Raw genomic sequence first — 61941 nt, forward strand, 5'->3', positions numbered from 1 at the left:
TTTTTTATTGTATTAAATTTATTACAGTGACATCAGCTAATAAAATTATATAGGTTTCAAGTATATATATTCGATAATACATCATATGTATATTGCATTGTGTGTTCACCAATCAAAGTTAAATTTTTTTCTGTTACTGTGTATTTGATCTCATTTATTTTTATCTACCTCCCCCACCATCTCACACCTAAATGAATTCTAAACTCTTGTCTGTTTCTGAGTTATATTTTACTTGTCTTGTTAATTTCTTGCTTTCATTTTTATATCCTATGTATGAGTGAAATCATATGGTTCTCATCTTTTTCTATGTGACTTATTTTGCTTAGCATGATTATCTCTAGATCCATCCATGTGCAAATGGCAGTATTTCATCTTTTCTTGTGGCTAAGTAATATTCCATTGTATATATGTTCCATATCTTCTTTATCCAATCATCTATCAAAGGACACTTAGGTGGTTTTAACACCTGGGCTACTGTAAATAACACTGCAATGAACATCAGGTCCATATATCTTTCCCAATAAATATTTTCCAATTTATTGGGTAGATACTCAGAAGACGGGTTGCTAGGTCATATGATATTTCTGTTCTTAATATTTTGAGGAACGTCCACACCGTTATCCATAGTGATCATACCAATTTACACTCCCACCAGCAGTGTATGAGGGTTCCTTTCCCCCACCCCCAACCTATGCAATACTTGTTATTACTTGTTCCATTGATGATAGCCATTTTAACAGGTGTGAGGTGGTATCTTATTGTGGTTTCAATTTCCGTCTCCCTAATAGCTAGTCAGGTTGAGCATCTTTTTATATGTCTGTTGGCTGTTTGTATGTCTTCTTGGGAGAAGTATCTATTCAGGTCCTCTGCCCACTTTTTAATGGGATTATTTGTGTTTTCGTTGTTATGGAGTTATGTGAGTTCTTTGTATATATTGGATATTAACCCTTTATTGGAAGCTTTGTTTGCAAATACATTCTCCCATTTGGATGGTTGCCTCTTTGTCTTGTTGGTGGTTTCTTTTGCTGTGCAGAAGAAGCTTTATAGTTTGACATAGTCCCATTCATTTCTTTCTGCTTCTAAAGAACAAATTAATAAAATTCTCTCTAAATGTAAGGCTCATGAATTTAGTACCTATGTTTTCTTCTATGCAATTTATTGTTGTAGGTCTTCTATTTTGGTCTTTGTGTTAATTTTGGTGCGTGGCGATAGATAGCAGGTCTAGTTTGATTCTTTTGCATGTGCTATTCCGATTTTCCCACACCATTTACCAAGAAGGCTTTCTTTTCTGCAGTGCATGTTTTTGGATTCTTTGTTGAAAATTATTTGTCCATATATAGGTGGGTTTATTTCTGGGCTCTCAAATCTGTTTCATTGGTCTGTGTGTCTGTTTTTATGCCAACACTGTGCTGTTTGGATTGTTATTGCTTTGTAGTATATTGTGAAACCAGGCAGTGTAATATCTCAGGCTTTGTTCTTTTTCATAGGATTGCTTTGGCTGTTTGGGATCTTTGGTGATTTTTTTTTTCACTCATGGATGCTCAAATGTTCCAGCACTATTTGTTGAAAAGGCCTTTTTTCAACTTTTACATGTTTTTCAAAAATCAGTTAACATATATCGAAGGGTCTAGATTCTCTATTTCTTATTCATTGGTCTGTGTGTCTATAACTCCATAAAAAACTCACAGTCTTGATCACTGTAGCTTATATGATGTGAAGCAGCTGTTGGCTAACACTTTGGTGGTAATCATATTGCAATATGTAAATGTAGGAATAACATGCTGTATACCTTAAATTTGCAGAATGTTACATGTCAAATATATCTCCACTAAAAAAAAAAAAGAAAACTGAAGAGAAGTCTTAATTTACCCATGGTTTTGCTTGCTCTGTTCTTTCTCCTTCCTTCCTTCCTTCCTTCCTTCCTTCCTTCCTTCCTTCCTTCCTTCCTTCCTTCCTTCCTTCCTTCCTTCCGTAATGGCTGAAAAATGACTGCTAAAAATTTATTACTTGCAGGAAAATTACTGCTTGGCTGTGTCCATCGGAACATGGCGGCGTCCATGGGAACATAGGCTGTCACCCATAGGAACATAACATTCTAACAATAAGCTTTCTGCTTCTGTACCCCCGCTTATGCACCTGACCTCTGAGTTGACAGGTAATGAATAGAAGAAAGATAGACCTTTGTGTTTAGACAGAATGAAGAATGAGATTTTGGGCTTAAAACCCCTGTACCTATACATTTTGGGGCTGCTTAATTTGGAGTCTGCATACCCCTGGCAGACCCAGCTGCCTGAATAAAGAGTGTTTCCTATAACTCACTCACTGAGTTCTGGTGGTCCGTGTGTCTTTCAGGGGCTGGCAGCCACAACACTTCCTTCCTTCCCTCCTTTAGTATCAAATTTCTTTTTTATTCCCTTTCAGTTTTTGGACTTCCTATAGCAATTCTTTAATGGTATTTCTGCTGGTAACATATTCTCTTCATTTTCATTCACCTGAGAATATCTAGATTCCATCCTCATTCTCGAAAGATATTTTCACTGGATATTGGATTCAGAGTTGACTGTTTTTCCTCAGCACTTGAAACCTAGTGTGCTCCCTTCTTTCTAGCCTTCATGGTTTCTGATGAGAAATTTGCTTTCATTCAAATTGTCTTTCTTTGTAGGTAAGGTGTTCCTTCCTTGCTGCTTCAAGATTTTTAATTTACTTTCAGTTTTCAGAAATTCATCTCTGATATTTCTTGTGGGTCTCATTGGGCTTATCCTGTTTAGGGTCCACTTAGCTTCTTGAATCTGTGTCCCATTGTTAAAGGTGGTCAGCAAACATTTGCTTTTTAATCGAACATTTTCTTTTCTATTCCCATGTAAATTCTCTTCCTGCCCTTTGAAATCCTATCACTTTTGAGTACTTTTCACCCACTCCCTTGCTCCTCTTTTTACTGGACTCTGATAATCTGAATAGCAAGACCTTTTGTGATAGTCTCACCAGTCCCCTTTGTTCTTTCCCCTGTTCTATCCATTCTGATGTTGAGCCTGTCCACTGAACTTTTTTATTTCCTCATTTTTTTCAGTTCTAAAATTTTTGTTTCTTTTTATATGTTCTATTTCTTTGCTGAGACTTTGTACATAAGTCTGACATTTCTATAATCTCAGTATTGCGTCCCTTATTTGATTTTTATCATTCAGTTTGAGGTTTTGCTGGTTCTTGGTATGATAAATAATTTTATGTTGAAACCAGAATATATTGGATTTCCTCTTATAAGACTTGGATCTAAAGCTTCTGCTTTATATGAACAGGAGGGACACAGCCTTGTTATTGCCAGGTGTAGACAGAAGTCCAGGTTCATGACTCATCTTCCAATGACACTCAAAGGCAGAGCTTCTCATTACTGCTAAGCAGAGATGGCAAGTCCAGCTCCCTATATACTTCAGTGATACCTTCCTGGGCGGAGTATGAGTACTTAGTTAGTACTCACTATGTGGTCTCTACTGACACCACAATGGGAGGCCTTGTTACTGCTGGGTGGCGGTGAAAGCCATCTTCTGATACAACCTGCACATGAAGGGAGTGGGTGGGGCACCTTATTACCCCTGGCTGGAGATAGAAATCCAAGCTCTTCAGTGACACCTGGTGGTACGAGGGCAGCAGAGCTCACCACCTCCCAGTGGGGATGAAATTCCTGGCTTCTTACCCAGCCTGCTGGGGGTGGAAGTCTAGACTCCTCACTCAGCCTTTGCTAGTATGGATGGAGGTAGCACCTCAGTGCTGTGTTTTCGGGGAGTGGCTAGAGTGGTTGTGGTCTAAAACATTCTGTGTTCCTAGGTTTCCCCTTTTCTTCTCATTTGGCAAGAGGGAGCACGCTTCGGTTGGAGCTCTTTTGTTTGTACCAGTAGTTAGCATGTCCAGATTTCTGGCTTCTCCAATACCAGGTTTGGAATAAATGAAGCCAAAAGTAAACCTAGGGAACTTACTATTGTTTTATTCCTCGAGCCACAAGGTTTCTAGCTTGTTAGGCTTCGTTCCTCCACCTTTCCAAGTCTTACTGTGTGTGTGTGTGTGTGTGTGTGTGTGTGTGTGTGTGTGTGTGTGTGTGTTCAGTGTCCAGGGGTTTAGTTGTGCTTATGGATAGAATCAGTAAAAGTGGTAAATCAATTTTTATAGCAAAGTATAATAGTGTAACAGTGTGTTGTGAAATTTATAGACGTATAAGTAAAATATATGACAGCAATAGCACAACAGAGAGGTAAACTTTACTTTTAGAAAAAAATGTTACATTAAATACGAGCAGTTATATTGCTTCAGGTTAGATTGTTACATGTTGAGAATGCATATGCTAATTTTATAGAACAAACACACAGACAACAAATAACTCATAAGCCTACTTAAAATACTTAAAGAAGAAAAAATAATCCAATAGAACTCAGGAAAGGATAATAGACACAAATTTACAAATTAATTGTAAAGTTAGTGTATTTTGACAGAGGATGATTTTCATACCAATACTTTTCACAGCAATAAGCAATAACTTTAATGTAATATAGAAATCATTATATAGTGATCTTATTTTTTCCTCCAGTAATCTATCTATCTATCTATCTATCTATTTATTTATTTATTTGTTCATCGGGGTAATATTGGTTAATACAATTATTTAATTTCCAGGTGTACATCATAATTTGATCTGTATATTCTATTGTGTGTTCATAAACCAAAGTCCAGTTTTCTTCTGCTATCATATATTTGATCCCCTTTACCCACTTCTCCCTCCCTCTACACCACTATATTTTACCTCCTTTAACCATCTACGTACCCCTTCCTCCCCTACCCTCTACCCTCTGGTAACCATTAGTCTATACTCCATGTCCATGAGTCTCTGTTTGTTTTTTTTTCTGTTCATTTGTTGCTTTTAGGTTTATATCCCACATATAAGTGATATCATGTGATTTTTCAACTTTTTCTGTCTGGCTTATTTTGCTTACTATGATTATCTCAAGGTCTATCCGTGTTGTCGCAAACGGCAGTATTTCATCTCTTCTTATGGCCGAGTAATATTTTATTGTACATATGTACCACAGCTTCTTTATCCAATCATCTATCGTAGGACACTTGCTTCCATTTCCTGACCACTGTGACTACTGCTGCTTTGAACATTGGTGTGTAAATATCTTTTTGGATATGGGTTTTCAAGTCTGAGGTAAATATCCAGTAGAGGGATTACTGGATCACATGGTAGATCAATTCTTAGTTTTTTGAGGAACCTTCATACTGAAAAATCTAGTTACATGGCTGTATTATTTACATATTCACAACAGGACATTTGTTAAAAATCATTGATTTCAATTAAATTTTAACTTGCCAGACGATAATACAGAGGGTGGGATATATTATATTATTTTTATAGTTCTTTTCTCTATAGAGCAATGATAGATCCCTGCACTGCTGAGGTCTAACTTGACCATGTGACTTACTGTACCTCTCCTCTGTGCAAGAATGTTATACCTCCTTCCTGATCAATTCAGATTTTGCCATCGAACTTCCTTTGGTCTATGAAATGTGGGTGGAAGAGTGTCCTCTCTGAGTGGAAGATTTAACAGCTATCATGTGGTTTACCACCTATCTATTCTTTCTCACTCATGAGACAATGTTTGAGAAAGAGGATGCTCCATCTGCCTAGATCCTCCAGGGAAGAAAACATGGAGCAAATTTGCAGTAACACCAGCTGCAAATGGAGCATAAGTAAAATATAAACCATTATGAATGAAAGCCACTGACATTTTAGTGCTACCTTTTGTTTATCACAATCTATGCTATCCTGACTTACAGATAGATGTGGGATGCTTCTGTTACAAAGATTTTTGGAGTCAAAAATCTTTTCGTTTGGACAAAATGGTTTAGAGTGTGGATGAAAAAAGGGCCACATGCTCAACCTGACAAGCTCAGGGAAAGCCAGCATGGTGGCTCCTGCAAACTCAGACACTGAAAGTAACCCCATCGGGTGGTCTGAACACAAAAATTCCTAACTAAAAGCAAGTCATGGCAGGTAGTCACATTCATAGCTTTCTTGACAAAGGTTAATCCTTACCTTAAGTGAGCCTGTGTATTGTCTTTTTGCATCTAAGATAGCGTACCCTTTGTAATGCCAGAGTGACCCCCTCAGGGTACATCCCAAAGTACCAGAGTAGGAGACTATAGAACCCCACATTGTTATCCCCTCACATCCCATGTCTATGGGCTCTAAATGTTAATTATTACCTTTCCTGTACCCACTGATGTAAAAGAACTGTGTGTCTCTCCATTTTACTTTTTATCCAATCCCAGAGATTTTCTTGGTTTCCTTTTTCTCTCCTTTCTAATCTACCACCAATAAATTTCATGTAACCCTCCTATGTCTCCTCCTTTGATTCTAATGTATAGAATAAGCTGCTAAACTGCCTTTCTCTATGATATTTTCTTAATCTGTTGAGATTTTACTTCCTGGCAATTGTCAGCAGTATGGCTCAAATAAACTCATTAAAATTCTCTACATGTTTGGATGTTTCTTATGTCAACAAGAGAAAATAACAAAGATGCTGCTCTTCAAAAGATGACCATGAGCAATACTCTCAATTGAAACTGGAGAAAGAGAAGCATGGGAGTTCCAGTTCAAAACAGCAACTTAAGAGTATCCTGAACTCACCTTCTTCCGTACACACACCAAATCTACAGCTACATATGAAAAAATTTCCTCTGAAAGAAACCCAAAAACTCGATGAGTGACTCCAGTATATTGCCAGAGTGAGAAGAAAATCCACCTCAAAATAGATGGGAGAGGCTGAGGCACAATCTCACCATAACACCCCTGACCCCTCATGGCAACTGCCAGTCGGGAAGGGACTCAAAACCCCAAACTTCTCACTGGAGAGTGAAGGGTTTGAACCCCATATATGACATCTCAATTTTAAGACCTGCACCTGAGAGAAGACGTTTCAAAATATCTAGCTTTTAGAGCCAATGGGACTTGAGCCCACAAGACCCACAAGGCTATAGTGATTAGAGAAAACAGTTCCTAAAGGTCTCCTTGAAGACTCACCCCACACAGGGCAGCTTGCTGAAAAGTGCTAACACTTTTTGTGAAATAGGCAAATTTGCTTATCTTAAAGACTTGGCCTGAGGGTCAGGCATCTAAGTTAACAGACACCTGGGAACCTGCTGAAACATTCTCCAAAGACAAAGGCCATCATCAGAGACCATATTTTTGCTCTCCCTCTGCCTTGCTCCAGGTCACAGGTATTGTCCCTAAACTAGCTGTGCAATCATCTAACACCCCGATTTGTGTAGCTGCTACCCAAGAGACATCTGCCTTGGTCATCTGGCACTGGTGGCTGGTGAGGCTCATGCTCCTGGGTCCCACAGAACTATAACAAAGGAAGAAAGCTTTCTTAATGCCTACACTCCAGGACACAGCAGAAAGACAACAGCCTGAGGCACTCAGTCTTTCTGTGAAAGAGGCCTATTAAGTAAGCTTTATAGCTGTGGCTGGAGGGGCAGGCTTTTATGAAACACAAATCTAAAGGCCATCTATAATCTCTTCCAGAGATGGAGAGGTCAGTTAGTCCTCTCCCTCTTTGCTCCATGCCAGGTCATCAATGTCTCTGAGAAGGGAGCTTTTGTACGTGTTAGGTACACTGACTTTCGTGACTGCCATCCAGGGAACACATCTCTTGATAGCTTGGTTCTGGTGGCCAGTGGGATTTGTGTTCAAAAGTTCAATACATGGCAGCAAACCAAGAAATGGTTCTTGACTGGCTAGCACTTGAGGGCTCAATGCAGAGAGTGCAGAGAGAAACACTCATCTCTCAGGCTTCCCCTGAAAGAGATGTATTTCCATACTTTAAAAGCTGCTACTCGTGCCTGGCTTCCTATCAACACGAGTCTTAAGACTGAATCATGAAGAAATAGAAAATCTAAACAGACCAATTCCTAGTAAGGAAATTGAACCTGTAATCAAAAACCTCTCCACAAACAGAAGCCCAGGACTATATGCTTCACTGGCCAGTTCTACCAAGCTTTCTTTCAAAAACTGATCCAAAAAATAGAAGAGGAGGGAACACTTTACAACTCATCACTGAGGTCAGTGTTACCCTCATATCAAAATTTATTTGGTTGAAATGTTGTGAATAAGAACAGATAAAAATTGATTGTATGGATAAGAATACATCACACCATTCAGAACTTCTTTTTGATCATGGTAAGGATTTTAGATATCCATCTAAATACAGCAGATAGCCAGAGAAGCATTTTATGCAAGGGGTGTTATTTTGTTGTTGTTGTTTTTCAAGATAACTAGGTCTATTGGGTAGATCATGTAAAGTAAAAGTCCATACTCAGTAGGGGAACACAGACTTGGAGGGTCATGTGGTACTGACATAACCTTGTTGTCTCCTCCCAGTAGGTGGGGAGCTCAGTTTCCACTTTCTTTCTTATATGGTGTTTCCAGACCTTATATGGAAGTGCTTCTTGGGAGCTACAATATTTGCAATGTGGATGAGATTATACTGATATTATATGTAGCCAAAGATCATGCCTTAGCCAAAGATGGCATCTAAGCTGGAAATACTGGTTTGGGCTTATCTTTCCTTTCCAAGACTAAAACAAGGGAAGAAAGGAAAAATTTCCAGAGCCATATCCTGGAGAGGGGAGGGGGCGTCCCTGTGCTGTTCTGCCTCAGCAAGAGTGTAAAGAGAAAGACTAACATAGGAATGGCTGTAGACCAGATGAAAGGCGTCTAGGACTACACTCATATTTTTAACATAAGCAATCGTGTTGATAGAGGTCCCTTCTATTGAGATGGGAAAATAAGGAGGATGAGCATATATCACAGTAGAGGCATGGCAGCAAGAGAGAGGTCAAGAATTTAGTTTCTCTGAAGTTTATCAAAGAGAATACAGTATTTTGTATGTTGACACTAATATGATAGATACTAGAAGATTCAGTAAAACCACAAGAGCAGTTACTGGACCCAACTCAGTCTATGATGTACAAGAACTTTCAGTCCAGTGGAGAGATAGACTCATAAACATTAGGACCCTATGTAAGGATAGAAGAATAATGATTGGAAGGAGTAGCAAAGCAAGAGATATAAGAAGGAATGGGAACCAAGCTTTAGGATTGTATGTGAAATTGTCATCCCAAGACAAGTAAGTAGTAAATGCCAAAAGTGTAGAAGCCTACAATTTATCATTTGTAAGAGCATAAGCTCTGAACCCAAAATGCCTGTATTGTAATTCTGGCTCTGTCTTTTAGACAAGTTACCATATCTTGACTCAATGTCTTCTGTAACATGAAGATAATCACAGTACATATTACATTGTGTCTTTGTGAGGTTTTAATGCATTACTAAATGCAAAACACTGCTGGGTACATAAGAAGCATTACAGAAATGTTCATTGTGGTGGTTATAATGATGATGGTGATAGTAGTGGTAATAAGGATGAAAATGTTAACACAGGAGAGATGTCTGGAGGAGATCAGCATGATGAGATAGTCAGGAGACACCTTCTATGCTGAGGACTTTGAATTTTATTTTGTAAAGTATTTCTAGTAAAAGTTTTAAGGGGAGGAATAATTCATTTTCCTTCCACTCGTCTAAGTTCTTCTGGCTGGACTAATCATCAAATTAACATAAAACAACCAAATTTATTATGTGTGTACATACAGGAATTCCATAAGAATGAGACCCCAGGACAGATAGGGCAGGTAAGGTTTATATGCCATTTTGAGGAGAAGCCTCTGGGGTGGTGGGGCAAGTGGTGGTGGTGGTGGTAGTTTGGGATTTCAAAGGGCAGGAAGAGAATTTACATGGGGATAGAAAAGGAAATGTTTGATTAAAAAGTAAATGTTTGCTGACCATCTTTAACAATGGGACACAGATTTGGTCAAATAGGCCTTGCTGGGTTCCTCCCTGTCTAGCATAATTAGATCATAATAAGCTATAGTTATCTATGATAATAGATCCTTTTCTGGAGCAGATCTTCTGTCTAAATTTTTTTAGGTATTTGGGGGAAGTTCAAAGTTTCTTTCTGAGTCTTTTGTTTCTTAAAAATAACCATTCTAAGATAAGCAATATCCCAAAAGGCATATTTTGGGATAGCCAACTCTGTTACCCCTCAGCATGAGATAACTATCAGCTATGTGTTTGGAAAGGTTGTGCAGGCAATATTGTGGAAAATGGGTGGCAATAAGGGTAAATCCTACACAAATGTTTGTGAGCCACAAACTCAATTTTGCAACACAAAATTACTTCTTAATCTCAGAATTTGAAATCTTCCATTATATGGGTCAGAATAGAGGAAGATAAGCTGAGCTGCCAGCTCAGAGGAAAATCGCTGCTGCTCTGCACTGCACCCTCTCATTTAAGTCTCCAGGCCAGCAGGGACTTGAGCTTCAGAGCTGGCCTGCTTGCCAAGATGAGTTCATTCGGAGATATGGCTCTGCAGCCTGAGTTCATTAGCCTTCTCCCCAGATCTGATTCTGTCTATTCACCTATAGTTTCCTTCCAGGCCTCAGGGTAGGCCACTGGGAGCCTCACTCAGCTGTGCTCCCTGAACACCAGTGTACCTCATTAACAACTTTTTAATGAGATCACAGACCGTAACTGCTTATTAATAAGCTGGTTAGTCTAAAACCCTAGGGATGGAGGGAACTGAGGATAGAAGCCAGTGAGAAAAGAGCTCAGCCTAAGTATAGCTGTATCAGAGACAGAGAGAACAAAGTCCCTTTAGCAGAGACTCCTAGGCTTCTAACTTAGGTCTTCAGGGTCCCTTTCAGATCTTAGAGACCGTGATTTTGCAGATAGAAGTCCATACAATCTCAGACTTGGACCAACTCTTGGCCTAGAGAGATTCTTTTTTTTTGTTTTTGTTTTTTTTTTTAATTTATTAATTTATTTTTTATGGTGACATTGGTTAACGAAATCCAGTAAGTTTCAGCTGTACACTCTAACAGTAAGGCATATATATATTTACACTGTGTGTTCACCTCCCAAAGTTAGATTTCTTTCTGTCACCACATATTTGACTCCTTTTACCCCATCTACTTCCTCCCTTCCCTCTGGTAACCACTAGTCTATTGTTCATGCCCATGGCCATGAGTCTCTCTGTTTGTCCTGTTCATTTGTTGCTTTTAGGTTTATATCACACATATAAGTGATATCATATGATTTTCAACTTTTTCTGTCTGCCTTATTTTGCCTAGCATGATTATCTCAAGGTTCATCCACGTTGTTGCAAATGTCAGTATTTTATCTCTCCTTATGGCTGAGTAATATTCCACTGCATATATGTACCACAGCTTCTTTAGCCAATCATCTATTGTAGGATGCTTCAGTTGCTTCCATGTCCTTGCCACTCTGAATAATGCTGCTATGAACAGCGGTGTGCAAATATCTTTTTGGATATGAATTTTCAGGTCATTGGGGTAAATACCCAGTGGAGGGATTGCTGCATCATATAGTAGATCAATTCTTAGGTTTTTGAGAAAACTCCATACTGTTTTCCACAGCGGCTGTACCAATCTGCAGTCCCACCAGCAGTGTATGAGGGTTCCTTTTTCTACGCTTCTCCAACATCTGTTATTACTTGTCCTATTGATTATTGCTATTCTAACAGATGTGAGATAATATCTCATTGTGGTTTTGATTTGCATTTCCCTAATAGCTAGTGATGTTAAGCATCTTTTCAAATATATGTTTGCCATTTGTATGTCCTCTAGGGAGAAGTGTCTGTTCAAGTCCTCATTTTTTAATTGGGTTGTTTGTTTTTTAGTTGTTATTGAGTCTATGAGTTCTTTGTATATTTTGGATATTAGGCCCATATAGGAGGCATTGCTTACAAATATATTTTCCCATTTGGATGGTTGTCTCTTTAACTTGTTGATGATTCCTTTTGCTGAGCAGAAGCTTTTTAGTTTGATGTAGTCCCATTCATTTATTTTTGCTCTTACTTCCCTTGTCTTTGAGGTCAAATTCATAAAATCCCTTTTAAGTCCAAGGTCCATGAGTTGAGTTCTTATGTTTTCTTCTATGCATTTTATTACTTTAGGTTTTATAATCAGGTCCTTACTCTATTTTGAGTTAATTTTATTGTGATAGATAGTAGTCTAATTTCATTCTTTTGCAGGTGGCTTTCCGGCTTTCCCAGCACCATTTATTGAAGAGGGTTTCCTTTCTCCACTGTATGTTTTTGGCTTTTTTGTTGAAAATTATTTGCCCATGTAAACATGAGTTTACTTCTGGACTCTCAATTCTGATCCACTGGTCCATGTGTCTGTTTTGCTGCCAATACCATGCCGTTTTGATTACTGTCTCTTTGTAGTATAATTTGATGTCTGGCAGAGTGATTTTTCCAGCTTCTTTCTTTTATTTTTAGGATAGCTTTGGCAATTCGGGGTCTTACAGTTTTCGTTATATAGGTCTTTCACATGTTTTGTTAGATTTATTCCTAGATGTTTTATTCTTTTTGTTGCAATTGTAAAAGAAATTATTTTTTCCACTTCTTTTTCTGATACTTCACTATTAGAGTATAGGAATGCTATGGGTTTTTGAACATTGATTTTGTATCCAGAAAGTTTACTAAATTTGCTTATTGCTTCCAGTAGTAGTCTTGTGGAGTCTTTATGGTTTTCTATATAGAGAATCATATCATCTGCAAATAGTGACAGTTTTGACTTCTTTGTTTCCTGTTCTTTACATCTTTCTTTTGTCTGATTGCACTCGGTAGGACCTCCAATGTTATACTGAATAACAGTGGACAGCCTTGCCTTGTTCTTGATCTTAGAGGGAAAGTTTAAAATTTTTCACTGTTAAGTATAATGTTGGCTGAGGGTTTATCATATATGACCTTTATTATCTTAAGGTACTTTCCTTCTATACCAATCTTGTTAAGTGTTTTGATCATAAATGGGTGCTGTATCTTGTCAAAGGCTTTTTCTGCATCTATTGATATGACCATAAAATTCTTATTTTTTAGTTTGTTTATGTGGTGTATCACATTAATCGATTTGCTTATGTTGAACCATCCCTGTGCCTCTGGGATGAAGCCCACTTGATCGTAGTGTATAATCTTTTTAATATGTTGTGGTATTCGGTTCGCTAGTATCTTATTTAGGATTTTTGCATCTGTGTTCATGAGAGATATTGGTCTGTAGGTTTTTTTTGTGTGTGTTATCTTTACCATGTTTTGGTATCAGGGTAATATTGGTCTCATAAAATGATTTGGGAAGTATTGCTTCCTCTTCAATCTTTTGGGAGAGTTTGAGGAGAATAGATGTTAAATCTTCTTTGAATGTTTGGTAGAATTCACTGTGAAGCCTTCTGGTCCTGGACTTTCACTTTTTGGTAGGTTTTTGATGTTTGTTTCAATTTACAAACTGCTAATTGGTCTATTTAGATTTTTCAGTTCTTGATTTAGTCTAGGAAGGTTATATTTTTATAAGTACTGGTCCGTTTCTTATAGGTTATTAAATTCGTGCTATATACTTTTTCATAGTATTCTTGCATGATCCTTTGAATTTCTGTGATGTCAGTCGCAATTTCCCCTCTTTCATCTTTGATTTTGTTTATTTGTGTCCTTTCTCTTTTTTCTTTAGTGAGTCTAGCCAGGGGTTTGTCAATATTACTAACCTTCTCAAAGAACCAGCTCATTGTTGCATTTATTTTTTCTCTTTTTTTGTTTGTTTTCAATTTCATTATTTTTTGTTCTGATTTTGATTATTTCTTTCCTTCTGCTGAGTTTAGGCTTCATTTGTACTTCCTTTTCTAGTTTTTTAAGATGAAGCATTAGGTTGTTTATTTGGGCCTGTTCTTGTTTTTAGAGATAGGCTTGTAATAATATGAATTTTCCTCTTAGGACCACTTTTGCCAAGTCCCAAACGTTTTGATGTGTTTTACTATCAACCAGTTATTCTTCAGTAGTATGTTGTTTAATCTCCATGTTTTTGTGGTTCTTCCTGCTTTCTTTTTACAGTTGATCTCCAGCTTCAAAGCATTGTGCTCAGAGAATATGGTTGGTATGATTTCAATCCTCTTATATTTGTTGAGGCTAACTCAGTGTCCCAGTATGTGGTCAATCCTTAAGAATGTTCCATGTGGACTTGAGAAGAATGTATAAGCAGCTGTTTTGGGATGCAAGGCTCTGTAAATGTCAATTATGTCCAGTTGGTCTAATATGCCATTTAAGGATGTTATTTCCTTATCGATTTTCTGTTTGGAAGATCTGTCCATATCTGACAGTGAGGTATTTAGGTCCCCTACTACGGTACTGTTTTGGTTTGTTTCTCCCTTTAGTTCTGTTAGTGATTGCCTTATATATCTCAGGTCTTCCTGATTGGGAACATAGATATTAATACGTTTTATGTCTTCTTGATGTATGAGTCCCTTTATCATTATGAAGTGTTCTTCAGTATCTTTCTTTACCTTTTTTATTTTGAAGTTTATTTTGTCTGATATTAGTACTGCTACTCTGACTTTTCTATGAATGCCATTTGCTTGAAATATCATTTCCACCATTTCATTTTGAATCTGTATTTGTCTCTGGAACTGATATGTGTCTCCTGGAGGCAGCATGTGTTTGGGTTTGTTTTATGATCCATTTTGCAACTCTGCGCCTTTTTATTTGTGAGTTCGGTCCATTCACATTTAGGGTGATTTTTGAAATATGAGGTCTTCCTATAACTATTTTATGTTTTGCTTTCTGGTAGCTTAGTGTTTCCATGGCTTTCTTGTCCTTGTGTGTCTGTTTTTTTATGTTGTCATTGTTGAGTTTTGTGGAGTTTCCCTCTGGCCCTTCTTGTTTTTTGTTATATACTTCGGTTCAGAATCTTTGATGTGTGGTTACCATTATGAATATGTAAAGGATAGTTAAATTCATATAGTCATCCATTTTCTTCTGCATGTACCTTATCTCCATTCTCTTTTGCTAATTTGGATCTTTGAATTCTCCTGTTTTCCATTATTGTTGTTTCAATATATCCCCATGTATGCTGAATATTCATTACTATCTTGCTATAGTGAATGTCTTCTTATTATTTAAGCTTATAATGCCCTGTTTTTAGTAAGAGTTGCACTCCTCTACTTCTATTTGTCTGATAGTGACCTTACTCCTAATTATTTTATTTTATTTTATTTATTATATTATATTATATTATATTATATTATATTATTTTATTTTATTTTATTTTATTTTATTTTTTATTTTTATTGTCATTTTGTTTTAGGTGAGCTGACCCCCTTTTGGTATTTCCTGTAATGCAGGCCTCATAGTGGAGAATTCTCTCCATTTTTACATGTATGGAAAAGTCTTTATTTCTCTTTTGTATCTAAAGGAGAGCTTAGCTAGGTTCATTATTCTTGACTGGTATTTCCTTTCACTTAATAGTTTGAATATTTGACTCTACTTCTTTCTGGCTTGTAAGGTTTTTGCTGAGAAGTTTAACAATAATCTAATGCATTTTCCTTTATAGGTATCATCTTCTTTTTCCTGGCTGCTCTGAGAATTCTGTGTTTGTCATTGATTTTTGATAATTTTAATGCAATGTGTCTTGGTGAAGGCCTTTCTGGGTTGAGATAATTGGGTGTTCTGTTGACTTCTTGAATTCCAAGCTCCAGCTCATTCCTTAGATTTGGGAACTTCTTGTCTACTGTTTGCCTGAAAATGCTTTCTATTCCTTGCTCCTTTTCCTCCCCTTCGATAATGCCCATTATTCTTACATTTCTTCTCCTGATGGTATCGGTTAGTTCTTGAATTTCTCTTTCATTATTCTTCATTCTTCAGTTTCTCTCTTCTTCCTTCTGATTTATTTCTAGATTTCTGTCTTTGATATCTCTGAGACTTTCTTCCATTTGGTCGACTCTATTTCCTTAGCTTGTTGTTTCATTTTTCAATTCTTGCAGTGTGTTTTTAATCTCCAGAAGTTCTATTTGGTTCTTTTTGAGGGTTTCAATCTCCTTGCTAAAGAATTCATTTTGTTCATCTAGTTGTTTTTCAATTTCTGAAATTGTTGATATGATTCATTTCGGATTCACAGTTTTTTCAGAAGTACCATCCTGGATTCTCTGTCATTTAAGTTGCATATTTCTACATCTGTAAGCTTATTTTCTGGAGATTTTTCTCTTTCTTTCTGAGATGCCTTGTCACCTTGGTTGTTCATGGTATTTAATGAACTATTTCTCCACCTGGGCTTTAATAGAAGTGTATTCTGTTTTTCTGTCCAGAGAGAAGATTTCTTATATAAAGATCTCTCTTTTGCCTATTGCAAAGAAGGTGCTTTTCTTTTGATTTCCAGTAGGTGGCATCTAAGCCTCTTGGATCCCTGTTTTGTATAAAGCTTTATTTTTCCTTATAGATGTTTAATCGTACTCACTACTCTCAATCTCAGTCCCTGTTAGTGTTAGCGACAGTTTCAGTAGCGCTTGCTCAGATTCCCCTGGGGCTCAACAGTGTTTGGTCTTGGAGGATATGGGGAGAGTGGCCCTCTGGGTTGGGGGATGGGGTTGGGGTTGGGGGGTGCAGCTCAGCCTTGGTTTTACAACCGTAGCTGGTAGAAATCCGTCTCTGCTGTCCCTGCTTCTCTGCTCTCTGCCCTGATGAATGGCCCTGCAGCCGGCCATATGGAGCTCACAGCTATCCTGGGCAGTGTTGTTCAGGGAACTCACCGCATCTTTTCTCCTCCTCAACCTCCTACGGGGAGCTCCAGTGGCTGTGAGAGGCAGCTTCATTGTTTCTCCCAGTCCACTGCCTGACACCGAGGGTTCTGACCTGTGGTACCTCTTATACACAGATCCCATGCTCAGAAGTGCTGGTGTGCAGTTTGGGTGTTTTGTGTTGAGTTTTACATGTTCAGCTTATTGTTGTTTCAGAGGGAGAGATCTGGGGACGTCTCTCACTCCGCCATGTTTCTCCAAACTCCTAGAGGGATTTTTGAGGAAATCAAATGTTCTTCAGAGTTCCTTTGATGCTTGTGTCAGTGGAATACTGCTCTTGAAGGTTTTCGTAATCTTGCCTTCCATAACAATGGGTTCCCTCTGCTAGTCTCCCTACTTGTCCAAATGCAGATTCTTTCTATTATTTTTCAAGTCCTTTAAAACTATACTTGTATGGGAGTTCAGTGCTCGGCACTCTTCTTCTAAAATTTTAGAACTATTTTACAGAGCTTTAGGTAATCAAGTTGACAGAAAATGTTAGCCGCCTTAAAATTATTTAAATTATTTTAATTAAAAATGTCTTTTTCAGAAGCACTGTAAGAAATATTCAGCTATACATTAGTATTTGGATGAAGCTGAAATCACCTGGGGGACATTTTATCTCAAAGCTTGGACTTAATTTTACTCCCTCGACTTCAATTCCTATTCCAGAAAGGTTAGAATTTTGATACTGTGAGACAGACTTACCTCTTCCTAGCTTAACCACGAGTTAATGGCCTCCCCCACCAACTGCTCACAAATTTTATTAATATTCTCCACATGGCTTAAATATTGATTAATGAGTTTTCTTCCCCATGCCTCAACACTTCTCACAGGTCCAGGTTAGAAACACTCCTGAGAACTAGCCCAATCAGAATCAAAAGTGAATGGAAATGTAAAAGAATACTAACGTGAAGGAAATTTAATCATTATCTCGAAGAGATCTTTTCACTGTCATGTTCATTGACTCATTATTCACGATAGCCAAGATATGGAAATAACCTAAGTGTCCCTTAACAGATGAATGGATAAAGCAGCTGTGGCACACAGACCAATGGAACATAATTTAGAGTCCAGGAATACTCCCTGTATACATGGGCCAATAATTTTTGACCAAATAGCCAAAAACATATAGTGGAGAAAAAAAATAAAGACTCTTCAATAAATGGTGCTGGGAAAATTGGAAAGCCACATGCAAAAGAATGAAACTAGACTGCTATCTGTCACCATACACCAAAATTAACTCAAAATTGCCAAAGACTTGAATATAAGACCTGCAGCAATAAATCGTATAGAAGAAAATGCAGGTAGTAAACTAATGTACCTTGGGTTTAGAGAAAATTTTATGGATTTGACCTCAAAGGCAAGAAAAGTAAAAGCAAAAATAAATGAATGTAACTATATCAAACTAAAAAGTTTATGCACAGCAAAAGAAACAATCAACTAGACAATGAGGAAACCAACATCTTAGAAAAAGATATTTGCAAGCAACACCTCTGATAAGGGGGTAATATCCAAAATATATAAAGAATTCATACAACTCGACAATTAAAAAAACTTAATTAAAAAGTGGGCAGAAGACAAGAGACACTTCTCCCAAGAATACATACAAATGGCTAACATACATATGAAAAGATGCTCAATTTCGCTAGCAATTAGAGAAATGCAAATCTAAACCACAAAGAGATTACTTGACATCAACGTGACAAGTAATAACAGGTGTTGGAGAGGTTATGGGGGAAAAGGAACACTTATACACTACTGGTGGGAATGTAAATTGGTCCAGACACTATGGAAGACAGTAATGGAGGTTCCTCAAAAAATTAAGAATAGAATTACCATAACCCAGCAATCTCTCTTCTGAGTATTTACCCAAAAACTTTGAAAACATTTATTTGAAAAATATGTGCATCCCAATGTTCATAGCAGCATTATTTACATTGGCTAAGAACTGGAAATAACTGAAGTGTTTTTCAATAGCAGATTGGATAAAGAAGGTTCAGTACATGGAATATTACTAAGTCATGAGAAAAGATGAAATACTGCTATTTGCAACAACATGGTTGGATCTTGAGATTATCATGCTAAGTGAAATAAGTCAAATAGAAAAAGTTGAGAACCATATGATTTCACTTACATGTGGGAAGTAAAACTGAAAGCAACAAACGAACAAGACAAACAGAGACTCATGTACACAAACAATGGTTTAGTGGATACTAGAGGGAAGAGGGGAGGGGGCCTGTAGATAAAGGTAAATGGGGTCAAATATGGGTGATGGAAGGAAATTTAACTTGGTGGTGAACGCACAATGCAATATACTTATGATGTATTATTAAATAATACACTCGAAACCTATATAATTTTATTAACCAATGTCACCTCAATGAATTTAATTTAAAAAAGGAAATGAAATGAAATAGTTGAGGGATAAAAGGGACGAGGTTATTCGAAGATTAAGCTTCCAGTGATAACTGAATTTTCCTTTACATATTCATGGACGTAAAGTGGTACCTTCAGTGGGTTTGACTTCTGAATGAAATTATATGCTTTTTTGAGTCAATAAAAATGTAAATATTCTGTATTAGCTATTATTTCACTCTAAAATCTTTCCTTCATGTTCACTATTAGTGGTTAATACATTAGGTGAGAGAGAAAGGTAGTTTGAGGACTTGCAGAATGTACATGACTTGATGCTGTTTTAAAGTTTTATTTTTTTGTCAGTTTTATTATGAACACAATAATTGTTAAAATAGAGTGTTAATAGTTTAAAGCAGATGGGAATTTTTCAGCCAAGCTTTTCTTCCTGTGAATCAGTTTTCCTATACAAGCACCTGAAAATATTCCTAAATGGTGGACCTTAAACATTTCATTGGATTCTTTGCTCCTAAACCTTCGAATTCTATTTTTTTTCTCTCGGTGTATTTGAAATCATTTGATGATGTGGTAAAGTTATGGTGGTGCTGTCTCTTCAACAACATTCATCTCTTAAACATTTACATTATGTTGACGCTGGGATAGAATCTGGAGACACTCCAGGAACTCACTATTAGGCTTGCCAAAGGAGGAACTCACAAGGCCGAAGCTGTTAAGCAAGATTTATTATAGCAGAGTGACAGCGGGCTGAGTGGAAGATGGTGTCAGCCTCGAATGCGAGGGGACCTGAAACTTACATGGGGCTGGAGGCAGGCTTTTTTTGGTGGGAATATTTGGGGCAGGTAAATTGGTGGGGAAGGGAGGAGAGTCCAGTGAAGCAGGAGGTGAGCATGTAGCCTTGCCAACCCCGATGGAAGGTCCAGCTCCCACACAAAGGTAAGGGAGAGGTTTGGTTCCTACACTGGGGATGGGAGGGGTAGGAATAGGCCCATCCTGGACCTAACACTTATGATACCTTAAACGTCACACAAGGTGGCTGGTCCTAGACAAATGATGTGAAAGCACAGGATTCCGGAGACTAGATTTGGCAAAGTTTAAGCCTCCAGCGTAGAGGCAAAATATCGGAGATGACTATGAAACTACATTTCAGGATGAGAAAAACATCTGCTGACCTGAGTTCTCGCTGTGAAGGGCTCCCTGTCCATCCCTCCTTTTCCACGCGTCTCTCCTGGGAAAAGGCAAAATGGTGAGAAGGCTAGAGAGGAAAGGAGTCTAGAAACCTAGGAGATCTTCAGTGTGTGCTTCTACAGTTCATAGACAAGCAACAGAAGTTAGAAATCGTGTCTGACCCTCCGCTCGCCCTCAAAACCCCATTCAATCTGAGAGGGCAGGGCAAGGTGGAAGGCTGAACTGCCTGCCGTGGCAAGAACAACATGGAAGTCCTGGCTTAAGGAACTCACACACCGTGTACCCTGGAGGCTCATCCCAGAGGAAAGATGCCTCCCGCATGGGGCAGGCCCCCGCCAAGCGAACGGAAGTGGAGCTGCCCAGAGCGTGCAGAGTAGTGTTGGGCTGCGACCACCCTCCCTTCCCCGGGCAGTGGGGTTCTGCCAGCTGGGTTTCAATTAGCACGGTATGTTTACAGAGTCTACATTCCTGGCTACTTTGCAGACCCTGGAATCCACAAGCTTTCCCCGGAAAACCAGATAACTGTTAGGTCTTTGGGGCTTCTCTTCAACTGTTATTGAAGTGAATGATAACTTCTAGTCCCTAGTGTCATGAAAACAGTTGCCGCTTGGTGCCTGAACACTTGATGAGATTTCTCTCTGGGCCTCTCCACTTGATGTCTTGGGTCTACTGGTGAACCTTAGAGCCACAATTTCTCTGAACTAGAGAGTGCCCTTAGTAGGACCTTTCTTGAAGCTACTGAAATTACAGTGACATTAGACTTTCAAGAAGCCTTCCTAGAATTGGTGTTCATTTCCCTAATAGCTTATGAAGTTGAGCATCTTTTTGTAGGTCTGTTGAGTGTTTGGTAGAATTCACTAGGGAAGCCATCTGGTCCTGGACTTTTGGGAGGTTTAATGATTGTTTCTATTTTCTTACTGTTGATTGGTCTATTTATACTTTTCAGTTCTTTGTGATTCAGTTTAGGAAGGTTGTATGTTTCTAAGAACTTGTCTATTTCTTCTAGGTTATTGAATTTGATAACATATAATCTTTCACAGTATTCTTTTATGATACTTTGTATTTTGGTGGTAGCTGTCATAACTTCTCTTTCATTTCTGGTTTTATTTGTGTCTTTTCTTTTTTTTCCTCAGTGAATCTAGCCAGGGGTCTCAATATTATTGATGTTTTCAGAGAATCAGCTTTTGTTGCATGAATTTTTTCTGTTGTCTTTTTGTTCTCGATTTCATTCAATTCTGCTTTAATTTTTATGATCTCTCTTCTCTATATTTGGAATTCATTTGTTCTTTTTCTAGTTCAAGATGTAATGTTAGATTGTTTATTGGGATTTCTTTTTGTTTCTTTTAAAAATTTTTTATTTATTTTTTACTTTTCTATTAAGTTTATTGGGGTAACATTAATTAATGATTATATAATTTTCAGGTGTACATTATAATTTGACATCTATATATTCTATTGTGCGATTACCACCCAAAGTCCAGCTTCTTTCAGCTACGATATATTAGATCCCCTTTACCCACTTACCCCTTCTCCCCCCCCCCCGCCATATTTGAACACTTTACCCTGCCTACCTCTCCCCTCCTCCCCCAGCCCGTACTCTAATCCACTAATCTGGCCAGAACAGGTCCTGGCCAGAAGGGTAGGAATGGGGCAGGGAAGGGCAGAGGGGAGGCCTCAGTCAGAGGGGACTGGCCATGGATGAGTCATGACCCCCAAGGAACCAAAGGCAGAGTAACCACTAATGGTAACCACTAATCCATTGTCCATGACCCTAAGTCTCTGCCCTGTTCATTTGTTGCTTTTTAGGTTTTTATACCACATATAAGCGATATCATGTGATTTTAACTTTTTCAGTCTGGCTTATTTCACTTAGCATGATTATCTCAAGGTCTACCCAGATTGTCGCAAATGTCAGTATTTCATCTCTTTTTATGGCTGAGTAATATTCCATGGTATATATGTGCCACAGCTTCTTTAGCCAATTATCTATCATTGGACACTTCAGTGGTTTCCATGTCCTGGCTACTGTGAATAATGCTGATATGAACATTGGTGTGCAAATATCTTTTTAGATATGGGTTTTCAAGTCTTTGGGGTAAAGACCCAACAGTGGGATTGCTGGGGCATATGGTAGATCAATTCTTAGTTTTTTGAGGAAACTCCATACTGTTTTCCACAGTGGCTGTACCAATTTGCAGTCCCACCAGCAGTGTATGAGAGGAGTTCCTTTTTCTCCACATTTTCTCTAATATTTGTTATTACTTGTCCTGTTGATTATTGCTTTTCTAACAAGTGTGAGATGGTATCACATTGGTTTTGATTTGTATTTCCCTAATAGCTAGCGATGTTGAGCATCTTTTCATATGTTTGTAGGCCATTTGTATATCCTCTAGGGAGAAATGTATGTTCAGGTCCTCTGCCCATATTTGATTGGATCGTTTATTTGTTTTTGTTGTTATTGAGTCATGTGAGTTCTTTGTATATTTTGGATATTATGCCCTTATTGGAGGCGTTGCTTGCAAATATATTTTCCCATTGAGATGGTTGTCTCTTTACCTTGTTGACGATTTCTTTTGCCGAGCCACAGCTTTTTAGTTTGATGTAGTCCTATTCATTTATTTTAGCTTTAAATTCTCTTGCCGTTGAGGTCAAATTAATAAAATCCTCTAACTCCAATGTCCTTGAGTTTCATTCCTATATTTTATTCTATGCACTTTATTGTTTGAGGTGTTATATTCAGGTCCTTAATCTATTTTGAGTTAATTTTGGTGTGTGGTGATAGACACCAGTCTAGTTTCATTCTTTTGCAGGTGGCCTTCCAATATCTTAGCACCATTTATTGAAGAGGCTTTCCTTTCTCCACTGTATGTTTTGACATTTTTATTCAAAAATTATTTGCCCATATAATAATGGGTTTACTTCTGGACTCTCAATTCTGATCCACTGATCCATGTGTCTGTTTTGCTGCCAATACTATGCCGTTTTCATTACTGTCTCATTGTACTATAATTCGAAGCTGGGCAGAGTGATGTCTCCAGCCTCGTTCTTTTTTCTCAGGATGGCTTTGACAATTCGTGGTCTTCTGTGTATCCATACAAATCTGATGATTTTTTGTTCTATTTCTTTAAAATATGCTGATGAGATTTTGATGGGGATTGCATTGAATCTGTATAATGCTTTAGGTAATATGGTCATTTTAACTATGTTGATCCTTCCAATCCAAGTACACGGAATACCTTCCCATTTCATTGTACCTTACTTGATTTCTTTTCATAAGGTCTTGTAGTTTTCATTATATAGATCCTTCACATGTTTCATTAAATTTATTCTTAGGAATTTTATTCTTTTGGTTGCAATTTCAAAAGAAACTATTTTTTTCACTTCTTTTTCTGACACTTAGTCATTAGAGTACAAGAATGCTATGGATTTTTTAATGTTGATTTTGTATCCAGAAATTTTACTGTATTTGCTATATAGAGAATCATGTCATTCGCAAATAGTGACAGTTTTTGACTTCTTCGTTTCCTATTTGGATGCCTTTTATATCTTCCTCTTTTCTGACTGCACTTGCTAGGACCTCCAATGTTATATTGAATAGAAGTGGCGATAGTGGACAGCCCTGCCTGGTTCCTAATCTTAGAGGGAAGGTTTTTAGTTTTTCACCATTAAGTATAATGTTGGCTGAAGGATGGCCTTTATTATGTTAAGGTACCTTCCTTCTATACCTATTTTGTTAAGCGTTTTGATCACAAATGGGTGCCGTATCTTATTGAAGGCTTTTTCTGCAGCTATTGATATGATCATAAGATTCTTATTTTTTAATTCTTTTATGTGATGTATCACATTAATCAATTTGCATATGTTGAACCATCCCTGTGCCCCTGAGATGAAGCCCACTTGATTGTGGTGTATAATCTTTTTAACATTTGCTGTATTCGGTTTTCTAATATCTTATTAGGATTTTTTGCATCTGTGTTCATGAGAGATATTGGTCTGTAGTTTTCTTTTTTTGTTTTTTCCTTACCAGCTTTTGGTATCAGAATAATATTGGCCTCATAAAATGAGTTGGGAAGTATTGCCTCCTCTTTGATTTTTTGGAAGAGTTTAAAGAGAATAGAGGTTAAATCTTCTTTGAATGTTTGGTAGAATTTACTGGTGAAGCCATCTGGTCCCTGACTTTTACTCTTTGGTAGGTTTTTGACAATTTTTTTCATTTCCATACTCCTGATAGATCTATTTAGATTTTCCAGTTCTTCTTGATTCGGTCTAAGAAGATCGTATTTTTCCAAGTTCTAGTCCATTTCTTCTAGGTTAGTAAATTTGGTGTTATAGACTTTTTCATAATATTCTTGCATGATCCTTTGTATTTCTTCGATGTCAGACATAATTTCCCTTCTTTCTTCTCTGATTCTATTTATTTGTGTCCTTTCTCTTTTTTCTTTAGTGAGTCTAGCCAGGTGATTGTCAATTTTATTCACCTCAAAAAACTAGCTCTTTGTTGCATTTATTTTTTCTATTGTTTTTTGTTTATTTGTTTTCAATTTCATTTATTTCTGCTCTAATTTTGATGATTTCTTTTCTTCTGCCGACTTTAGACCTCATTGTTCTTCCTTTTACTTTTTAAGATGAAGTGTTAGGTTATTTAGTCTTGTTCTTGTTTTTGGAGATTGTCCTGTAATGATATGAACTTTTCTCTCATGACCGCTTTTGCCGTGTCCCAAAAGTTTTGATATGTTGTACTATCATTATCATTTGTTTCTTTGTATCTCTTGATCTCTCTTTTTATTTTTCCGACCCAGTTATTCTTTAGTAGCATGTTGTTTAATCTCCATGTATTTGTGGTTCTTCCTGATTTCTTTTTGCAGCTGATCTCTAGTTTCAAAGCATTATGATCTGAGAATATGGTTGGTATGATTTGAACCCTCTTAAATTTGTTGAGGCTATTTCTGCGTCCCAGTATGTGGTCAATTCTTGAGAATGTTCCATGTGCACTAGAGAAGAATGTATAAGCAGCTGTTTTGTGATGGAAGGCTCTGTATATGTCAATTATGTCCAGCTGGTCTAATGTGTCATTTAAGGATGTTATTTTCTTATTGATTTTCTGTTTGGATGATCTGTCCATTTCTGACAGTAGGGTATTTAGGTCCCCTACTATGGTACTGTTTTGGTATGTTTCTCCCTTAGTTCTGTTAGTAATTGTTTTACATATTTTGGGGCTCCCTGTTTGAGAGCATAGATATTAAGAAGCGTTATGTTTTCTTGGTGCATGCTTCCCTTTATAATTATGAAGTGTCCCTCAGTATCTTTCTTTACCTTTTTTATTTTGAAGTCTATTTTGTCCCATATTAGTACCGCTACTCCCACTTTTCTATGAATACCATTTGATTGAAATATTATTTTCCACCCTTTCTGTATTTATCTTTGGAGCCGAGATATGTCTCTTGGCGGTAGCATATAATTGGGTTTAGTTTTTTGATCCAATTTGCTACTCTTTGCCTTTTTATTGGAGAGTTCAGTTCATTTATATTTAGGGTGATCATTGAAATATGAGATCTTCTTATAGCCATTATATCTTTTGCATTCTGGTAGCTCAGTGTTTCCATTGCTTCCTTGTCCTTGTGTTTCTCTTTTCTTTATTTTGGTTGGCTTTTGTGGATTTTGTCTCTGATTCTTCTTATTTTATGTTATATACTTCAGTTCTGACTCTATGGTACATGGTTACCATTACAAATATGAAACATATATATATACATATATATATGTATACATATATACCATCATACATTTTTTTCTGTGTGTGCTTTATCTCCTTTCCCCTTCGCAAATTTGGATCTTTGAATCCTCCCCTTTTTAGTCATAGTTGTCTCAGTTTGTTTCTATGTAAGCTGAACATTCATTAATATCTTGCTATAGCAATTCGCTTCTTATTATTTAGGCTTATAATGCCCTGTTCTTAGTAAGGGTTGCACTCCTCTACTTCTATTTGCCTGATAGTCACTTTACTCTTAATTACGTATTTTTGTTGTTGTTGTTGCTATTTTGTTTTAGGTGAGCTGACCCCTTGCAGAATTTCCTGTAGTGCAGGCCTCATAGTGGAGAATTTCCTCAATTTTTGTATGTCTGGAAAGTCTTTATTTCTCTTTCATATCTAAAGAAGAGCGTAGCTGGATACATTATTCTAGGCTGGTAGTTTCTTTCACTTAATAGTTTAAACATTTGATTCTATTCCTTTCTGGCTTCTAAGGCCTGTGCTGAGAAGTCCAATGATAATCTAATGAGTTTTCCTTAATATGTTACCATTTTCTTCTCCCTGGCTACCCTGAGAATTCTATCCTTGTTATTGATTTTTGATAACTTTAATACAATGTGTCTTGGTGAAGACCTTTCTGGGTTGAGATAATTGGGCGTTCTATTGACTACTTGAATTCCAAGGTCTAGCTTATTCCTTAGATTTGGGAGATTCTTGTCCACTATTTGTCTGAAAATGCATTCTAGTTCCTGTTCTTTTTCCTCACCTTTGGAAATGCCCATTATTCTTATGTTTCTTCTCCTGATGGTATCAGTTAGTTCTTGAATTTCTCTTTCATTATTTTTCATTCTTTGGTTTCTCTCTTCTTCCTTCTGATTTATTTCTAGATTTCTGTCTTCGATGTCACTGATCCTTTTCTCTATTTCCCAAGCTTGCTATTTCATTTTTCAACTCTTGCAGTGTGTTCTTCATCTTCAGAAGTTGTATTTGATTCTTTTTGAGGGTTTCAATCTCCTTGCTGTGCTCATCTAGCTGTTTTTTGCAATTTCTGAAATTTTCAATATGACTCATTTTGGAACTCACTGAGTTTTTTCAGAAGTGCCATCTGAATTCTCTGTCACTTAGGTTACATATTTCTATGTCTATAAGCTCATTTTCTGGAGATTTTTCTCTTTGTTTTTGAGATGCCTTGTCACCTTTGTTGTTCATGGTGATTAATTTATTATTTCTCCGCCTGGGCTTTAATGGAAGTGTATTGTGTTGTTTTTTCAGAAAGAAAATTTATTATATAAAGGTGTCTCTTTAGCCTGCTGCAAGGAAGGAACTTTTCTTTTGGTTTCCAGTAGGTGGCATCTAAGCCTCTTGGATCCCTAACAGTTTCGGTAGTGTTTGCTCAGATTCCCCTGGGGCTCTGCTTTTTGTTTCCTAAGATAGGCCTGTAATGATATGAACTTTTCACTTATTACTCCTTTTGCTATAAAAGATTCGATACATTATATTTTACTTCTCGTCTGTTTTTATATATCTTTTGATCTCTTTTTTTGTTGTTCTTTACTAGCACATTGTTTAGTCTCCATATATTTGTGTTTTTTTCCACTTTTCTTTTTGCAAGGGATCTCCAGTTTCAAAGTGTAATAGTTAGAGAATATATCCGATATGATTTTATTCTTCTTGAATTTGTTGAGGCTAGTTTTATGTCCCAATGTATGGTCTATTCTTGAGACTGTTTTATGTGCACTAGAGAAGAATATATAATCTGGTGTTTGGGGATGAAAGTCTGTAAATGTAGATTATGTCCAATCGGTCTAATGTGTCATTTAAGGCTGATATTTTCTTATTGGTTTTATGTTTTGATGATCTATTCATAACTGACAATGGAGTAGTTATATCCCCTGCTCTAATGGTGTTTTTGTCAGTTTCTCCCTTTAGTTATGTTAGTAGTTGCTTTATATATTTTGGTACCCCCTAATTGGGAGCATACGTGTTGATAAGTGTTATATCTTCTGTTGTATTGTCCCCTTTATCGTTAAAGTGTCCATCTTTGTTTTTTGTTACCTTTTTTTAATCTCGAAGTCTATTTTGTCAGATATAAGTATGGCTACACCCACTCACTTTTCTCTGAATGCTATTTGCTTGGAGTATCGTTTTCTATTCTTTCACTTTGAGTCTCTATTTGTCCTTGCAGCTGAGATGTGTCTCTTGAAGGCAGCATATGGTTGGGTTTTGTTTTTGGATTCAATCTGCTACTTTTATTGGTGAGTTCAGTCCATTTATTTTTAGGGTAATTATTGAAACACGAAGTTTTCCTATAGCCATTTTATCTTTTGTTTTCTGGTAGCTCATGTCTTTATTGTTTCTTTGCCCTTGTGTTTCTGTCTCTTATTTTAGTGTGGTGATATTCTATGATTTTCCTCCCTGTTCCCTCTTGTTTTATATTATGTGTCTCAGTTCTGGATTGTTTTCCTGTGGTTACCATTAAGTTTATGTCAAAGAAAGTTTCATGTATGCAGTAGTTTTTTTTTCTTCTCTATGTATCTTATTTTTACTCCCTTTTTGCAAGTTTAGATATTTACTCCCTCATTTTCTATTCTCTTTGTCTCAAATTATTCCTGTTTTTGCTGTGAATTCATTTATGAGTTGCAATAGCTATTGTTTTCTCTTTTTAAAATATTTTTACCTCCTCTAATTGTTATGTAATATTTAAATGTATAATTCCCTATTTTGAATAAGGGTCACACTTTTCTGTTTCTGTCTGTCTGTTAGTCATCTTACTCATATTGTTGTATCTTTTTGTCTTTTTGTTTCAGGTAGAATAACTCCTTTGAGTATTTCATGTAATGCAGGCCTTGTAGTGGAAAATTCCCTTAGTTTCTATACTTCTGGAAAGATCTTTATTTCCCATTCCTATCTAAAGGAGAACTTTGCTGAATATATTAATCTTGGCTGGTAATTTCTCTTTTTCAGTAGTTTGAATATTTGATTCCACTTTCTTCTAGCTTTTAGAGTTTATTCCTAAACATTCAATAATAAGCTAAAGGGATTTTCTTATAGGTTACTGTCTTCTTTTCCCTGGCTGTCTTGAGAATTCTTTCTCTGTTATTAATTTTTGATAGTTTTAATATAATGTGTCTTGGAGAAGGCCTTTTTAAATTGAAATAATTAGATGTTCTGTTTGCTTCTTGGGTTTGAGGATCCAGTTTTTTTTCCATAAGTTTGGGGAGTTCTTGTGAACTATTTGTTCGTATAGGTTCTCTGTTGCCTTCTCCCTCTGTTCTCCTTCTGATATACACATTTTTCTTATATTGCTCTTTCTGATGGTGTCAGATAGTTCTTTCAGAGTTGATTCATTTTTTTTCACTTTCAGGTCTCTCTCTTCTTCCATTTCTGTCATTTCCAGCTTTCTTTCTTCATTATCACTAAGTCTTTCCTCCATCTGGTCAGCTCTATTTCTTAAGCTTGCTCTTTAATTATTCATCTCTTATTGAGTTCTTCAGTTCCAAAATTCCTATTTGTTTCTTCTTTAAAGTTTTGATCTCTGCAAAAGTATTCCTCTTGTTCTTTGATTTTATTTCTGAGTTCATCAAATTGCCTACCTGAGTTTTCTTGTGTCTCATTGAGATTTTTCAGAACTGTGATCTGAATTCTCTGTCATTTAAATCACATATTTCTATACCTTTGTATTTATTTGCTGGATATATTTTTATTTTCTTTTTTTAATTTTCTATTTTCTTTTTTAATTGCTTTGTTACCTTGGTTGTTCATGGTATTTGATAGATTATTTCTCCTCCTAAGCATTTATGGGAATAAACTCTGCTATATAAAAATTTTTATTATTGTTAAGAGTGATGTCTATATAGCAGGTGATAAGGAGAGGTTTTTCTTTAGTGCCAGACTTCAGGTGCCTTGCTTCTGTATCTCCATCCTTGTCACTGGGATCAGTCCCAGTGTGCATTTGCCTCTCAGGAGCTCTCTCCTCAGTTCTCAGGTCTGCAGACATTCTGCTCTGTAGGCTGACACTCAGTGCTACAGTTTCTTCTGGAGCCTACTGCTTGCTCTGGCAAGGTGCAGGAAGGTGAGTCCTGAGAGGATGGGGGAGATAGGCAGGCTCCATGACTTTGTTTTTTGCCTGGCAATGGTGGCTGCTAGAAGGCAGCGGTTGCACCTCTGTATTCCATCTCTAGCCTAATTACTGGGTTCTGCCATATTATATGTCGATCACTCAGGCAGGAATGCTCAAAACTACAGAGAATACACATCACAACCTGACTTCTCCCCTCTCCGCAGGGAGCTCCAGATGCATCAGTAGCACTTGTTTGCACTGTTCTGCCTTCCCTCCTCCCCTGTTTGCCTTAATTTGCCCACCTTCAGATTATCTGAATACAGATCTCTCAGAAGTGTTTGTGTGTTAGGCTGGGAATCTTATGTTGGATTATAGCTGTTCAACTTGTTTCAAGGGGAGAGATCATGGGGATGTCTCATACCGCAATGTTTCTGATGTCACTCTGTGTCTATTTCTTTTCAGTTTTTCTCACTCAATAGTTAGAAAATTGTCCACTCTCTCTTCAAGTATCACTGAAAACAGACAACACTAACATCAGGACACACATACTCATGCACGGACCACACTGGATTGCCAAAGCTCAGTGAAGGGAAGATCTTATAATTACAGACTCCACGGAGCACAGTCATATTGAATTGGAAATAGTCCCAGCTAAGAGGATTATAAAGAAGGCCATGGATAGCAAGAGAAGTAGAAGAAGTAGCCCACAAAATCCACCTTAAGATCTGCGGCACAGGCAGACCATGTAATGGGCCCTTACTTCCTGACCTGTTCAGTTAGCAATTTCTAAAAGGGCCATTAGTGCCTCCCTTAAAGTGGGTTAGAAACCTAGGGTCCCAAAGTTAATTTAATGAGAGGAGAGGTCAGGGATACCAGGCCAGGAAACATGCCCAAGAGGATTCATTAACAATATCCTGTTTCCTGGATCAGCATTTCCAGGGGAGGACATTCCATCTGAACAGATAAGTCCCTCTGAAGTTAGGAATAGAATAGAGTAGAGGAGTGGGGTCATAAAATAGAGTGACAGAGCAGTCTCCCCTAGGACAGAGCCCTGGCTCACTGTTGGCTCCAGGGAAAAGGAGGCCAGTGCACAGCATGGTCTCCCTTAGGCAACTGTTTCAATATCTACTTCCTTCAGTTTCCTGCTGCTTTATCTTTGCTCCCAGACTCTAGCAAGAGTAAATGAACATCTGAGCCCCTGGACTCAGTCTGACATCTGCTCCAGAGCTAGATGGGCTCCCTACCTGGGAAACTATGTGATAGAAGAAGTTTCTCCTAATTCTTTACATGTGTGAAAACAGGTAGGGCCAACTTCTTACTCTATAGAAACCACCCAAGGACTGTATTAGCTCTCTGTGTGTATCTACTGCATCACTAGAGAAGACCTATGGAGGAATAGAAGGCACGGAAGGACCCTGATACCTATCTTGGTCAGACTCCTCATACTCTTAACCGAACTTAGCAAAAATTAAACCAATTGGATACTGCTAGAAAATCCCTATCTTTCTTCCCCATTTTTACAGGAACATTTTCGACCTTCAGACAGTCCCAACACAATCTCCTTGGTTGGTCACCTGGGCTTCTCACCACTTGAGGTAAGAGCATTGATTCTTTTTTAGGGAAGCGTGCAGCCTCTAGGAATATTGAGTTGAGAAACAGAGCCCAAAGCAGACCCTAAAAACTAAGCTACTCTTTCGTTTTTGGTTTTCTAAACACGAAGAAGAATTGGTAAGGATGGTGAAAGAGTCTGTGCTACATGCCAGGCTTGGGCATCTGTTTCCTGACAAAGTATCATTACCTATCTTATAATTCTATGGGTTTTACTGGCCTTTGAAAAGGCATTTTTTGTACCTACCTGATAACACGTGCCTCGAGAGGACCATCTAAGAGTAGATGATATGCTTGTCACATGCTCAAATACCTTTTTACCATTAAAATTCTGTGGACTTAGAAGAGGCCAATAGAAACCAGTGAAATATCCAAATATATAAGCCATTACATAAGGAAATGATTTAGAGAAAAATGCTTCACTTACAGGCACTTTAACATAAGTTCAGAGTTAGCTTTATCTGTTCAGTTCCCTTGATGATAGACACTGATTTATGTCAATCTCAGGGCCTGGCTCTTTGGCTTCTCTCTAGGATTGGGTACCTCACTCCAACAGCGGTTTTCCAAAACAGAAGTTCTTCCTCTCTATCCCTATGGCCCTTCAATCCAGTGTTGGTACCCTGGCCCTGCAAGAAGAAAAGTAGGGATCTGGGTCTGGTGCAAGAAAGGGAAGCCAGGATTATGGAGCCTGGTTACAACTCTCTTGTAACAATACATCCCCTCTTGTTGCCTACATGTTTCACCATTTTTCCAAAAACAAAACTCTGATCTTCCTGGGCAGGGTCTCTTCTGTTATCATATTTCTGAGTCCTCCTAGGTCATATTTTATCATAACCTCTTAAGAAAAAGCACCTATGTTTTCATTGATCTTAAAGGTTTAACTCTAAAAGCAATAGCAACTGTCTTGGACAGTCTAGAATTCTCTCTCAAGCACATGGAGAATGTGAAGCTTTTCAAGAGAGGAGACTAAAGTGGATACCTGTTAGCTCTTCCAGTAAGGCTTGTGTCTATAACCTTGAATGGTGCAAACAAGAGTGGACATAAATTATATAGAAAAAGAAGTGGAATTGCTTTATTGGGATGACATTGGTTAATAAAATTTATAGATTTCAATAATACATCATCTATATATTGCATTATGTGTTTACCACCCACAGTCATATCTCCTTCAGTCACCACATATTTTGGTCTCCTTTACCTTTATCTGCTTACCCCCTTCACCCATTCCTTCTGGTAACTACTAAGCTGTTGTCTGTATTTAAGTTTTTGTTTGTTTGTTTTTTGCTTTCAATTTAGTATCCCACACATGAATGAAATCATGTGGTTCTCAACTGTTAACATCTGACTTATTTCGCTTGGCATAATGACCTCAACCAGATTTCTGTACCTGTTTTAAAATTTTATATGAAAAACAAGTCTATGCAGAACACTAAATGGGTACTCATATTATTAGTCTAATATTAAGCTTATCAGATAGGTCCAAAAATAATCAAGGGCATGGGTGCCAGAACATTCTATTAATAGAGAGATGATCTAATCTTTCCAGAAAGATATATGTTCACCTTTGATGAATGAATAATATTTTCATAGTGACTTCTTAATGTTTAGCTATTATTGTGACATCTGTTCTTCATTTCGATGGTTCTTTATTAAGATACAACTATAAGAGTCAAAAACAGAGATCAAGAGGTAAAGTCAGTAATAAGGAACCATTTTTTCAAAAATTCACCAAGAATCCACTTCGTTCTAGGCAACTAAAAAAACAGCACAGAATGGAGCACTGGAACTCCACCCTGGGAAGTGGCTTCATATTGATGGGGATTCTGAAGGACAGTGGGTCTCCTGAGCTGCTCTGGACCACAATCTCGGTCCTGTACATCTTAGCCCTGACCAGCAATGGCCTGCTGCTCCTGGTCATCACAATGGATGTCCGGCTCCATGTGCCCATGTACCTCTTCCTGGGGCAGCTCTCACTGATGGACCTCCTCTTCACATCTGTTGTCACTCCCAAGGCCCTCGTGGATTTTTTCCGTAGTGAAAACACCATCTCCTTTGGGGGCTGTGCCCTTCAGATGTTCCTGGCACTGACCCTGGGTGGTGCAGAGGACCTCCTACTGGCCTTCATGGCCTATGACAGGTATGTGGCCATTTGTCATCCTCTGACCTACATGGCCCTCATGAGGCCAAGGGTCTGCTGGTCCATGGTGACCATATCCTGGATCCTGGCATCTCTGAATGGTCTAGGACATACCTTGTATACCATGCACTTTCCTTTCTGTATGTCCCGGGAAGTCAGTCACCTGCTCTGTGAGATCCCACCTCTGCTGAAGTTGGCCTGTGCAGATACCTCCAGATATGAATTCATGGTGTATGTGACAGGTGTGACCTTCCTGGTGCCCTCTCTTATTTCTATTCTTGTCTCTTATGCACTAATCTTATTTACTGTGCTCCACATGCCCTCAAATGAAGGGAGGCAGAAAGCCCTATTTACTTGCTCTTCCCATCTGGCTGTGGTTGGGATGTTCTATGGAGCTGCCATGTTCATGTATATTCTGCCCCTTTCCCACCACAGCTCCCAGCAAGACAACACCACCTCTGTTTTCTACACAATTGTCACTCCAGCCCTGAACCCCCTCATCTACAGCCTGAGGAATAAGGAGGTTATGGGGGCCTTGAGGAGGACCCTAGGGAAATATGTGCTGTGGACACACCCCACTATTTAGGGATGCTTATGGTTTGATTCCAAAATCCATTCCTGTTCAAAGTCAGAAAATTTCTAAGAGTCAAATACTCATGATAAAACACCATAGTGCAGAGTATATCTTTTAATAGGAAAATGAAAGAATGTAACTTGACATGTCAGATGCTCTTTTATTTTTTATTTTTAATATATATATATATTTTATTCGCTTGATATAATTTACATAACTTCCAAATTCACATATTTGACTCCTTTTACCCTATCCACTTCTCTGCTTGTTTGTCCTGTTTGTTTATGGCTTTTAGTTTTATATCCCACATATAAGTGATATCATATGGTTTTCAATTTTTTTTCTGTCTGGCTTATTTTGCTTAGCATGATTATCTCAAGGTCCATCTATGTTGTCGCAAATGTCAGTATTTCATCTCTTCTTATGGCTAATATTCCATTGTATATATGTACCACAGCTTCTTTATCTAGTCATCTATCATAGGACACTTCGGTTGCTTCCATGTCCTGGCCACCGTGAATAATGCTGCTATGAACATTGGTATGCAAAAATCTTTTCGGATATGGGTTTTCAAGTCTTAGGGGTAAATACCCAGTAGAGAGATTGCTGGATCATATGATAGATGAATTCTTTAGACACTTCTCCCAAGAAGACATACAAATGGCCAATAAACATCTGAAAATATGCTTGATATCACTAGCTATTAAGGAAATGCAAATCAAAACCACCATGAGATGCCATCTCATATCTGTTAGCATAGCTGTTATCAACAGGACAAGTAATAACAATTGTTGGAGAGGATGCAGAGAAAAAAGAATCCTCATACACTGCTGGTGGGACTGCAAATTGGTACAGCCACTATGGAAAATAGTATGGAGTTTCCTCAAAAAAATCAAAATGCACTTTTAAAGCTTCTCTTTAGGAGGTAACTTATAAGGTATGAATAACATTTATTTTAAATTTACTCTCTATTTTCCCAGGTAGCAACTGAATTAAATGGAGCTAGGGGCTTTGGCCAACTTGGGACAAGACCCCTGACCTTGGGACTCCAAACAGAACAAAGTAAGAGCCAAAGAAAAAAAATTCAGATGAAAGGCTTAAGTAAAGCCCATACATCAGGGGAAAGGACCTTGAGATTTGTACAAATTTTAGACCAACTCACTTTGCTAAAAGATCATGCAGGCAGCCTAGTTTAATGCACAGAGTAGTAGAGGCTTGCATGTACTTGCTTCATGTTCACACCTCCTTTTTTAAAACATGAGTCATAACAGACATTTTGCCATGGAGACACTCAGATATTTTTTTATTTGTCTTTGCTTTTGTTTTTGTTTTTGTTTGTTTGTTTTTGACATGAGAATTTTTTTTATGCTGCCTAAAATCCAAATATTACTGAAATGAATAAAATAGAAAAGACAACTCATCATAAAGATCCACGGTAAGCAACTATGCTTATTCTTTGGCAATAGACAAACACAGAAATAAAACAAAACTGGGTTTCCATTATCTCAAGGTTGTCTTGAAACATCCCTACAATTGCAAAGGGTTCATATGCTTGATATGTGTGGCTGTGTGCATCTGTGGATGTATATTTGTGATGAAAAAGGAGAAGTCAGCATGTAAATTCATTTTCTAGTAGCTTAAATATGCTGTACTACTACCATTGGTTTATAAGACTGGAAATATTTACACAAAAGCTGTGAGTCAGTTTGAAACTTCAAAATAGCGTGGTTCATCAAGCAAAACTTTTTTTTTTTTTTTTAGGTGAGGCAACCCTTGGTTGACCTCATAGATTATAAGGACCTTGTCAGTTTATTTTTTATGCCTACAGCACCTGATCATCCTAGGTGGTTTCCCGTCCAAGTACTAACCAGGCTTGACCCTGCTTAGCTTCTGAGATCAGACGAGATTGGGTTTGTTTAGGGTGGCATGGCTATAGATGGAACTACTTTTGAGAATACTGTATTTCTTTGCAAATTTGCCTACTTTTATCTCTTTTTTTTTCAAAAATGAAACAGCACTGCTTAATCCTTAACACTACAAGGTTCTTTTCAAAAAATTAATAAAATTAAGAATACTAGAGATAGACAAAACCAACTGAAATCTCCTTATGCAGAGATAAACTCTATACATATTTAGATACATTCTCTTCCATTTTTTTATTCCCTTCCATTTTTAATGCATGCATTTTATTGACATATGCATGTAAAATAGAGATTTTTATTCATTTATTAATATAGAGATTTCTTTTTCCACCCTCCCTCATTGTACAGAGGCAGTATAGAGCACTGACAGAGCCTGGGGTCAGTTGTCAGAGTATCAAGATTTGAATAAAATACACTGCCACTTATTTATACAGTAAGTAGTTTCCTAACACCTATCCACAGTTTTGCTATCTTTGGTTTGTTACCTGGGGTCAACTGTGGTCTGAAAATATTAAATGGAATATTCCAAAATAATTCATTAGTTTAAATTGCATGATGTTCTAAAGTAGTATAATGAAATCTCGTGCCACCCTGCCCAGGATGCAACTCATTCCTTTGTCCAGCGGGTCCTCACTGTAGACACTTCCTGCCCTTTAGTCGTCTTGGTTATAAGAATGACTGTTGTAATATCGCAGTGCTTGTGTTCACATAAGCCTTATTTTACTTAATAATGCCCCTGAAGCTCAAAAGTAGTGATGCTGGTAATTTGGATATGCCCAAGAGTAGCTTTCTTTAAGTGATTGGGTGAAAGTTCTAGACTTAATAAGGCATTTTATCATCTCACATTATCACAAGAAGAAAGGTACCAGGTATACACAGTATAGTATGATATTTTGAGAGAGATTACATTCACTTTTATTAGTTTACTGTTTTAATTCTTTTATTTTATTATTAGTTGTTAATCTCTTACTGTGCATAATTTATAAATTGAACTTTATCATAGGTATGTATGTATATGAAAAAACAATATATATAAGGTTCGCTACTATCCATGGTTTCAGGCATCCACCGGTCTTGGAACACATCCACTGAAGATAAGGGGGGATTGCTCACTTTGAGCATGTTACTTAACCTCTCTGCACCTGAGTCTGCACATCTATAAACTGTAAAATGTCAGTAATAGTAAGACCTAATTCATAGTTGTTGTGAGGATTAAATAAGTTAGTAAATATAAATGTAAGTCATTTAGAATAATAGCTGGCATATAATAAAGTTTATCTCCTACATAAATAAATAGCCTTGAAAATACGTTTCTGTAGTGACAATATTACATCATATGGATGCTTTGTAATAGAATCGGCTATTTTAACATAATTATAAATTTAATGCTGGTGGTGGTGCTGATGTTGGGGTGTGTGTGTGTGTGTGTGTGTGTGTGTGTGTGTGTATGTGTGAATAAAAACTCTCTTAGGTGTGTGACTGATTTTTTCCTTTAAGATAAATTCTTATGAGTGAAATTACTAAAAACCAAGGTTTAAAAAAATCAATTAAAGTTTTTGATATAAAGAGAGACTGATTTTTTAAAAATATTAAATATTTTGCATTTTTACCAGCAACTCATAAGAGTACTTAACCCACCACACCTTTTTCCCATGTTAAATTTAACATATAGCCTTGATTTGATTTAACACTTAAATCTATTGTTTTGATTTGCATAATCAATTTATATTTTTCTAATTGAGTTTTCGGAATTCTTTACAGATTAGTGACACTGATACTTTGTTATACTAGTAGTAATAACTTTTTTTCAAATTTGGTTTTTGACTTTTTAGTATCTCCATGGTAAGGTTTTTTGGACAGAGAAGTATTAAAAATATTTATGTTGTAAAATCTATCTATCTCATCTTGTTTTCTTTCAGTGATTTTACTGTTAGGACATAGTTTTCCATTCTATCTTTTGATAACAATTTATGTGTTTTATTTTTTCTTAATAATTTCACAATTTGCATTTAAATTTTATGATAAATTTCTAATTTATCTTGGTAAGGTAAAATTTTAACCTTGTTTAGATAGCTGTCATTTTCCTAGTAATGTTTTAAAATAATCCTTCCCTTTTCTGTTAATTTCTTCTCTTTCTTTTATCACATATTATGTTCTATAAATATAGTATTAAGCTACATTTCTTGGCTATTCAGTTCCAGCTTCCTTAACTTTTTCTGAAGATATTTAATTCTGTCATCTACATCATAAGAGCTCACTGGTAATTAGATCACGAATATATTAAACTTATAAATTAATTTGTATGTTTGGCATTTTTTTTGCAATACTCAGCTATGTCTTCCAAAACAAAATACACGACTTCACTTCCTAAACCCAATCTCGGTTCCTTTCTTCAAATGACTAATTTACACCTTAAGTTTCTTTTGATGACCTTATTCCATACTTCACTTGGAATAGAAAGTAGAGTACGGAGTAAGAAAGGGAAAGGAAGTAAGAAGGAGAAGGGTACACATGTTTGTATCCACACATTCATGCCCTGTTTTTTTTCCCTTTGTGACTGTCTACCAAAGGCTGACCTCTCCACCAGTATTCTAGATCACATGTCATTCACCTACCAAAAATTTTGCTCCTGCAGACTCCCCTTAATCTGAAACTATTTTCTTTCTTCTGGATCATTAACATAAGGATACAAATAAACTCTGATTATCCCATCATAAAGAACCCTTTTTATGACTCCACAGCTTCTTTAGTTACTGACCTATTTTTTTCAGCTTCTTTTCAGAGAAAAAAAAATCAAAAAGCATATTTATGCCCACTTCTCCATTGATTTACTATTCACATTTTAATCTACTCTTAATCAAGCTTTGATCTCTTTCCATAGATCTGTTCTTCATCAAAATTATCATTGATGTTTCAAATAAAGTGGTCATTTCTATATACTCTTCCTTGAACATTTTAGCAATATTGGTACAGTTGACACTTCTTGTCTCTTGAAACTTCTCTTGGTTTCCAGATTCCATACACTTCTGATTTTTCTCCTTATCTTAACTCTCCTCGCCTTATTGGATCCCCTTTTCTTTCTGAATTCGGAAGTTCCCCATAGTACTAATATGGATCCCTCTTTCTCTTCATTCAATAATCTATTCCTGAGTAATTTCATCTAGTTGCATAGCTTTAAATACCACCTAGATGCTTTTAACTTCTAAAGATCTGACTGGTTCCATAAACCATAGCACTCATATTTAATTACCTACTTGCCATATCTAATAGAAATTTCAAACTTAATTCAAAACATAACTCTTGATTCATTCTCCTACTAATCTGTTCTTCCCTCATTCTTTGCCATCTAAATCAATAGCACCACCAGCCACACAACTAATCAAATGAAAAACTTAAATATAAACATGGTACTCTCTTTTTGTCTTACTGCTCCAACAAAATAAAACCTGTTAGCTTAATCTATACAATACATTCCAAATATGTGCACTTCTCTCAGTCTCTCCTACAAGTATCTTAGCCCAAGTCACCATAATCTGTTGCCTGTTGCTCTGCAATAGCTTCCTAACACATCTTTCTCTTTTCGTTTTTTTTCTACTATGATCTATTTTCTCCCTAGCATACAGATCGACTTTCATAAATATAAATCAGATCCTATCACTTTTCAACAAGGATGCACATGATCTTATACCTGCCTACCTTAAATTTAGTCCATATTCGAAACTGTGCGGCCTTACACTCACTCTAATCTAACTCTATTGACCTTGCTGTTCATTACACAGTTCAAATTGTTCCTGCTTTAGGTCCAATTAGTAGCTATTCTCCTAGCCTGTGATGTTCTTCTGTCAAATCTGCTTGGCTTACTACTTATCATTCAGATCCCATCTTAAAAATCTTAACTTCTCAAAGAGGTTACCAATCTAAGTGGCATGCACCCAAACTAAAAGCCATTACCATACGCTGTGTTTTATTTTCTTCATTACACTTTTCATTATGTGAAACTCTCTTTTATACTTTAGTTACTTGCTTACTCTCTGTCTCCACCTTCCAAAATGAAAAGTCCATGAGAGCATGGACTGTGCTATGTGTATGTCATAGCTTCTTGTCCATAGAATTTAGGTATACATATACCACCATCTCTACAATAATGTAAAAAGATACATGTATGTGAGTGCATATGCATATCTTCAGTGAAGAAATAGAGGAATATACCATGTTCCTATATAAAAGTATTTAATATTTTTGTGTAGAAATGTTAATTTTTTGCTATATAATCTATAAATTTAAACTAGTAACCATCAAAATTCTAATGGCACTTTTTTAAAAGTTGATTTTGACAAACATAGGTAGAAAGCATATGAATTATCAAGAAAATAGTGAAATAGAAAAATAAGAGTTTTGTCCTAACACATAAAGCTACAATAATTAAAATATAAGAAAACGAGTACAGTAATTGACAAATATGCCAATATTCCTATTGAGATTTAATATATATTATGGTGGCATTTGAATTATTGGAAAAAGAATGACTAATTATGATATTAGAACAAATGGCTAAATATTTAGGGGGAAAATGTACCATACTAGCTCACATATACATATTCTCCTAAAATAAATTCCAGATATTTTAAAGATCTATCTAATGGTTAAAAAGAAAGATCCGTGTCAGGCTGCCCACTCCAGATTCATGTCCCTCTGGTTTCCCAGCACTTATATGGGGCCATATGATTGAGTTTCCGTAAACAGAATGTGAATAGATGTGATGTGTGCTCCTTCTAAGCCACAAAACCTAGCATTGGACAATCTTTTGTTTTCAGCTTTCTGGATACTGGCATGCAGGATGACCTTGTAAGCTCCAAATAGCAGAGTTTCTCTCAGATCGTGTCCACACACCTGCCACTCTATCCCTCGACTAGAATTTATGTAAGTGAAAAATTAACTTCTGCCTGTTAAGCCACTGAGATTTGGGATCTGTTAAAGCATAATCAGCAAACATATCCCTGGGGCAATGTTTTTTCACAAACTAAGTTTTACTGGAACACATTGATTTTTGCATTGCCTATGACTTTTTTCCCACAGCAATGACAGGATTAAATAGTTGTGATGGGGACATTATGGCCCACAAAGCCTAAACGATTAGCTGACTCTTTAAAGAAAGTTTGGGGATCCCTGTGTTAAAAGTATTATCTTACATAAAAGAAAACTAGAACTAGGAAATAAATAGGAGGATATTTATTACTTCAGGGATGAGGAAAGCCTCTTTTAGTGAAAAGAAAAATCTTGGTGCTCATCCTCACTTACTCTCTTACTTCCCAACCCACTTTTACCTGGTCAGTTTTCAACTTAGAGGTCACCTCTTTAGCAAGCATTCTATGTAATTTCTAAAAGTCTTTAACTGTCATTCCCTTATTCTTCTGTCATAATCTTTGCAAAGATCAATAATGACTGAGTTGACAAATTCAATAGCCTTTATCTATATATATAAAGCTCTGAGACATTTGAGAAATCTTTCCTGGAAGCCCTCTACTTTCACCACTTCTGACACACCTTTATGCAGGTTCACCTTCTATTTCTCTGATTATTGCTGCTCCAGGCTTGATTAACTACTTTTCATCCACCTTGAAATGCTGGTAACTTCAAGGTTCTGTCTTGGATTCTTTCCTACACCCATACTCTAACATCACGTCTCATCCAGGGCTGTGCTTCAAAATTACCTTGAGGCATTTTTACAAAACATTGTATTACCTTCGTCTTTGCAACCCTTATGGTCTGCAGTAGGACCAGGCACTCGCATTTTAATAGAACTCCTTTAAGATTGCAATGCATGTGCTAGGTTTTCTGGTTAAAACTGGCACACATCTTTAGATGTGTCAGACCTCACTTGCCTTTATTTGCGGCAAACTTCTAAATCTATTTCTCCAGGTCCTATCACTCTTCTAAACTCTAGCTTTATTTGTTTCTTCAAAATGATATTTCCTGAGCAACCACAATGGCTGAATACATTACTACAAGTGATAATATAGAGATTAACAAAGTAGCCACAGTCTTTACCTCCATGGAATTTACAGTCTATTAGAGGTGTTGGACATTAAGCAGTAATTACAAAATTCATTTATATAAAGACCATCTCATTGCCTAAAAAGCAGTGTACAATTTTTAGTGTGCTTAAGAATCACTTGGGGCTTATTACAAATGTAGATTCTTGAATCAACTGCCCTACCCCATCCTGTACTGAGGAATATTTTCAAAAAAGCAACCTGGGAATTATTTTAAGTCATAATATGCAAAACTATGGTCTATATCATAAATGTTTTACCAAAGCACAAACCAGTGTCCCATTTCTCCTTTTCTTTGTCCTCATTTTCCATCACTGTTTCATAAATTCCTGAATCTTAAGTATTTTGAGAATTACTTGCCGGGCAAGTGATTTCTCTTTCTTTCTTTCTTTCTTTCTTTCTTTCTTTCTTTCTTTCTTTCTTTCTTTCTTTCTTTCTTTCTTTCTTTCTGTCTTTCTGTCTGTCTGTCTGTCTGTCTTTCTGTCTTTCTGTCTTTCTGTCTTTCTGTCTTTTTTTTAGAATTTTATTTTATCATTAGGTTCAAGTACACAGTACATTGGTTAGACAATTATATGGTTTATGGAACGATACCCGATTATCACTCATCTGTCTCTACACACAGCCATTACATTTCTGCTGACTACGTTCCCTATGCTGTGCTCCCTATCACCCTGACCATCTCTCAACTACTAATTTGTGCTTCTTTAATCCTCACTGCTTATTCCCAGCTCCCTTATCTCCCTCTCCTCTGGCAATCACCAGATTGTCCTCTATATTTAAGAGTCTGTTTTCAATTTTTGTGTTCTTTTTGTTCTTTAGATTCTATATATAAGTGAAATCATATGGTATTTATCTTTCTCTGTCTGACTTATTTCACTCAGCATAATAACCTCCAGGTCCATCGCAAATTATAGGATTTCATTTTTTATGATTGAGTAATATTCCATTGTGTATATGAACCATATCTTCTTTATCCAATCATCCGGTGCTGGGCATTTAAGTTGTTTCCATATATTTGCTATTGTAAATAGTGCTGCCATGAACATAGGGATGAATAGATCCTTGCGGAGCAAGTAATTTTTTTGAACAAAATTAGAAGCATTTCTCCATCAAGACTCTGTCTTACTCTTTTGCTTTATATTTTACTATTTTCCTAATGTTACACATACTCTTAAAAATTTCTACCACTTGTTATTCCTTAAATGTGCTCTCTTTTAAATTTAAAAATTGCTAAATTTAGAATTTAAGGCCATGTTATAAATGTAACACCATGAAGACCTTGCTTTTTATGTTATATTCCCAGTTTTTAGAAATATACTTGGCATAAATAATAAGTATTCAAAATATGTTTGGTAAGTGCATGCAAAAATTAAGGTAATTACTTCATTTGCCAGAAATACATTCTCGTGTTTGTGATAATTTTGTTTATTTGGCTCTTAGTTTTTGGTATATAGTTGTATGTCTACTTGTTTTTATTTTTATTTTATTTTAAAATTTTAATTAGTTTAAAGTATATAGTAACAGTGCATTGGTTAGGCATCTATATAGTTAGTAAAATGATACCCCTAATTGCTTCCTCCTTACCCTGACCCTCCACCAAGCCAATGTATTCATGCTAATTGCATTCCCTATGCCATGCTCCCCATCCCCATGACCATCCATCAGCTACTAATTTGTGCTTCTTTATTCCTTCACCGCATTCTCGCAACTCCCGAAACCCCTCTCCCCTCTGTCCGTCACCAAATTGTCCACTATATTTGTGAGTCTGTTTTTCATTAGTTTGTCTTTTTATTCCTTAGATTCCTCATATAAGTGAAATCATATAGTGTTTAACTTTTTCTGTCTGATTTAAATACCTTCTAGGTTCATCAAAACAATATTTTTTTTCCATCCCCTTCTTTTTCATATGTAAGCGTCTTGTTTTCTTATCCTTTCAGCCACTCCATCTTTTGGTTGGAGCACTTAATTCTTTTCCATTTAAGGCACTTATTGATAGGAAGTAGTTGTTACCATTCTTTATTCCTGTTTTTGATACATGTTTTTTTCTTCTTAAAGAAGTCCCTTGAACATTTCCTGTAATTCTGGCTTGGCGGGGATAAATTCTTTATTTTATTGTTGTCTGGGAGGCTCTTTATCTGTCCTTCAACTGTAAATGATAGCTTTGCTGGATAAATTATTCTTGGTTGCATATTCTGGATCTTCATCCTGTCAAATATTTTTTGCCAAGCCCTTCTGTCCTGTATAGTTTCTTTTGAGAAATCAGCTGCCAGTCTTATGGGTATTCCCTGATAAGTAATTATTTCTTTTTTTCTTGTTCACTTTGGCATTTTACTTATGATGTGTCTTGGTGTGGGCCTCTTTGGATCCCTGATTTTGGGAATTGTCTGAGCTTCCTGGGGTTTTATGTTCATTTCCTTCACCAGGTTAGAGAAGTTTTCCATCATTATTTCTTCAAACAGTTGTTCAACATCTTGATTTTCTTCTGTTACACCGATCAGATGAATATTTGGAGCCTTAATAGCATTCCATATCCTCCTTAAATTATTTTTATAGTCTTGGCATCTTTTTTCTTGCCATTCTGATTGAGTGTCCTGATTGACTTTCCTGTCCTCTAGATAGGGCATGTGATACCCTTCTTTATTCACTTTGTTTATTCCTTTGTTTATTCCACTTAATATACTTCTCATCTTGGATAATATGTTCTCCATTTCAGACTGGTTCTCTTTTATAATTTCCATTTTCATTTTTATCTCTTTATTGGAGTTCTTTACACTTCCCAAAAGTTCATTGAGCATCTGTATAACTAGTGTTTTGAACACTGTATCTGTTAGATTACTTGACTCCATTATATTTGGATCTCTGTTCTGTTCTCTCATATAGTTTCTGCTTCTTTGTCTTCCCATTTGGCTGTCTTTCCATTTCTGTTTCTTTGTATTAAGCAAAGCTCCTAAGTCTCCCAGTCTGTGGGGATTTGTGAAGTAGCACAGTCTTGAGAGGTGCTCAGCTACAGGCCAAATTTAGCTCAAGCCTCTGCCCCTCCAGGGCCATCTGTTAAGATTCAGCAAGCAATCCACAGATGCTGTGCTTATAGTTGCCTCAAAAGGCCACACCAGAAACTGAGGCCAGCTGCCTCCACCAGTGTGAGTCTCAGCAAAGAACACCTGACTTGCTGAGGATTCACCTGGATGTGGCTTGAGTGGGGCCTAAGTTGGGAGAGGCGGGGTTTCAGGGAATCCTCTGGGCGCAGCAACCTCTGTTATCCAGTTTGATGACGTCGCAGCTATGGCTATGTCCTGCACACTGGTAAAGGGGAGGGCTCATCAGGAAACAATGGATGCCGCCAGCACTTCTGTACATTGCGAGTCCCGCCTCGGCCCTCACTCTGACGACGTCTTCTTGTAAGTCCCTGGTGACCCCTGTGCACAGCCAAATTAGCACTGGTGCTCAGAGTGAGCAGGTCCGTCACCATGAAAATCTGCTTGCATATGTGGCCCTTTTAAGAGCTTCTGCTGCTTCCGCAGCCTCCATCTCACTCAGCTGCTTGAGACACGGCAGCCCTGCGTCCTCGCCCCCCGTCCAACCTTCTGCCGTTGCGGGGTGCTTTCTTGGATTTCACTGTAGTTGTATGGCTCATTCATCTAGATCCTAGGTGATTTTTCCTTGCTGCTGCTCCTTGTTTCCATCACAATTTTAATTTGATCACCAGAGGGATGAACAGAGCCTCTATCATCTCCGCCATTCTTTTCTCTCCGCATGTCTACTTGTTTTAGTGTTAGCTTATATGGGCTTGTAGAGTAGTGACTGTTTACTTTCTCGCCTTTCATTTCTTTCCTTTCTTCCTTTTACTCCCCCTTCTAACCCCTCTCCCATCTGGCAACCATCAACATGTTCTCTATATCTATGAGTTTCTTTCTGGTTTGTTTGTTTATTTTGTTCTTTGGGTTCCACATGTAAGTGAAATCATGTGATATTTGTCTCTCTATGTCTGACCTACTCCACTCAGCACAATACTCCATGTTGTTGCAGATGACAAGATTTCATTTTTTTTTATGACAGAGTAGTGTTTTATTGTACATATGTACCATCTCTTCTTTATTCATCTGTTGACATCCAGGTTGCCTCCATATCTTGGCTATTGTAAATAATGCTGCAATAAATGTATGGATTCACATGTCCCTTTGAAGTAGTGTTTTGGGTTTGTTTAGATAAGTACCCTGAAGTGGGATTACTGGGTCTTTTTCTCTCTCTTGTTATAGTCTTTTTTTTTCTTTTTTTAAGTCTATTTTGTCTATTATAATTAGTGCAACTCCACCTTTTTTTTTTTTTTCATTTTCGTTTTCATGAAATATCTTTTCCCATCCTTTTACTTTCAGTTCATGTGTGTCTTTCAATCTGAAGTGAGTCTTTTTTAGGCAGCCTATCTAAGGGTCTTGTTATCCATTCAGCTCCCCTATCTTTTGATTGAAGTATTTAATCCATTTGATTTAAAGTAATTGTTGATAGATACGTAGTTATTGCCATTTGATTATTTGTATTTTAATCTTATTTCCTTCTTCCTTCTTCCTCTTCCACTCTTCCTTCCCTCCCCTTCCCTTTCCTCCTCTTTCTCCTCTTCTTCTTTCTTCTTCTTCTTCCTCTAACATTCAATAGTAATGAACTCTTGAGCTTTTTCCTTTTTGAGAAGCTCTTTATCTGTCCTTTGATTCTAAATGATAGCTTTGCTAGGTAGAGTAATATCTTGGTTGTACATCCTTGATTTTCATCACTTTGAATATGTTCTGCCAATCCCTTCTGGCCTCCAAAGCTTCTGTTGAGAAATCAGCTGACAGTCTTATTGGAGCTCTTTGTAGGAAACTAGCTGCTTTTCTCTTGCTACTTTTAAGATTCTCTCTTTGTCTTTTACCATTGGCATTTTAATTATGATGTGTCTTGTTGTGGGCCTCTTTGGATTTGTTTTGTCTCTTTGTGCTTCCTGGGCCTGTATGTCTATTTCCTTCAGCAGGTTAGGGAAGTTTTCAGTCACTATTTCTTCATATAGGTTTTCAATTCCTTGTTCTCTCCTCTTTCTGGTACCCCAATGATACAAATGCTTGATGTTGTCCCAGAAGCCCCTTAAACTATCCCAATTTTTTGGATTCTTTTTTCTTTTTGCTGTTATAATTGGGTTCTTTCTGCTACCTTATCTTCTAAATCACTGATCTGATCCTCTGCTTCATCTAATCTACTGTTGATTTCCTCTAATATAGTCACCATTTCTGTTATTGTATTTGTCATTTCTGACTGAGTCTTTCTAATGTTTTCTATCTCCATTTTTATGTATTCTATCTCTTTATTAAAGTTCTCAGTAAGTTCACCTACTCTTCCCCTAAGTTTATTGAGCATCCTTATAACCAGTGTTTTGAAGTTTGCATTTGGTAGATCGCCTATCTCCATTTTGTTTAGTTCTTTTTCTGAGCTTTGTTCTATTCTTTCAACTGGGACATGTTTCTTTGTCTCCCCATTTTGGCTGCCTCCCTGTGTTTGTTTCTATGTTTTCGATAGAGCACCTATGTCTCCCAGTCTTCATAGAGTGGACTTATATAGTAGATGTCCTGTGGGGCCCAGTGGCAAAGTCTTTCTTGGTCATCTGAGATGAGTACTCCAAGTGTGTCCTTTGTATGAGTGTGTGTGCCTTCCCATTGTAGTTGAGCATTGATTGCTGTTTGCATGTTAGTGGGAGGAATTGGCCCTTAGGCTGACTGGTTGTGAGGTCTGGCCAGTGAGGAGGGGCTGACCCTACAGAGCAGAATTCACTTTAACAGGGCTCTGGTGTTGCACAGTCTGCTCTTTGGGTATGTTGTCCTCAGATGTAGCTGTGGGAGGTGCTTCATCTCTGAAGCCGGCCACCAGGCACACCAACCCCTAGGGCTCTGGCCAAGCCTCTGCCCTGCCTGGAGCCATCTGGCAAGAGTCACCAAGCAATCCACAGATGGCCCCACACACACTTGTCTCAGAGATGCCTCAAGAGGCCAAACTGCTAACTGAGGAAGGCTGCTGTTGGTGCCAGGCCTGCGGCCACTCATCAAAAGGTACAGGGCATGCTGAGGCAAGACGCTGCTTATTTTGATTTTGGGAACCTTGGAGAGATTTTAGAGAAGTCTGCAGCATGAACTAAGACAGGCTGTTTGTGTAGAAAAGCCATTGGAAACAGCAGGGTGGGCCCACAAGTTGGGTGGGGCAGGGTCTCGGGGAATCACTTGTGCAGTGCGAACAGTGTTAGCCAGGGTTCTGGAGACTCAGATACAGCTGCCGCCTGTGTCTATACATCAGGAGGTGGGAGGGACAGTGGCTTCTGCCAGCACTTGTGTCTGGGAGAATTCTGTCCTTCTATCTGTCATCCTAAAGCCAGACAATTCAGTTCCTCCCCGTATATCCATGCCATCTGTCAAGGTTCTGTCCCAGCGATGGAGCTCAGAGCGAGTGAGTCCATTAGTGGGTAAGTCTGTGCATAGGCTCTTTAATAGGAATGCTTGAGACTCCAACATTCTCACTCAACTACAATCTCTTCTGGTTTTCACAACCAGAGTTGTGAGAACTTCCATTCCTGACACTAGAACCTTGAACTGGAGAGCCTGGTATGGGGCCAGGACCTCTCGCTTCTCAGGGGGGACCCCCATAGCCAAGATATCCCTCTTGATTCTCCACTGCTGCCTACTGGTATGGGACCAACCTGTTCTGTGTGCCCGCCCTACCTCCCAGTCATGAGGTGGGATCTTCTGTATGTCCCCTGTTGTATGATTTCTGTTTAGATATACTTTATGTGACTCCTAATGATGCCTGTTCTATAGTTTAGTTATAATTTCGATGTGGTTGAGGGAGGAGGCAAACACAGTATTTACCTACTCCACCATCTTGACCAGAAGTCCATAGATTTCTACTTTCAAAAAGACTATTTTGTGGTCACTTTCCTGCCATCCCCTTGGCACCCTTGTTCCTCAGACTGTAAATGATGGGAATCAACATGGATGTTGTTACTGAGTAGAACACAAGATCGCTTTATACTTTCATTCATTATTTTAGAGTATGGCACATGTAGGCATATATTACTGAGCTATAGAAGAAGACAACAACAGGAAGGGAACCACAGGTAGAGAAGACTTTAAGCTGCTTTTCCCCAGACTGCACCTGGAACATAGTGGCGATAATATTCCAGTATGAGACAAGAATCAGGGAGACAGGAGCTAAGAGGATGAACACGCCCATGGAAATGATGGCCATTTCTGTGCTGTAGATATTTGCTGAAGCCAGCTTCAAGAGTATATGAAATTCACACACACACACAAAATGTCATGTTGGTGGAGTAGTGCAGAACTGCGTATAGAACTGCACTATAGTGCTGCTAACAGTGCATCCTTCCATTTTTGTAGGTTTGAGAAGCAAACAAATTGATGTTGCTTTAAATGAATGAGATTTTTATGCTGCAAACTGTTTGATAATATTTATTTTATGAGGGCTGATTCTTTTAAATCATATTTACAAAATAATCCTAAAGAAGCATTCTGAGCAAGGAATGGAACCTTAAAGGAAGATGTAGTAGTCTGTGATCTTGGTCCTTAAAGAAATTCTGTCATTTGTTTTCAATGTGAAGAGGGTGCTGAAAAACATCAGTAGAAATAGCTGCTTCGTTGCTTATTGCATTTGGTAGCATCCTTAGATATGCCCTCATCTGTCCTTCACACTTTTATCTCTCATTGCACAAAGCCCTCGGCAATAGTAACACTAATTATCATTAATTGGGCACTCTCCTGGTACCAGTCATTATTAATAGTTTCGTTATATTCAGTTTTTATTTTAAATGCTTTTTTAAGTCCATATAAGGTAGTTATTATTATCCCCAGATGATGAAACAAAGACTCAGAGACTGGTTCCCCTATGCCTTCCTCACTTGTTCTGTATTCTGCAAAGTTTTTTCTTTCCTACTCAAAAGCTGGTTGTAGAGGAAGTTAAACTTTCACCCAGTTCTCTCTACCTATTGCCCACACTCACTCTTTGAAGACAACCCATAGACCTTCTTCATTTTAAGGGTATTAGAGCGAATCCACTATGGTAGAGCTCTGGAGGTACAAAATTAACAGTAAAGGCATATTTTAACAGATATTTTTATTCATTTGGGGATTCTTGCCCAAAGGACAATAAAATAATTAAAGGAACAAATATCAAGAAAAGTGATAAAGATTATTTGAAGAAAATTTGATTGTATATGTTGAGATTATCATGCTAAGTGAAATAAGACAGAAAAAATTGAGAACCATATGATTTTACTGATATATGAAACATAACAGAAAGCAACAAACAAAACAAATAAATAAATTCATAGACACAGACAACAATTTAATGGTTACCAGTGGGAAAGAGAGAGGTAGATAAGGATAAAGGCAGTCAAATATGGTGATGGAAGGAAATTCAACTTTGAGTGGTGAACACATAATATACATATGACATATAGTGGAATTGTATACTTGAAACCTATATGATTTTATTAACTGGCACTCCAGTAAGTGTAATAATAAAAGCAACATTTGACTTTTCTATGAAATTAGGTAGTCTCTCTGTCTGCCTGCCTATTCATCCATCCATCCATCCATCCATCCATCCATCCATCCATCCATCCAAGTATACAATCTGAATGATAAGAGCTTTCCTAAAGATCCACATAAAAAATTATAAAGAAAAATGCTAACAACCTTGATAATTAAAAAAAAAAATCAGACTTTTAGAGAGTGGATACCACTATAAACAAAATTTTAAAAATATAAATCTGAGAAAATATTTGCAAAAAATTTAACAGAAAAATTTTTATTATTCTTAATATATAAATACTGTTTAAAATCAATAATAAAAGACATATTGTCTATTCCAAAAAAACTTAGCAAAGAATTTAATTATCCAATTCATAAAACAGTATTTAAAACTGAACAATAAACATGAAACAAAAACATGCACATTAAAACAACAAATGAAATATCATCATTGACTTTTAGGTAAAATTTAAAAGGATATTGTATCCAAGTTGGGTGACTAGCAAGATGACTATGACAGGTTATTAAGTGGAAAGTAAGCCATCAGATTCTGTGTGATGTATCACTTTAACTTTTTTAATGGAATATTTTTAAAAAATGGAGTGTGAATGGGCGTGTTTGTTTGTATATACATGTGTATTTGCAGTGTGTGTGTATTTCCACAGGCATTTTTCCTGCAGTGAGAGTCCACTGATCATGTACGGCCCTCATTTGTAAGGAGACAGTGTATAGCTCACTGATTGGCGATTGGGACTCTGCAGCTAAACTGAACGACTTTGAGTCCTGGCTTTTCTAGTTGATGCATGACCAATAGCCAACTACTTAGCTTTTCTGTGCCTAGCTTTTCTCATCTATAAAATGGTGACATACATAATACATATCTTATGGTGTTTATGTAGAGATTAGCTTTTCCTGCAAAAGGAGGGGCAATAGGTGTCCACATCCCATGCAGTCACTCTAGTATTCCTGATCAATAGCTTAATCCTCCCCATACGAGTCGCATAACAGGATTCATGAGGCTATTATTCCTCAGGAGAAGCAGCAAAAAAAAAAAAAGGCACATTCTCTTTATTTTTTTATTATTTTTTAAATTAATTTTTTTATGGTGACATTGGTTAACAAAATCCAATAAGTTTCAGCTGCACACTTTAACAGTAAGGCATAGATATATTTACACTGTGTTCACCTCCCACAGTTAAATTTCCTCCCCCTTCCTCCCCTCCCCTACCTCTGTTAACCATTAGTCTATAGTGCATATCTAACAAGTCTCTGTTTATTTGTCCGGTTCGTTGTTGCTTTTAGGTTTATATCTCACATACAAGTGATAAGATGTGATTTCCAACTTTTTCTGTCTGGGTTATCTCACTTAGCATGATTATCTCACGATCCATCTATGTTGTTGCAAATGGCAGTATTACATCTCTTCTTATAGCTGAATAATACCCAATTGTATATATGTACCACAGCTTCTATTTAGAAGCTAAATATAAAAGAGAGAGAAGCTGGAGAAAGAAAGGCAAACCTCAGCCCAATGAACAGAATTAAGATTTCAGACATACTGAAAGGATTTATTCCCCCAAATTATCTTACCCACTCTCATCTGGAGAACTGACATGAGATGAACACAGAACACTGGGGTCAGTGATGCTGTTGTAGCCGCCAGCCCCCAAAGACTCACGGACCACTAGAACTCAGTGAGTTATAAGAAACACTCATTATTCAGCCAGCTGGGTCTGCCAGGGGTACGCAGACCCCAAATTAAGCAGCAGCAAAATGCAGAAGTACAGGGGTTTTAAGCCCAAAATCCTATTCTTCTGTCTAAACACAAAGGTCTATCCTTCTTCTATTCATTATCTGTCAACCCACAGGTCAGGTATGCAAGTGGGAGTACAGAAGTAGAAAGCATGTTATTAGAATGTTATGTTCTTCTAATTAAAAAGCTTATGTTTCTATGGTGATAGTTAAACAGAGTTAAACAGTAATTTCCTGCAAGCAATAAATTTCTAGCAGTCATTTTTCAGCCACCACAATGAAGAGATCATTTAATGACTGAAGGAAGCTGTGCTTTTTGCCTTCAGCTAACTTATATCCTCATAGGCAAACTCCACTGCAGTTTATGAAATATTCTGAAGATTGAGACATCATCTGGGCTATGAGTCTTATTCTATCCCAAGCCAAGGACACCGGTTTATTAAGATCCCAAATTCACCATGGAACCAGTCTGAAGGATTTTGCTGGAAGGAAGTCTTTCAACTTTAGCACCTAAGAGTCATTGTAAACAGCACAATTCTCTGGAGCAATCAGTGCTGTTAACTTTTTTAACCTTTCTACAATGAGAACTACCCTGGGGGCATTTTTAAAAATTGTAATCACAAATTAAGATAAGATATCTGAATCTTATCTGATGTCAGGTACTGTTTCTCAAACCAATCTAAGGACCTTTGGAGACTCCAAGTTCTCTGTCAGAGTTTTTTGAATAGCATTTTTAACTAACCATGGTAACATGAAAGGCCACTGACATCAGTATATTCTGCCTTGTCTGGATTATTCCTTCCAAACTGAGAACTGCCAGGGGATTTCAGAACCTTTGTCTACAGTTGTATGCAAAATGCTTTAATTGCCAATGGGGGAAAACAAACAAAATAAGAGGTACAAGATGCAGTTTAAGATGCCATGATTGTATAATGCAGGCTTTATTGTAGCTATTTAAATACAAAAGTGTTGTAAGAACAAAGTCAGCATATGACACAGAACATATGAACAAGTCCAATTGAGAAGTCTTAGATTTCTCACCAAAATCCCTCTTTCTTGAGTCTTCTCCCATAATCACAGAATTGCTTAGGTCAAAGACTTTTTCAAGAATATTTTATTTCTAAATTTTTCCATTTTGCACTTCCTGTCTACCCACATGTCTTCCTAGCTCCTCTGCTTCCTCACTTATATAACCTTGCTTGTGACCATCTCTTTCCCCTGGGCTCAGTCTTACTGATTGCTTTCCTTGCTTCCATGCTTGTCCATCTACCACCCATTCTCTATACAACACTTGAAATGACCTTTTAAAATATAATATCAGGATAACTTTCTATTGAACATAAAATAAAATCAATCACCTTTTCAGGACTTCCAAGGCTGTAATGGGTCGGATTGTGTCATCCAACAAGATATGTCTACGTGGAACCACAGAATGTGACTTTATTTATTACAAAGGTCTGTGAAGATGCAATTAAGGAAAATCTGATGATGAGATCGCCCTGGTGAGGATAGACTCTACCCAATGACAGATGCTTTTTTAAGGGAGAAGACTGAGAGGGAAAAAGGCATTGTGAAGAAAGAGGCAGAGATAAGAGTTATGCTGCCACAAGTCAAAGAATACCCCGAACACAGAAGCTGGAAGATGCAAAGAAGTCTTCTCTCCTAGAGCCTTCCGAGACAGCAGAGTGTACAGATACCTTGATTTCAGATTTTTGGCTTCCACATCTGTGAGTTTCTGTTGTTTTGATCTACAAGTCTGTGATGATTTGTTATAGCAGCCCTAGGAAAGCAATGCAAAGGCCTTACCAACCTGGCCTCTGCCTGTTTCTGTGATCTCGTTCATTACTACTTTCCTTGTCACTCATTACCTACAATCACTGACCTTTCTCTGTCCTGCTCTCAAAAATCTCATTTCCATCCAAGCCATTTAAACTCTGTTCTCTCTGCTTGGAAGCTCTTCCCCAAATCTCTCCTTGGTGGGTCCTTTATCCTTAACCTTCTCTTCGCAGTACAAATACTTTTTCTAAGTTGTAACACATCCTTTAACTAAATTGTCACCTTCTCAGAAAGCCCTTTCCTGACCACCTACTTAAAATTGCAACCCACCATTTTTCATAGCAATATTTACCATTGGACACAATATGTGTTTTGCTTATTTGTTTATTTATTTTTATTATCTGCTTCTAAAATGTAGGTTCATTAGGGATAAGAATTTTGAAAACTGTTCATTGCTTCATATTCAGTACCTAGGAGAGTTTATAAATATTTAATTAATAAATGAATTAGATATTAATTGAATAAATAAACTCAAAATTAAATAAGAACAGCCACTATAAAAACCAGTATGGAGGTTTCTCTAACAATTAAGAATAGAATAACCATATGACCCAGCAATCCGTCATCTGAATATCTACCCCCAAAATTTGAAAACATTTATCAGTAAAGTTATATCCATCCCGATATTCATTGCACATTATTCACAGTGGTCAAATGATAGTTGGATAAAGATGTGGTACATATATATGATTGAATATTGCTCAGCCATAAGAAAAGATGAAATACTACCATTTACAACAACATGTATATATCTTTAGATTATTACGCTAAGATAAATAAGTTGGACATAAAAAGTTGAGAAGCACTTGATTTCACTCATATGTGGGATATAAGACAAAGCAATAAATGAACAAGACAAACAAAAAGAGAACTGTAGACACAGACAACAGTTTAGTGGTTACCAGAGAGAAAGGGGGGCAAATATATGGTGATGAAAGGAGATTGGACTTTGGGTGGTGAACATAGTGCAATATACATATGATGTATTATAGAATTCTATACTTGGAACCTATATAATTTTATTAACCATTGTCACCCCAATAGCTTTAATAAAATAAAAAAGGAAACATGTGTAGTTCTGAGAATGTGGTGACTTCAGTAGCTTGTTAGTTTTTCACTTGTTGTTATTCATCTTCCCTCTGCTGCGTGGTCATTAATAGTCTGGCATGCATCCAGGGGAAGATGTTATCATTTAAAAATATATGTCAGTATCTGTTGTTTCTTACCCTATTGACTCCACCATTTCTCTACTGATGTCAATTATATTGTTTTTATATAAATCAAAGATTATTCCAATTATGTGGTATGACTTCCTTTTTACTTAATGACAAGCAAGGAGAAAGAGGTAAGGTGAGCTTCTGAATGGTCATGAGGCAACAGCATATCTAAAAGTAATTACTATTATTTATAACATAGCTTCTCAAAGAATTTTTAGTGCAGGACCAGTTTTTTGTTCCTTGTGTCAATGCATACTAGTGTACCTAATTTGAAAAGAATACACATCACATGTACATAGTGAATCTTGTATTACATGCATTTATTCTCCCATGAGGAATCATTCTATACATGATGCACTCAATTCAGCAAGGACATCACCACATGGAATTAACAGCATTAAATACTCAGGACAGACCATGGACACTGAAGCTGATTTTTATCAGGGCCGTCTCATTTTCTCTGTTCCATGCCATCCTTCACTCATAATCACTTCGTTTGAGGTGTCTTAAGGAAAGGTCATGAAGTGAGAACTGAATTCCAAGTTGAAATTGCTCTGAGTAAAAGATAAAGTGCTCCCATCATTTTCTCACTTTGTGAAAGAATGCTTCAGATATGGTTAGCAGCCCTATTTCAATATGACAAAATCCCTACAAATGGCTCCATGACAGGTGGGTGTGATGAGTCAAGGGATATATGTAAGTCTGGAAAGTGAGGTACAAAGTAATGGAATATATTTGTCATTGGGCATCTTCCAGAAGAAGTGGAGAACCATGGTGGGAAATGGGAAGGGCAGCAATGGTCCCCAGCTATGTTTTGTGGCTCACAGGCCCCGAAACCAGAGATGGGAATTGGTAGTATTCATATATACCAATCAAGTGTTGGATAAGTTCACTTAATATTTGGAGCTAGACCTTTAGTTGAGTGTTGGGGAGGAGATAACAGTGATTTTGTTCCAAGGGAAGGGCACTGTAAATGCTGAACATTGGTGAGAAGCTACAGGTAGGTCTCCGGTGGTGCTTTTGCCATCACACAGGGTTATAGCAATAGTTAGAAAAGACCAAAGTGGCCATTTCATCCCATGGAACAGTACCCATCTTCTGGGATTGCTTCTTGTATGTCAGCCATTCTCTTCCACATCCCCTCAAAGAGAACTTAATGGGTACTGGCACACTCAAATCTGAAGAAGAGAGAGAGAACATGTCTGAGGGGGTAGAGCTGTAGTATGGTAGTGTCACAGGGATTTCTGACCTGACAGTTCTGATGTAGGCAGGTGGCTTCTCAATTATAGTTCCTTCAAGCCATCTATTGTTCTTGGAGTGTAGCAGTGTGTGATATATAAAAGATGTTTGCTGGAATATGAGATCGCATACATTGTCTGTGCCAATAGATCCTCTATGTGTGGACAAATTGGTTATAGCAATATTTGGAGACTCTACAGAAAACAAAAACAAGATTCCATACCAGAGCTTCAAAGTATCATTACTATTTTCTCAAAGGAATTGTAGATGTAGCATATTGACATCCAGTTGAATTTTAGGACCTACAGATGGCCGTTGATGATTTTGGCATGGGATGAGTTTGACAAGTAACTGTGGAGTTTAGAACTGAAAAATAATATCTCTGGGTGGTAATTGATTAGTGAACCAATAATGCAATGTAAGTGAAGATTCTGTTTAACTTTTAAAAATATTTATAGAATACTTAAATATAATTTATGGCATAATATCAAAAAAGCAGTTTTGAGACAAATGAGCTGCAACTACAGCAAGTAAGCATGATAAAAATGCAGTAGTCAAACTTTAAAACATCTTAGATGTACCAGGGTACCAGTATGACCCTTACTGATGTATCAGCCTAGAGATAGTTCAGAGAGAAAGCTGTTAAAGATGTTGAACCACTTTGGAATGTCTTCATCTCACAATTGTGTATCAGTATAAATGTCATTGCCTCTGAGAGGCTCTATCTTCCAAATACTTTCCTAAATGCCTCCTTCACATCCTTGTTCCTCAGGCTGTAAATGAATGGGTTCATCATTGATGTTATGACTGAGTAGAACACGGAGATGACCTTATCCCCCTCATTCATTTTCTTGGAATTTGGCCGCATGTAGGTAAATATTGCTGAGCCGTAGAAGAAGACAACAACTATGAAATGAGAACCACAGGTAGAGAAGATCTTGAACCTCCCCTGACCTGACTGTACCTGAATCACAGTACAGATAATATTCCAGTAGGAGAAAAGGATAAGGGAGAGAGGACCAAGGAGGATGACTACACCCATTGCAAAGATGGCCATCTCTGCTTTGTAAGTTTCTTCTGAAGCCAACTTCAAGAGTGCAGGAGGTTCACAAAAATAATGATTAATTATGTTCTGTCTATGGTATGAGAGACATAAAGTAAATGTCGTGTCTACTAGAGACACCAGTGTACCACTGGCCCAAGATCCTATGGTCAGCTGGACACAAACCCTCTGTGTCATGATAGTAGAGTAGTGAAGGGGCTTGCAGACAGCCACATAGCGATCATAGGACATCACAGCTAGGAGGGAACTCTCTGTAGCTCCAGCTACTAGGAAAAAAATCATCTGTATTGAACACCCAGCAAAAGAGATGGTCTTTCTCACTACCAGCAAATGGAATAGCATCTGGGGGACAATCGTTGTAGAGAAACAGAGATCAGTAAATGACAGATTTTTAAGGAAAAAGTACATTGGGATATGAAGTCGAGAATCAGTGTGAATCAGCACTATGATGAGCAGATTCCCAAACACAGTCAGCAGGTAGATGATGAGAAATACTATAAACAGCACGGTCTGGGTCTGCAGATCTGAAGAAAGGCCCAGCAAGATGAATTCAGTAAAATAGGTTTGGTTTTCTGTTCCCATTGATGTTTATTCCTATTACACATCAGCATAAATAGAGAAATCAAAAATTGACATTGATGGAGCAACATATTCTGAAACTGAAGATCTCATTGGAAAAACAAATGTGTCTGATTTTTAAAAATTCTTGTGAACATTTAAGACACTCGATTTCCTAATATTTCCATCCATAAGTTCCTACCAAAGCTGTCTAGAAAAGGATGCTAACATATTTGATAGCTATGTAAAAATACAGAGTTCTCCCTTTAGTAGCATGCTTGTTTTTTTTTTTCTTTTTCCTAGTTTACTTTCATTCAGCAGACTTTCACTTTCACTTCATTAAGGCACGGAATGAATAATTAACTTTTTCTTTATATTTCCAAGTGTTTCTTTATCATCCTTCTAAGTAGGAAGTAAGTTTTAAGAGATTATTTTAGATCATGTTACACCCACAGTCCTAGTCCCTTCCTAAACTTTCCCTGCATCAGAGAATCAAGGCTCAATGGCAGTGCTCAAGAGTAAGGCATGATGAGACCTCATCATCCCAGAAACAAGGCAGTTGAGACGAGGCCAGACTAAGGCAGCACTACATACTATGCAAGTCAGAAGACTGAATGCAGCCACAATAGCTGTCTGCATAGCTGAGCGTCTTATCTGGCATAACATTGTTCAAGCTCTTTCACGGTGCAGCTTGTATCAGAGTATCCAGTTGGATAGGTGCATCAGTAGGAACTCAGTCACTGGTCAAGTGCTCTGAAGCTAAGCAAGAAACACTATTCAAAGTCTTTACATTGCTGTACATGAGGAATAAGCAAGGAATAATAGGGCTGGATCCAAGCTGATAGGGAAGAGGTTTAGAACAAGTTAGGGTAGGTAAAAGGATCATAGGAAAATGGCTAGGAGTCAGGGCTAACATCTGATATCCCTGGGAAGGGTTAAAGAAGTAGTCCTAGAACTGCCTATTGGAACAGATATGTCAGAACAGAAAGTCAGCCCACCTGGCAGAGTCATCTTGGGATAGAAAGAAGTCAAAGACTGTATAATAGCTTGTTTTCACACAAGAGACATTACATATAGCTTTCAGTATAGGAAAAATGTGATGAAATCAATTGTGTTTGGCTCATGACCTGCTAAGTAAAACTTGTTTTCAAGACCATTGACTGGGTGATGGTAAATTTTCTATTTATGAATTTCTATCCAGATTGGATATGTAAGTGGGTTAACCCTGAACAGACAGAGGAAAATTCATGGGCTGTGAAGTACTAGGAAGAACTGGCAAAATTAAATAAGAAATATATTTCCTTTAGATACAGTTTAAAGAGAATACACAAGAAGATCAATTTTGAAAAGTCTGTGATATCAATAGCCAAACAATCACTGCTTAAGTAGTTCTTTTGAAATCATGCTGTATAATGCATTAGTAGATAATAGTGATATATAATGGGTTACCACCCATATTTATTAAAACTAAAATAGAAAATAATATAATATCTTTTGTAATCATATAATTTTAGCTTTCAGAAAACATCTGTTTCAGTTTTATTTGCATATGTGTATTATACGTGTGCACTGTGATACAATGTAAACTGTCCCTTAGAGTTAGTCATTTTCAAAATGTTTAGAAAGATTACTGCTATAATTAAAAGTTCTTAAGAACAAAAAATAGAATAATTCAGTACTGCACCAATTTTCCATTAATTTTGATAAGATGGGTGGGCTGATGATGAAACTTGAGAAACATTAAATCTAAGAGGAAGAAATGTCAGTGAGTGGGGCAAGGAAGGACAGGAACAAAGAAACAGATACACTTACCAGTAGAACCAAGACAATGTGATTTCACAGAAGCCACAGAAAAGAAAGTTCCAAAAAATAAGTAATCTACTGTCAAATGTGGCACAGAGATCCAGTATATATAAATACAATAAAAGCCGATGAATGTTGGCAGTAAAGATATTGTTGATGAGTTTGGATGTGGAGGTTTGAGTAGAGGGTGAGAGAAGAAGCCAGACTGTTGTGATTTTGAGAAGTAAAGAAGAGTTGGGGAAGTGGAGTTAGTGGGTATAAATTACACTTTTATAGTTTTGAATAAAAAGGTACAAAGATTGAAAAATAGCAAGAAAAGAAGGAGAAAGCAAGGTAGACTTTATTACTTTTATTATTTTCAGAGTAGTGGGTGTGGTTAGCATATTTATAAAATGAGAAGAAAGAGCCAGTTGAGAGTTGAAGTTAAAGGACATAAAAATAGAACAAGGTCCCAGAGAAGGCAAGATGGATGTGTTCAAGAGGAGCATTTGAGAAGTTTGCTTTGGATAGAATTATTGAAACTTTATCTTCTTAGACTGAAGGCAAGGAGGCAAGGAAGGATATTTATGAATTAATAGAAGTAGGGAGAAGATCAGGGAATGCAAGCTTGTGAGGGGTGATGGATTTTAGAGTGATTACATCTGACCTCAATATTCTCAGTTCAGAAGGAAACATAATTATGGGGTAGGCTTGAGAAGAGAGTGAAATTTTGAATACTTGGTGGGAATAGCTCATGTTGCTAAATAAGTAAAATCAAAAGGATTTATTGATGGAATTGAGAGATGAGCTATGGTGGAAAGGCAGGAAATAGCACCATTTTTGGGGAAGGGATGTGTGCAGATATCTTTTTCTCCATTAGGAATAGAATCAAAGAAAGTAGTCACTGATGGAGAATTGGAGATTTGTAAAAAAAAAAAAAAAAACCCAAAAAACAAAAAAAGATGGTGTGAAAGATTATGGTGCAAGGGAACTGAGAGAATTAGTGAGAGAGATTTCAAAACCAAACCATGCAGTTCAGGCTGCATAAAGACGAAGAATAATCTAGAGAGAACTGAGTAAAATAAAATAGTAGAAGGATCAAAAATATATAGTCTTTTTTGAGGTTGAAAAATTGTTATAAATGCTACTGAAGGCATGTGAGAAGTAGAAGAGCAGTAGGTTATAATAAAAGAGTTAATCATGTGCTTCAAATTCAGATGTAGACAAAATGCACAGTAATGGGGACAAAATGCACAGTGAATCCATTGGAATGGATGACTTAAATGTCTAAACATAAGTTTGAAAAATATAAAACTAAGATCAGTTATTTCCATGGACACTGAAGTCATCCAAGACAATGACAGAACTTAGCATTTAGAATACCATGATCAAAGTGCTATAGACTTCAAAAGGGTGTGAAGGAATGACCAAGCTGGTGGGAGATAAAAATGACAAGGACAGAAATAGCCTCAAGGAGTAGAAGATATTACATGGGAATAGAGATTCAATGGTTTATAAAGTGCTTCTGGGAGACAAGGAGAATGCCAAACCCACCTCTCAA

The 61941-nt window shown here is 37.2% G+C and overlaps 2 protein-coding genes across 3 annotated transcripts; one reads left to right on the forward strand and one right to left on the reverse strand.

The window, feature by feature from the left end:
• The first annotated feature begins 33461 nt into the window (after window positions 1–33461).
• Window positions 33462–35444, forward strand: LOC107506907 (olfactory receptor 2AG2-like). 2 transcript variants are annotated; one of them, XM_016137854.1, is made up of 2 exons: window positions 33462–33826; window positions 35381–35444. In XM_016137854.1, exons 1-2 carry the CDS (start codon window positions 33462–33464, stop codon window positions 35382–35384), a joined length of 369 nt encoding a protein of 122 aa, XP_015993340.1. In that variant the 3' UTR covers window positions 35385–35444. The 2 variants fall into 2 exon arrangements, with proteins under 2 accessions (XP_015993340.1, XP_015993339.2); XM_016137853.2 differs by lacking the exon at window positions 35381–35444 and having other exon boundaries at window positions 33462–34412.
• Window positions 35445–57698: 22254 nt separating this feature from the next.
• LOC107506908 (olfactory receptor 2D3-like) lies at window positions 57699–58622 on the reverse strand. Its single transcript, XM_016137855.2, has one exon. The coding sequence runs from the start codon at window positions 58620–58622 to the stop codon at window positions 57699–57701; it is 924 nt and encodes a 307-aa protein (XP_015993341.1).
• Window positions 58623–61941: the final 3319 nt, after the last annotated feature.

This window comes from Rousettus aegyptiacus, unplaced genomic scaffold (genome assembly GCF_014176215.1).
Source record: "Rousettus aegyptiacus isolate mRouAeg1 unplaced genomic scaffold, mRouAeg1.p scaffold_m13_p_5, whole genome shotgun sequence".
NCBI classification, from domain to species: domain Eukaryota; kingdom Metazoa; phylum Chordata; class Mammalia; order Chiroptera; family Pteropodidae; genus Rousettus; species Rousettus aegyptiacus.

Coding starts and splice junctions, on each gene's coding strand:
- LOC107506908 (XM_016137855.2), bottom strand. CDS start 58,622: ATGGGAACAGAAAACCAAACCTATTTTACTGAATTCATCTTGCTGGGC.
- LOC107506907 (XM_016137853.2), top strand. CDS start 33,462: ATGGAGCACTGGAACTCCACCCTGGGAAGTGGCTTCATATTGATGGGG.